Source organism: Bidens hawaiensis, unplaced genomic scaffold (genome assembly GCF_021521415.1).
Source record: "Bidens hawaiensis isolate Kalapana, Puna unplaced genomic scaffold, B.hawaiensis_p1.1 tig00030490_1, whole genome shotgun sequence".
NCBI classification, from domain to species: Eukaryota; Viridiplantae; Streptophyta; class Magnoliopsida; order Asterales; family Asteraceae; genus Bidens; species Bidens hawaiensis.
The window spans coordinates 156990-222498 of record NW_027495074.1 but is presented as its reverse complement, the minus strand read 5'-3'; the positions used below and the strand labels follow the sequence as shown (position 1 = coordinate 222498).

Here is a 65509-nt window from a genome sequence, read left to right as displayed (position 1 = left end):
ATTGAACACAATAATTTCGTCTTTCTCCTGACTTATTAATTGTGCTTTCAACCATTTCTTCAATTATTTCACCGGCAACTGTTTTGGCATCATATACATTTTCAAATGCTTTGATAATATTTTCAAGATTTTTCTCCAAATTTTCTTTTGCTGTATTTTCTTTTTCTTCATCATTCTTTAATTTCAACAAAGATTCTAGAACTTCTTGAGGGATCTACTCCTCATTTTCTTAATCAGCTTCCTCTCTTAGTTTTTCTCAATATCAGTTTGTTCCAAAATAAATCTTTGTTCATCCAATTATTATTAGGGTCAGTCACCGTGACATTTGTCAGTTTTTCGTATTTGTATTTGTATTTGTATTCGTTGAACCGAACCGTTTTGTCATTTCAATGTATATATTTTTTATAGTTATCAATTTATATCATTTCCAATGATCTAAAATTCGTTTATGTTCACTTTCTATTCGTATTGTTCGATTAACGAATCTATGAGCCATAAAAGTTCATAAAATAATCAAGTTCAAACTATATGGGACGTATACAATTCAAAGATATTAAAGTATATTATGTTTTTAATCTAGTTATATATATTTACAAATTCCAAGGTTCATTGTGTAAATAAGGTTTAAAGTCAATTGATATATATTTATAAAGTCTAGGGTTTAAAGTGTAAATATGATTTAAATTATAATATAATAATAATACACATCCCCCCTCCCGTCGTCCCCCTCCCCCTCACGTTTTTCTGGTACACCGGCCGGAATTCCGGCGACATTTAAAACCCACGTTTACGCTTCGTTTACCTATTAAATCATCTTAAAAGACTTCTCCTCTAATACCAAAAAATAATATACAATTAATTTTGCTATTAACAACCTAATTAACACCCTTTTAATCACCCAACCATCGGGTTATAATCAAAACCTTAATAACACGAATAAACACCAAATTGAGACTATAAATAGGACGATAATCTTCGTCTAAACTTGCTAAAAACATTAGATTATACAAACAAACACCCTTTAACCTTGAAATCATTCATCAAAGTTTAATTCCGGCCAAGTTCCGTTTACCCTCATTCCGGCACCAAATCAAGTAAGTAAAATATGTATTCGTATTGTTTTTGGCCGTTTAACAAAACCCCTAACGTAAATCAAGCAAACATGGAAAGGATTAGGAGAATTAAATCTGGGGTTTGTTAAGAAGATGAACTTGAAGGTTATTACATATATGTTTTTGTTTATGATAATATAACACAAAACAGGTTTGGTCTAGTGGTTAGTTTAGTTTAGTATGGTCATAAGGACCCCGGCTTCAAACACAGATTTGAGCACTTTTATTGTATAATTTTTTTAAAAGCTTTGTTTTATTTATTACAAACTAAATATATTTTTATAAATTATTACAAATCAAATAAAATTATCTTTAAGTTAAATAAAAAAATTTTAGATTATTTTGGCATTTTTAACCTAAAACCTTTGCAAACCTGAAACGTTCGTTAAAACTTGTAAAATAAATATATATTATCGTGTAACTTTATAAATTCTAAATCGACAAACGTTGATACTTTAATATATGGTAATGATAGAATCCCGTAAATATTAATATTATTATCATAAGTAATATTATAATAATAAGCCGTTAAAATTCGTTGGACTTAAATATTTTTATACCTTAAAAATGTGTAAAGTATATATATAAATAATAACAAATGAACCTTAAAACCGACATGTTATTTCCATTAGTTAGTTAGTAATTCTCATGTTCTTATTATTTTAGCTCGTGAGATTCAAACTTTTGATTTCATATAACGCACTCCTCGTTTCCTTTCCAAGTTGACCTTTCAATTTCAAAGGTGAGTTTCTCACACCCTCTTTTTACTCTTTTATTACTTTTGGGGGTAACATATATGTATCCTACAAAACCCAATTACTTAATGATTTTGTTTACAAAATAGAATTCGTTACATGGACTTGTGTGTTTACTTGTTACTTGCTCAAAATTACTTGCTCATGGATTACTTCAATATAGTATGATCATGCACCCCCCCTTTGCACTAAAAACCTTGTTGTTATGAGTGGAAAAATGCCTCATTATCCGAGTACGTTGGTGCACAATACCAATTGGAAATGACCTTATTTGCTTTTCACGAGTTTTCATGGGATTTTATGTTTTTTTATGTGTTATATAAAAACTGTGTGAACTCACCAACTATTAAGTTAGTTGACATTATTTATACATATGTTACAGGTATGCCTATTAGAAGGATGAAACAAGAGAAGATACTAGACATAGGGTTTTTAATAAAGTGTTTTACGTGTTTCATTTCCTTGTGATTTATTATTTGCTGAAGAACTTTTTATTTTAATCATCAATGAAATAATGATAATATTGTCACTTAATAGTGTCACATGTGTTTTAAACAATTCGTACGTCACACCCGGGTGTATTCCGCTTTAGCCGGGGTGTTACAGTCACCCTAATTTTCACAGATATTCTTAGGATCTGCCACCATTCAAAACCATACAACCATACATGCATTATCTAATATATGTATCTATATACATATCTTTAACCTTTCTACATTCATACAACATTTACATAACATACACTTGCTAGTTAAAGTAAGTGTATCTACATATCAGGTCGAGTATGAACACAGTCCCGAAAACAAAAACAGAGAAAGGGGCTAGAAACTCACCTGCACCCTGTTTCTTGCTAAGATGATAGTAACACCTCTCTTCAGCTGGGCACAACTAACTATTTACCAAGTATTAGGTATTAATTGACCACGTTTCTATTTAAAACAAACAACCTAAGTTAGTGAACTAATTTAACTTAGTCAATGGCGTTACTGTTCCTTTGAATCACATATCCCTTCAGATCGAAATCGCTTACCCCTTCGGTGGTAATCAGATACCCCTTTGGAATCACAATTGCATGCCCCTTCGGGTCGCAATCACAAACCTTTTTGGAATCACAATTTCATACCCCTTAGGGTCGCAATCGCATACTCCTTCAGAATCGTAATTGCATACCCCTTCTGGTTGCAATCGCATACCCCTATGGATTTGAGTAAAGCTTATTTTTTTCCATATAAATCTTTTTCTTCAACAAAGTCAAATTCTTATTGGTTCCTTATAACCCGATTCACTGTTCTATCAAGTTTTTTCCATATAAATCTTTATTACCCATCCTTTTCAAGGATCTAACCTTACCCGTTTGAAACGAAACAAAATGTATAACTCGTTTTTAATAAATTTTGTATTTTCCTACTTGTTATAACCCGATCTAACATTTTACAAAACTTACATGGCTACCCGACATTAAATTCATAACTTTTTAGGTAAAACATACCTTTTGTGAACCAGTTTTAGATCAATTCTTGACCAACACTTGATCTTGATATGCTTCTTATTATCCTAGGTGACTGGAAACGAAAATCTACCCTTGGTTCAACTCGGATATGGAACTGAGAATAAGAAGAGTTTTGTGTGTGCTTTGAGTGTGTAGAGACAATGATGAAAATGAGGAGTTTAGGGTTTATGGAAGGTTTAAAGAGTTTAAATTCTCCAAGCTAATTGACCTTAAGCCTAATTGCACCCTATGTCCATAATAAATTTTAAGTTCATCTTTACTCTAAACCCAATACTCATTTATTATTATTATTATTATTTTATTTAATCGTAATTAAATAATTTCACACAATTAAACAATAAAGTTTCCTTTATTTATTATTTTCCAAACTCGGATGTTACAACTATGATGCTTGGGTGTTATTCCATTCATTCTAATACTTCTTACATTGGACGTTGCTATTTATTTATTTTTCTTTCTTTCTTTCTTAATATTCTTGAAACAATATTTGTACTTTTATTATTGTATTAACGTTGTTGTTACTACTACTACTACCACTACCACAGCCACCACCACCGCCACTACAGCCGCCGTGCCGCCACTAAGATTATTAATATTAACCAAAAATCCAAACTTTGTTAGATTAAAATTCGGATCTTTTATCGTGGTTTACGAAACCCGATTTAGCTAGACCTTAAAAAAAACCCCAACGAACTAAACATGAACGTGCAAGTTTTTCCATTTAATACATACCTAGAAATATGACCTCAAACCGGACCAATTCTTGAATGTTTTGTTGGGTTATATTTTTTGGTTTATGCTTTGTAATAGCGTTTACGGTTTGTTTAGTGATAGCCTATATATGCATAAGTGGGATTGATGGGTTTTTTGGCTAAGATTGGGCTTGGTCTATGTGGCTTGTACTACCCTATATAAGCAGGTGCTTATTATTGTTTAGGGTTAGACAACACAAGTATCATCTTTTGTAATCGGTTTCTTGGTAAAGGGACTTAAGTAACCGACATAATTATGTGTTCTTTGAAGACTATTATTATGTCCATTGTTTTTTTTTCATCTTATTCTTCAGTTACCACTTTGTTAGTTTCCGCATAATAAAGTGTTAACTTGCTATTGTATTGAAAGATCATGACTCGGGACTTACAATTGGTATCAGAGCTTATAAACATATTATATGCTTGGTTTGATATCAAGGATTCAAGGAATCTTGTTTTTGAAGGCGGGATAGTGTGTTGCAGCTGCTGATCATTTAAAATCTTGAAGAACAACTTCATCGTGTTGATTAGGTTGAATTTGGAAAGGATCGGGATAAAGATCTTGTTAAACCTTGAAAGATATCAAAATTCCTTACAATTTGGAATTTCGATTGATGATGATGATAGAGCCTTATCTACTCCTACTATAGTCCTGGCTCCTGACATTGCCCTAGGTTTTTAGAAATCAAATCAGCCAAGGCTCTATGGGAGGCTCTCATTGATGTGCTTGAGGGAAATGAAGATATGCAGCAAAGTAAGAAGGATTTGATGCGTCAGGAGTTCAATATGTTTAATCACATTCTAGGTGAATCTATTCATGCACAACTCCAAAGGCTCACCAAGCTTGTAACATGATTGATTTCGGAAAGAAATGAGATAACTCTATTGGAAGTTAACAAGAAGCTAGTGAACTCACTTCCTCAAAGCTGGGCTATAAATGTTGCTATGATTAAGAAGACTAAGGATCTGGATAGGATGACCATAAATGAGATGAAGGCTGTGATTAATATGTGTGAAATGGATGACAAGAAACGTGCTATTAATCATGCTAGCTCCTACAATATTGTTGGTTTGAATTCATCCACCAACAATGCGTTTTCAGCTCAGGATGGGTTTGCTATGTTACATTGAACCAGTCCACTACCGCAGCTTATCACTAAAGCACACCTTCCAAACCTCTCCAAGGAACATGGTTTCTGCCTCATTAAGCTCCAATGTCAAGCTTATTCCTTAGATTCCCACCATTTCGAAGGAAATTAAGGAGAACATTTCCTTAATGGAAAGTTTCATGAATTGCTATAACGCCTTTCTTTCCGGTGATGTAGTTCCACCGGTTATGTTTGTTGAACCGAATCAAATCCATGCTGAAGATGTCAAAGAAATTGACATCTCATGGCAAATGGCTATGGCGATGTTCATGGCAAAGAACTTCACAAAGAAGACGGGCATAAACAATCGGCCTTTACAAATGAAATGAAAGTGGGGTTTGATAAGGGAAAAATTAGGTGCTATAGCTGGCATATGCCGGGTCACTTTTCTCATGATTGCACCAACCTAGCTAAGGAAGGAATCTGATAATGAGAGGTCACTTATTCCAATTGGATAGACAGGAGCAGCTGGGTCTAACACTGAGAAAGTTATGGTGACTCAATAGTTTGGATGGGAGAAGCAGATGAAAGCATTGAACCTCGGAGAATTGTTGGCTAAATTGGCTCAAGTTGATGCAAGAAGAGTACAAAACTGAAGAGAAGGTGAAAGAGCTTCAGCTCGCCTTTATAGTATATTCCACACCTATCTCCAACCAGGTATATTCTAAACTATGTTATGAAGCATGCATTGATAAAGTTGATATCTACTCAGGTAAATGGAATATATTCAATGTGCTAATAATACCTTTCAGGCTAAATAAAAATAAAATAAACAGAAAATAGATGCCCAAAAAGGGGATATTGCCAAACTTCAAGAAGATCTAAGTAGGAAAGGTAGAATTTTTCTTGATGCCAAAAATAAAATAGTCAAATTAACCAATGAACTGAACGCATCAAACTTATAAACTGCCAAAATCAATATTAAATTTCATAAAATTGAATTTAAAATTATAATATTTGACGTATCTAGGAAGTGGTTGAGAACATAACTGAGCATCGACTTTAATACAAAGACAATAAGGGCATGGGTCTCGAGTTTAATCAAGTTCCCCCTCCAATCAATAATAATTATTCTTATCTTCCAGTAACTAAAGAGGACGAGGAGAGGGAACAACATTTACAGTAAGATACGAAATAAGAAAATGAGACTATGGGAAAAGGGCTCAGTTAAACCCATTGAGCCTGTTTTTAGAAACAAAAAATGATACCAATTCCTCTACTTCAATTGTAGAAGAAGTAATAATCAAAGATTGGCTAGAGGATGAGTAAGATTAAGCTGTTGTGAATAATTCAAAAATTAATATTGATTTATTTTTTGGTCGTGTTAAAACTGATGTTTGTGTGGGCTCTATTTTAAAAGCGAAAACTGTGTGCTTGAACCTTCTATTTTTGCTATTAATAATAATTTGGTAAATGTTAATGTTGTTAAACCAACTAAAATTGGTAAATGTGAGGCACCAAAAATTGTGAAAGAAGGTACTTATTGTACTTGTTCTTGTGGTAGTGCTATTAAAACTGAACATGTTAACAGAAAATCCACAAGTCACCACAAATCATCAAGAACGGGAGTTGTCCATAATGTCTTTCGTGTCAAGAAGCAAACTTGCTATAATTGTGGAATTCAAGGTCACATCGCTAGAAATTGCCCATATCGTCCATATGTTCCTTATTATGGAAGAGGACAAAGGCGTATGCCTGAGTACGGGTTTCAAAATCAATTTAATAGAAAACCTGCCATGAAAAACTCCTCAAAGGGTGATGTGAACGCCTAAAAATTTGCCTGTCAGGAGCTTAAATGAAATAAGCTAGTTGTGGCAAATAAACCTGAGAAGAGGAAAGATTGGCCCAAAAGCGAATCCTCATTTGAAATCGGCCAGGGACCAAATCTAAATCCATGTAAGTTCCTAAGGCCAAAGTCAAGCAACCTATATGTGTTAGTCACAAAGTTATTAAACTTGACTATAGATGGTTTCCCAAATCTGCCAAGGATCAGTCATCCAAAATTCGTTGTAAAACTACGTGTAAAATATTTGATAACAGGGAAGACATGATATGGCAACACGTGTCATGTGTAGACAAGTAATGCTTACTAGTGTCAAAACGGACTGGATACCTAAAACTAACTAATCCTGCATATTGTGAAGGAATATGGAAGAATATCATCAGATGGTGGTGGTATGTTGATACTGTTTGTTCTAGGCATATGACTTGAGACATCCCTCAATTTCATTACATTCAAACTATTAATGGAGGGTATGTGTCCTTTGCGGGAGGAGAACGAGGAAAGATCACTCAGAAGGGTACCATACGTAATGGTGTTTTACAGTTTGAAAATGTGAATTATGTTCTTGAGTTGAAAGATAGTTTGTTGAGTGTTTCTCAAATTTGTGATACAGGTTTTTTAACTCATTTTACAAATAAAGGATGACTTATTTTAAAACCGAGCATTGTCATACCAGATGACTTCATATGGGTTCTTGTTCGATCACAAAGAAAAGATAATGCATACGTGATCGACATGAATCAAAATGTTCCTAAAGAAATTGCTTGCCTGTTTTCAAAAGTGTTGGAAGATAATGCCATGCTTTGGCATCGCCTCCCAGGTCATGCCAATATTAAAAACTTAAATCGTCTTTCTAAGATCACCATTGTGTGAGTCTTGCCAATCAGGGATTTTATGACTATTGAGAAATGTGTTGCTTGTGCTAAAGGAAAACATCACCGTGAACCTCACAAACCTAAACTTATTAACACTATTGAATCTTTGCTTCAACTACTTCACATGGACTTATTTGGTCCGGTCAATGTGCTTAGCAATTTTCGTAATTCGTACTGTTTGGTTGTTACTAATGACTACTCATGTTACACTTGGGTTTTCTTTTTGTTTAACAAGAGTGAGAATGCAGAACTAATCAAAATATTCATAGTGTTGATGGAAAATCAGATAAATTTGAGAGTGAAGGGCATATGGTGTGACAATGGTACAAAATTCAAGAACGTTGTTTTAAATCATTTCTGTGCTGAAAAGGGGGTCCAACGACAATACAGTGTTGCTCGAACACCATAGCCAAATGGATTGGCTGAAAGGAGAAATCACACAATAATTGAAGCTTCTCATACGATGTTGTGTGACTCAAAATTTCCCTCCTTCTTATGGGCCTAAGCAATCAATACCATTTACTATATGCAGAACAGGGTACTCATAAACAAGTATCATATGAAGACACCCTATGAGTTGCTTTATGGGCATAAACCGATAGTTTCTCACTTTCGAGAATTCATAAGTCTGCGCACTCTTCTGCACTTGGAGGCAACCCCAAAGTTTGTTTCAAAGGCTAATGATTGCTATTTTGTTAGATACGCTAGACATACCGCTTACCAAGTTTACAACAAGGTCACAAAATAGATTGTGGAATCTTATGACATGCGATGGCTAAAGGAAAACGAGACAAATGCAAGAGTCATCCCTGACTAGTAGTTCAATTATAATGAATTTTTTAAACCATTTAATGTGTTTTCAGATGTCGTTGTAGGTCCATCAGATGGTATTGATGATGAGATGAGGTTATTGTTACCATTGCTGCAATAAACAAACCAACGGTGCTAAAGACTGATCCATCGGAGATGTATGATGAAGCATGTTAGGTCGAAGATTTGACAATAAAATACATAAGAGAGATTGGAATCTTCTCAAAACTCTCTGAAAATGGCTAAGTATGGATACGGAGTATACTTAGGCCTCCGAGCAAGCTTTTACTTATCCTAGCAAGGTATTTTGCCTTTCGGGGTAAGTTTACCTTCAAGAATTCCTCTTAAGTGCTAATCCGAGCACGGTTCACTTTGTCTAGCAAGGTTGTTCTTCAAGTCAAGCATGGTTTTTTCCTAGCAAACCCTTGGCTAAACCAAACTAAAGAAACCAAGTACTTTGAAAGATATAGCAAGGTTTATTATTAATAAACAGTGGTCCCAACAAGCTTGAAGAAAGTTGATAAGGAAATATCATAAGGACTTATTCTAGCAAGGTTCAACTCAGAGCAAGCTACATTGCTACCGGCACAATCTACAGTGTTACCAAAACACTTTGGTTTGTTTAATAAGTTAAAGTTAACAAAGAGTTGAAGGGATTCCTGAAGAACAAGTTTACTCGTAGGATCATATCGAGCAAAGTTTGCTATGGTCAAAAGGATTGAAGTCTACTAGGTGAATATTTTCATAGGAAAATATTCTAACTGAAGACTACCCGGAGAACTATTCCCCAGCACACTTTGGTTACCAGGTCTGCTCTATGAAGACAAAAGCTGCAAAGCTTACCCGAAGACCTTTTTTACACTTAGAATCTTTTTGTAATATGTTTATGACTATGTCTCAATGATTAGGGTTTCTAGAAGGAATGACAGTTGTAAGGGCAGGCCTATAAAAGGAATAACTTAGGGCACGCCTTAAAAAGAGAGAGACGGAAAAAAACCTGAGACACCTGATATTTTTCGAAACATTGATTTGTGAAGGCTGTCTTTATTACGTACAGATAAAACATTCCATTCTGAAACCCTAATTGATTTTCGTTTGTATTGTTGATTCTATAAATGGAAATCTTTTGTGTTATAGTTTGTGTTTTTGTTACCTTTTTGATTATTGAGCAACATTTAGTGTGTTAGTGTTTCCGCCGTTAATACCCTATTGTTCTTACCCTAAATAGTAAGTCGTTAACCCTCTTGTCAACACTTAACTGTGTGGGTTGCGATAGTGAGATATTGAGTGATTGAGCGATATATATGGGACCGACAAATGGTATCGGAGCTCCGTATGCTGTTTTGGGTAAAGAACTATTGCTGATTTGAAGATGACACACGACGTCAGCTGACCACCATTACATTGATTTGTGACGTCAGCTGTTCTGTTTTTCATTTTTTAGATCTACATTTTGTTTGAGATTTAAAAGTGATTTATGTCACAGATCTTTATTTTCATTGTTATTATTCTTGCTCTTAGTTTTCCAGATATATCAGATCTGAGGTTTTCATCCACAGATCTGATTATTTTTTTCAAAAGAGCTTTTAAGTGGTGTCTATATTTTTCAAAATTACTTCAAAAATTCCAAAAAGATGTCTGGATATGAGGAGCAGGAAGTATCAACTAACAAAATTCCCATATTGTACGGACAAGAAAACTTCATAAAATGGAAAGTGCTGTTTAAGGCCGCAGTATGTTACAACGATGTAGAAATGTGGCAATCTATCAAGAATGGACCCTATGTGGCTGATGGAACAAACAACTCTACTGTTGAAGCTAGAATGAAGAAGGTTGATGATAGAGCCTTAGCCATGCTGAAATTGGGGTTATATTGGGAGATTCTGACAAAGGTTGCTCACCATCAAACTGCTAAAGCAATGTATGATGCCCTATTGGAAATGTTTGAAGGAAATTTAGAATTGAAAAATATCAAGAAAGAGAGGCTGAAGCAACAACTTGACCGATTCAAGTATAAAGATGGTGAAAGACTGAAGTTTGTCTTGGAAAGGTTCCTGACCATTGTCAATGAAATCAGGACAACTGATTATGTGGTGACTGATTCTGACTTGAACACAAAGCTGCTATCATCTTTATCAAAAGAATGGTATACTGCCAGCAAATTCATTAGGCAGAAACCAAACTATGATGCAATTAAGCTTGATTATGTGATATGCTTCTTGCAAGTAACTGAGATAGAGATGATTGAGAATGAAATGATTAAGGAGGACAAACCTTGTTTTCAAGTTTCCAATGCAATCATTGCACCAATGGGTAACTTGTCTACAAAGAGCCAACAACAAATTCCAGTTATTAAAGAACCAAGTGAGCATGGTGGTGATACACCAAGGAGATTTGTTGCTGGAAGTTCAAGTAACCAGGGTGGACAATCAAGGTTCAATGTCCAACTAATTGATGATAATGACTCTGCCTTAATGGCCAGTGGGCATACACCTTATGGTGGTGTTACTGTTAATCAAGAAAATGAATTCCAAGCCTTGTTTTCAATGTTTATAGATTCCTACAATGTCTTTGTTGCCAAGAACATAATCCATACTAGTGTTGCTCAAGATGATCTTGAGCAAATAGATGCAGATGATCTAGAGGACATGGACTTAAAATGGCAAGCTGCTATGTTGGCATTGAGGAGCACGAGATTGTTCAACAGGACTAGAAGGTCTCTTGTGTCAGGTCCAAATGAAAGAACAGGTTTTGACGAGTCAAAAGCTATATGTTACAACTGTCAACAGCCTGGACATTTTGCAAGGGAGTGCAATCAACCAAGAAACTTCCAAAAAAATCAGTTTGCAAAACCAAGAAACAATTATCAATACCAGCAAGGACATCAAAGAAACTATATCAACAATTACAACAACCAACAGCCACAGCAGCACAACCAGCAAGTTGTTCCTTATAACCAGAGTTATCAAAGAACAATAATCAAAACCCTTCAAATGCTCCTTCTAACACCAACAGAAACAATGGAAACCAGCCCATAAATCAAGGTAATGTTGCATTAGCTGCTCATTAACAAGATGGAGTATTTTATTGGAGCAATCATGCAGAAGATATAAGCAAAGCCAATGTTGCACTTATGGCTCAAGCAGAGAATGAAGATGGATCTTCTTCAACTCAGGTACATTCAAACTCAACACTTGAATTACTTGAAACCATTGAATCATTAAAATTGAAGGTATCAAAGTTTGAAAGTGAATGTTTCAAAAAGCAAAGCATAATCAATGTGTATGAAACAAGTGATGTGACCTATGAAGATAGGATCAAAAGTCTTGAGCAAGACTGTATGGATAGTTATAGAAAACAGTCTAGATATGTGACTGAGATTGATGGCTTGAAGAAAATGGTGATTGAAGAGAAAGTGAAGAATACCGCACTTCAGGTTGAGAATGAATTCTTGAAAAACCTTATCTCAACAGGAAATACTTATGGGATTCTAAACAAAATCAAAGAAGAAGACAAATATAAGTTTGTTCCTCCATCTTTTAATGGCAAATACTCTTTGATGGTTGATAAGGAGAAAAGAGAGGCATACCTTAATCAGTTTAGAGATGTGTTCAAAGATAAAGAAGAATTTCTTGAAAACTATGAGTTGGATAAAGTTGATGAAAATGGGGAGTTTGTGTTAAAGGAAGATGTGAAAGTGGAAAAGTCCATTGGTATTCAAGTCTCAGAGGATGACTTTGATAACGATTTCTTGAATGTGGATGACTTAAGTGAGTCGAGTGACAATTGCTCAAGTAATGATGATTCAAATGAAGAAAGAAAGAGCAATTCAAGTCCACCAACCAAGATCCCTAATCTACCGACAATCACACCCAAAATGAAAAAACACTATGAACATATGAGAAGGGAACATGTGTCATTTGACATATGTGAAAAATCAAAGGTGAATTATAATGCTGTAAAGCTACCAAGCAAAGAAGTTTCGAAGAAGATAAAGATCAATAACAAGAAGACCAAAGAAACTGTTGTCAATGATCAATTTATACCTGTGTATCCTGTTTTCTCAAGTCAAGAATTGTTTGACATTGGAAAAGTTGAAACTGTGGAAGAATATGAGAGAAGGCAGTCAAGGTATAAATGTAATTTGGATGATGAGCCAATGAAATTGGAAAGAATAACATTTGTGAAGAGCCAAGTTGAAAGGCAAGACATTAAGATTGAAGAATTTGTGCCATTCTCAATTAATTTTGATGATCTCAAAACTCAGAAAACAATTGGCATTGAACCCCCAAGACCAAGTAAAAGATTCAAGAAAGGGAAATCAAGTGAGAGCTTCAAGGGCAAAGTTTGGTGCAAACATTGTGATGACTATGGTCATCACACTAACTCTTTGCTATGAAATATTTACATTCAAACCAATCAATGTCCCAAATGAAACAATGTTTGGTCTAGACTTTGGTTTCTACAAAATGAAATATGATGAGTATTTCGGAAAAGGGAAGAAGTGTGAAGAAGTGGTAAACAAAGGTGATGAGTCAAAGAAAGAAAAGGGAAAAGAAGAAACTGTGAAGTATGAGAAGAATATTAAGGCTGTTGATGAGAAGGCAAAGAAGAATGTTGTTCACCAAGTAAAAAGGAACACACTTCCTATCAAACTTGAACTTGTGTAAAAAAGGAATACACAACCCTTAAGGATTGTTCCTAACAAAGACTCCAAATCAGTAAAGTCTGATGAGTCTGAGAGGTCACCAAGAGAAGAAAAGAAAAGTAAGAAGGTTGTGTTCTCAAGGAAGAAGCCAAGAGAGCTTAATGGTGATGAAAGATTCTTGTTGAAACATGGATTTGAATCCCATGCAATGTTGCAAAAGTCGCTAGGCGGTCTGTAGGCGGCCAACCCCCTTGGAGAGAGTACTCGGAGTACTTGGGGAGTAATTGGAGAGTACTCGGACACGGTAAATATAAAGAAAATTAATATTTTGTTATTATATATATGTCAAATATCATAAGTTTACTAATATTTATAACAAAATAGGTGAATATCAATATAAATAAAAGAAATACATTTTTAAATATAAAATATTTTAAAAAATACTAATCATTAATTAGAAAAATGATATTTGTTCTTTAATATTATTGAAATAACAATTATGTTTTATTTTTTTTTGAGTCAAAATCGGTCCAAGTTCACCGATAAGATGTGATTCTGGCTGAGGTTGACCACATTTGACCGATTCTTAGTAACTAGGCGGATTTACAGAAACTCGCCTTGGTGACATACCATGTAGCGAGTACTCGGAGAGTACTCGGCCTTGTAATCCTACTTTTACAACATTGATCCCATGGATTCATTTGGAAACCAAGGAGTGAAAATGTAATGACAAGTGTGAAGAGAGACAGAGTATCATTCCATATGTGGGAAGTACAAGTGATACAGGATATGAATCAGATGATTCTGACATTTGTGAAGTTGTTTATGAGGTTCCTAAACCTATTCCCAACTCCAATGCAACGCTTGTTCATGTCAATGATGATTTTTAAGTTGATTCAGCTTGCACTTCATTATCTAACTGATCAATTTCGTTGATTTGTGAAGGGATAGTCCACACCAATTAATTAAGTATGGTATATGGACAGTGGATGTTCCAGGCACATTACATGTGATAAGAGGTAACTTGTGAATTATGAAGAGATGTTTGAAGGCCCAGTTGCATTTGGGAGTGATGAGAATGGAGGGAAGATTGTAGGGAAAGGAATACTCACAAATGGCAAAGTTACTGTTGATAATGTGTTCTATGTTGAAGGATTACAATATAACCTATTGAGCATATCCCAAATGTGTGATAAATGTTACAAGGTTGGGTTTGATGACTCTCATTGCTTTATTCTCAAACTTGACTTTGTGTTTCCTCCAGACATGATTATGATGACTGCTCTAAGAAATGGGAACTTGTATGAATTGAATATGAAAGATGCCATTTCAAGGGGAGGTACTTGTTTTGTATCAAAGGACACTAAAAAGGAAACCAATTGTGGCATAGAAAGCTTTGTCACGTCAATTTAAAGAACATGAACAGACTTGTTAAAGGTGAACATGTAATTGGTTTACCCATAAGAGAGCTCAAACTTGATGACAATTTCATCTCATGTCAAAAGAGTAAGCAGCACAAGTCATCACACAAAACAAAGCTCATAAACTCAATTGATCAAGTGCTTGAAATCCTTCATATGGATCTCTTTGGTCCTGTAAGTGTTCTAAGTATTGGCAAAAAGAGATATTGTTTAGTGATCATTGATGATTTCTCAAGATGAACATGGGTTTATTTCCTAAGTACCAAAGATGAGGCTACTGAGTTGATATAGACTTATGTGACAAGGATTGAGAACCAATTGGATGCAAGGGTGAAGGTCATGAGAAGTGACTATGGAACTGAGTTCAAAAATGGGGTAATGGATGAGTTTTGCAATGCAAAAGGAATTATTCAACAATTCAGTTCCCCTAGAACTCCTAAACAAAATGGGGTTGCAGAGAGAAGAAATAGAACACTCATTGAAGCTGCAAGTACCATGTTAGCAGATGCTTTCTTGCTTGTTACTTTTTGGACAGAAGCAATCAATACTGTCTGCTATATTCAGAACAGGGTACTTCTCAACCAAAGTCAAGACAAGACTCCCTATGAGATTTTGTTTAAAAGAAATCCCTACATCAAGTTTCTTGAGTCATTTGGTTGCAAATGTTCATTGTTGAAAACCAAGGATTATCTTATCAAATTTCAATCAAAATCCTTGGATTGCTTCTATGTTGGGTATTCAACACACTCAGAAGCTTATAGTCTATGTGAAAGACCATTAGAGTCCACATCCTCTCAAATAATCCCTGTATCTCAAAGAGTCACGTTTTTTCTTTTGCATTATCCTTTTCAACTCATCATTTTCCTTTTCTATCATCCTTTACAACTCCTCATCAGTGAGTGGAGCCAGGTCCTCAAACTTATAACCAAATGTGGCCAGTTTTACAATCAATGAATTTTTCTTTTGAGCTTCATTTAAACTTTGTTGAATGTTTATCCTTTGCTCATCTGTCATTTCCACTTGTGGAGACAAAACATCAACCTTCTCAGCTGTATCACCCTGATTATCATTATCATTATCTTGAGATATATCATCCTCCTCAGTCGTTTCATTTGCAGCCTCAATCTTCTCTTCCTCAGGATTGAGTAAGTCCTCAGGCCTGACAATCTGCATTGGAACAGGCTGTATTGGACTTGGTTGATCTTCTGGGATTGCAGCAAAATATTCATATTCATCATTCCACTTGGCTTCTTTCAGACTTGGTCCATCTTCAGGCCTTTGTGTTTTAAGTGGGGCATGCCTTAAGGGGATTTCCATCTCTCCAACAGAATACTCATACTTTTCATCTCATTTGCCCCTTTTAGCAGATTTTTCTTTTTCAGTTTGTTCTTTTGCTTTCCTCTTTCTTGTATATATTCTTGCAAATCTATTGGCCTTTTTGGCAAACTCTGCATGCAACTTTGAGAGACTTTCCTTCATTTGATCTAAAGTTTCTCTTGTTTCCACTTGTTTTGAAGGTTCTCCATGTTATTCAACTTTCCCAGTTTCCTTCACTAGTTCTTTCTCAGTTTCCTTCTCTGTTTGTTTTTGTGATTGACTGAACATGCTTACAACCATAGCCAAGGAATTGTCAATCTCTTTAGCCATTTTCATTTGTATCAAAGTTTCAATCACTTCTTGATCCTCAACCTCTTCTTCATCAACAGTTTTGGCAATTTTTGCTTGCTCTATCAGAGTTTCCTTCTCTGCCAGCTCTTCTCTAGTCAGGTTTTGGGCAATGTATTCCCTCTCCCTTTTTTCCTTTAACACTTGTTCCAGCCTTCTGGCAGCAGTAGTATTTTCATCTTCCTCTTCTTGATCATCATTCACCTTAACAGGCTCATCCTCCTCATCATCACTATCAGCATTAGCTTTCCCTCTTTCAATTCTTCTTTTCTTTTCCTCTTCTGTTTCTTGGGGAAAGTTATCAGTATCCTTCTCTAAATTATCCATCTCCTCATCCTGCTCTACTCTCTTGGAACTTAATTCATTTGTTTCTTGTTCAGTGAGTACAAGTTCCTCAGTAGCATAAGTGGTGGTCATCATATCTGTCATAACATCAGTTTGCATATCAGTAGCAATATCTGTTGTAGCCACTTGATCAGTATTCAGTTTCTCCATTTCATCCTCCATATCCTTCTCCTTTCTTAACAAATCATCATCAACATCTCTTTCAACAGTATTTAACACATCATTGTTCATATCATAGTTTTATTCATCATCTTCAGATTTATCAGCTTCATAATCTTCTTCAAATATCATTCTTCCTCCACTATCTTCCTCATCTTCACTATCACCATAGGCATTTAATATACAGGCCAAACCATCAGTATCTGTCTTGACCCCTATATCCACATTCACAATCTCCTTATTCATCTCCTTGTCAGCTCCAGTTGCCTCATCATGTGTAATATTCTCCCCTTGTTTTGGGGGCAGCTGAGGTCTTCTCAACCTCCTGCTCCAGGGGTTGAATTTGTATAAGTGGTTGGGCCAACTGAGCTTTTAAATCCTCATTCTCATTCAACAAGTTAGCATTCTCACCTCTCAACTCCACAGCTTCTCTTATCAAATCAAAGTTTCTTTTATCTCTACTATATATAAAGCACCAGTCAATGACCTCTTAAATTTTAAGAGGTACCTGTAAGGCCCCGTTACCGGTAGCCCTACTTTCGTGTTGGATTTACTTATAAACGCAGTTCTAAATATCATAGTTAATTAAAACATTCGCGGAACATTAAAAACATTTCGGATAAAACTATTACATAAACAGATTCGGATAAAACTTGCGCATCTCATCCTCAGCTTCCCATGTAGCGTCCGATCCCTTGCGATGCTTCCATATCACCTTCACTAAAGGTATAACCTTGTGACGAAGCTGCTTCTCCTTGCGGTCAACTATCTCGATCGGTTGCTCAATGTAGTTCAACTGTTCATCAACCTCAATGTCCATTAATGGCACGTGGGACATGTCATCAGCTAGACATTTTCTCAAATGAGAAACATGTAAGGTTGAATGAATTTCTTCTAACTCTTCTGGCAAATCCAGCTTATAAGCCACTTCACCTACACGATCTATAATCTTAAACGGTCCAATGTACCTTGAACTCAACTTTCCCCTCTTCCTGAAACGAATGATTCCTTTCCAAGGCGAGACCTTGAGCATCACATTGTCACCAACGTTAAACTCAATCGGTCTTCGCCGCTTATCAGCATACCACTTCTGTCTGTCTTGAGCAGCTTTCATTCTTGCCTTGATCTGATCGAACTTCGAAGAGGTTTCTTGCACAACTTCTAGGCTTCCCATCTCCTTCTGACCAATCTCTCCCCAACACACCGGGGTCCTACATCGTCTACCGTAAAGCATCTCAAACGGTGGCATACCAATACTTGAATGGTAGCTGTTGTTATAGGAGAACTATGCTAGATGCAGATGATCATCCCAACTTCCTCCAAAGTCTAAAACACAAGCACGTAGCATATCCTCAAGGGTTTGGATCGTCCTTTCCGACTGTCCATCGGTTTGAGGATGATACGCCCAGATAGCCTCTTTTCTGACGTTTTCCATTAGCTCGTCTTGCATATCCTCAAGGGTTTGGAACTATGCTAACGTTTCTGACGAGATAGCCTCTCGTATAGGCAGAAAGTGAGCACTCTTGGTCAAACGGTCCACAATCACCCAGATGGTATCATGGTGCTTAGCTATACGAGGTAGCTTAGTTATGAAATCCATGGTGATGTGTTCCCATTTCCATTCTAGTATTTCCAAGGGTTGCATCTTTCCATAAGGCTTCTGGTGCTCTGCCTTGACTTGTAAACAAGTTAAGCACCTACTGACATAATCTATCACATCATTCTTCATTCCTGGCCACCAATAATCTCTTTTCAAATCCTGGTACATCTTCGTAGTTCCTGGATGAATCGAATATCTTGACTTATGAGCTTCATTTAAAATTCGACCTCTGAGATCTCCATGGCGCGGGATCCACATACGGTCAAACCTAGTCTTAACACCATGAGCGTTTTCCATTAGCTCGTCTTGCTGGCCGAAAATTCTTTCTTTCTTTACCAACTTCTCGTCTACTAGCACCTCTGACTGCACCTTGATGATTTCTTCGAAAATGCTTGAATTCATAATCAATTTGTATGACTTCACAGTTGCAAGGACTTCCTCATTTTTACGGCTTAGTGCATCGGCGAACACGTTAGCTTTACCAGGGTAGTACTTAATATCGCAGTCGTAATCCTTTATCAATTCTAACCATCTTCTCTGCCTCATGTTCAATTCTTTCTGCTCGAAGAAGTACTTTAAACTCTTATGATCTGTATAAATAGTACACTTAGTACCGTACAGATAATGACTCCATATCTTAAGAGCATGCACTACAGCTGCTAACTCTAAATCATGCGTCGGATAAGTACTCTCGTGGACTTTCAACTGTCTAGACGCGTAAGCTATCACCTTTCCCCTCTGCATCAACACGCAACCTAGCCCTTGATGCGAGGCATCGGCACAAACAACTAAATCCTCGTCACCATCGGGTAGAGCAAGGATTGGAGCTTGCGTGAGTCTCTTCTTTAATTCCTCAAAGGCTTCTTCTTGAAACTTTCCCCAACTGAATACTATCGACTTTCGGGTCATACCGGTCAGCGGCGCGGCTATCTTGGAGAAACCCTCGATGAATCTTCTATAGTAGCTAGCTAACCCTAAGAAGCTTCGTATATCAGTCGGATTCTGTGGAGTCTTCCAATTCGTTATTGCCACGTGACCAAGAAATTGCACTTCTCGCAACCAGAACGCGAATTTCGAAAACTTAGCATACAACTTCTCTTTCTTCAGAGTTTCCAATACTTCTCTCAGATGCTCGACATGGTCAGACTCACGCTTTGAATAAATCAATATATCATCAATGAAGACGATAACCGACTTATCCAACATCGGCCGACACACCCTATTCATCATGTCCATAAATGCTGCAGGAGCATTTGTTAGACCGAATGACATTACGAGAAACTCGTAGTGTCCATACCGTGTTCGGAACGCTGTCTTAAGGATGTTTGCCTCCTTCACTTTCAGCTGATGATAGCCTGATCTGAGATCTATTCGTGAGAACCAACTTGAACCTTGCAGTTGGTCAAACAGATCATCAATCCTTGGCAAAGGATATCTATTCTTTACCGTAAGCTTATTCAACTCACGATAGTCTATGCACATTCTCATATTTCCATCCTTCTTCTTCACGAACAACACTGGTGCGCCCCACGGGGAAACACTTGGTCTTATGAAACCCTTGTCGAGGAGTTCTTGCAGTTGGGACATCAATTCTTTCATCTCAGACGGAGCTAGACGGTAAGGTGCTTTCGCGACGGGCTGGGCTCCTGGTATTAAATCTATCTGGAATTCTATCTCTCGCTCCGGTGGTAGTCACACATGATAGGAACATCTTTCATTTCTTTCGTCTCGGCCGTAGCGTTGACAACATACGCCAGGTAGGCACCACATCCTCGGCGTAATAACCCTTCGGCTTTTATCATCGAAATGACGTTAAACCCTGAACTTTCTTTATCACCGTAAACCGTCACCGCACTACCATCTAAAGACCTTAGCTTTATTACTCTACTCTTACATACTATCTGAGCTTCGAACTCAGACAACCAATCCATTCCCAAGACTACATCGAACCCTCCTAAGGTCATAACATACAAAGTAACAGGGAACTCATGTCCCTCTAACTCTATCTTACAATCCTTAACCATTTTTGTTATTTTAACCGAAGTGTCACTGGCGGTTTCTACTATAAAAGTTTCAGACACTCGGCAGCCTTTCATTTTAGCTAGTTTACTAAATGTCGTAGCTACAAAACTTCTATTCGCACCAGAATCAAATAATACGGAAGCAGAAATGCCGTTTACTAAGAATGTACCGGTCACAACATCAGGAATCTGTCTAGCTTGTTCCTGGGTCAGCATATAGGCTCTGGTCCTCGGCCTTGCTTGGTCAGAATCTTTCTTCCCACTACCTCCAGCCTCACCTTCAGTGCACTCTCTTGCCATATGGCCTGTCTTGCCACATTTGTAACATGCTGACTTCGCACTGCACTCATTGGCATAATGCCCTACCTTCCCGCACTTATAACAGGCATTCGACCCCATTCTGCATTCTCCTCCATGAGCCTTTCCACATTTGAGACAAACATCAGAACTTCTACCCCACTTGCACTCACCACCATGCATCTTTCCGCAGGTCTTACACGATCTCTTTTCCCAAACTCTGGGTTGCTTGTTCTTGGGGTTCAATAACTGTGTACCCGGTCGCTTGGCAGGAGCGATCCACTTCTTCTCTTTCTTCTCTTTCATAACTGCTTCATCTATCAAGCCTCACAGCAGAATCAAAGGTACCAGGTCGACCCATCTTAACCAAGACGCGAACATTCTGCGGCAGTCCCCTAAGGTAACATTTGATCCGCTTGGCCTCGGTGTCCACCATATCTGGCACCAACCTTGACAGACGGTTGAATTCAGTGGTGTATTCGCGGTGTGTCATCTTACCCGCCTTCAGACTCAAAAACTTCATCTCAACCCTTTCAACCTCCGCATCAGCACAAAACTTCTTCATTACCAACTCCTTCAGATCATCCCACCTCATCGCCTTTACCTCTTCCCGACTCTTTCTCTGCTCAACCGACTCCCACCAGTACATTGCCTCATCCTCAAACGATTGGGTGGCATAGCCCACAGCTTGGTCGGGACGGCACTCGCTAATTCGGATAATTTTATCCATAGCAGTTATCCATTGAAGAGTAGCGATTGCGTCTCCCAACCCAGTCAGTTTCGGCGGGTCACAGCCCTCGAAGGACTTATAGTTGCACCCGCCTCGGCCCCTCTTTCTATCTTCAGCCTTCACAGACCTTACCACGCTCGAAGCCTCCCTTTCTCCTTCATCATATTTCCTACCATCTCCTTCCGCCCTCCCAGCAGTTCTTTCACGGCTTCCAGCAGACCCTCCAGGAGTAATATTCTTCACAGCAGTGGCTACAGCTTGAACAATAGCTGCTTGGATTGCGGGATCCAGTTGAACCCCTTCATTGATGATCGGACCTCCTCCAGCTGCGCTTCCCTCCTCTCTGGTGTTGGAAGCTGTCTCAACCAAAGGTCGTAGGATACGACGAGGCCTGCCACGACGTCCAGCGCGACCTCAAGCTCCCACATCTCCTTCTGTTCCAGCCATCGTATTCTAAAAGGAAAACACAAACGTCATCACTAAAGGAACTATTTAGTACAAGGATAGTAAGGCTAACAGGTAATAACAGTGGCCAATTGTGATTAGCTGATCACGTTACTTTTCCGTGTCCTATACACTTCCCTTATGAGTCTATTTCTGTTGGTTCTATCCTAAACAGTTAATCAATCAAGTAATCCTATCCCTAACATTCACATATCCTTTCTTTAGTAATCAGGCAAACATTAACATATATACTTAATCATACACTTTACCGTTACTGAGCTTGCTTGAGTGGCACATGGCATTCTTGAACTGGCATCTTCTTTCTTTTCTTACTTAAATCCCATTCTCTGTTCGAGTCTAAGCATGTAGGATGCTTAAATCTCTCGAACTTTGCTCTGATACCAACTTGTAAGGCCCCGTTACCGGTAGCCCTACTTTCGTGTTGGATTTACTCATAAACGCAGTTCTAAATATCAGAGTTAATTAAAACATTCACGGAACATTAAAAACATTCAAACCATTACATTCCATAACCATAATTCTGGTCTTATCGAGCATTCATAGTCATTTAAAAACAAAACATAGTCTTTTAAAATAAAACATCATAGCAAAATCTTCAGATGCCAGCTTCGTCCAACTCTGCCATGTGTCTTCCTCAAGCTACCTGCCTCATTCTACTCACATGCGTGCCTACTAAAAGTCAGCTACGCTGAGTGAGTTCTAGTTAATCACATAATCATACAATACCTTCTTACATTTCATACTTAACCTCTTAAATTTCTTTCACACACATAAGTGCATATACTTTCATTCTTACTTTCATACTTTCTATACGTACATAATCATACGTTTTAAAGAGCCTTTCGCCCTATAACCTCACAGATATTATAAGGGTCTGGTCCCTAACATCACAGATATTATAAGGGTCTGGTCCCTTTGTTTCGTGTAACTGCACCATACCTGTTCATACATGCTTTCCTTGACAATACGTGTAATCTCCGAAGAGCGTTCACGTACCATCATCATAACATACATACATTATGCATACATCATATATTCATACATACATCATATCTCTCATCATACTTATCAATCATGTCTTAACTACCACCTGACGGTTCATGCAATATCCGAAGATCGTTCACGCACCGTCAAGCAATCATCATACGTAAATCATACAAGGCATACACTTATCACTTAAGATAAGTGTATTCACTATCACATCGAGTATGCACACAGCCCCGAAAACATAACAAGAAAGTGGGGCTAGAAACTCACCTTAAGGCGGTTGTGTTCACCGTTTACGGTTATCCCCTTCTTTAGCTGTGCGCGACTAACTGTATAATAATTATACGTATCAATAACTATCACTACACATATCGTCTTTCTAGTTTAATTATTACCCTCAACGAACGGGGGTCCGGGGCAGCGCCCCTGACAGCGGGGTTCTAGGGGCGGCAGCCCCTAGCGGGGTCCAAGGGGCAAAGTCCCTGGCTGGGGTTAAGCTGCCAGGTCAGCTTGGAAAAATTTTATTTTCATTAACTATCTTAACACATTTTCCATTAGCATTTTGAATCATTGAATAATATGCTACTTAAAAGTTCAAGGGCTTATTTGTAATTAAATCATTCTTTTCTAAGTCCAGTGATCATTCTGTCATTCTGTTAAACTTCTAGTTCGTTACTTATCCTTAACGAACTGACTTGCCATGACGAACTGGTTCTTGTAACGAATTGGAACCTTTAACGAACTGGTTACTTACACGAATTGGACTTTTAACGAACTGGACTCTTAGCGAATCAGTCCATGTAGCGAACCAGTCCAAGTAGCGAATTGGACATTCTAATTCGTTATCTCCTTTAACGAACTGGTCATAACGAATCAAGGGTAATTCGTTACCCTTTTCCCTTAACGAATCAGAGACGAATCATAGGCGAACTAGGGCTAGTTCGCTGTGCCCCCTAATGCGAATCGACTAACGAATCACCCTCAGTTCGTTAAGTCCCCATAGCGAATCACCCTCAGTTCGTTAAGTCCCCATAGCGAATCACCCTCAGTTCGTTAAGTCCCCATAGCGAACTAGGGTTAGGTCAAGAATGTCAGAACATTCCCTGACATTCCCCTTAACCTCGTACCACTATTCCGGCGCCGCCTTTGCCGGAAAGCTGCCGGAAAACCGTGAACACGTCGGAAAAACGAGTTTTAACTCGTTTTTCACCGTTTTTCGTCCCGTTCGATCCAGATCTGAGCTAGGGTGACCCCTAAGCTCATCATAGGTTCGGTTTATACCCGATTCCACCCGGATCTCGTGACTTAAACGGTTAACGGTGTCGGCTCGTCGTTTCATGATTATATCTAACGAATTTAAGCTCCTACAACAAAATACTATCATACCTTGGGTCGGGATCCGTTTCTTCTTCTATATTTCGGCTAGAGTGAGAGAGAAACTAGAGAGAGAATCTTAAGTGTGTGTTTTGGATGGTGTAAGGGATATGTGTAAATGAATTAAATGGAGGATTAAGGGTATATATATTTTTGATCATGGGCTTAAGCCCATGGTCTTTCCTTCATTCCTCCATAACCCATATCCATTTACCCAACACAAGTCCATCTCGTATTCTATTCAACTAAACCGATAACGACCCGCTATAAAATAAACGAACTTTATTTTATTAATATAACCGAAAGTAGGATGTTACAGTACCTAACTTGGTGCTACAAGTACAACTTCTATAGCATCAAAATTTGAATTTTAAGGGTTATATTTGTCTTTTTATCAATCACTAATACGTAACAAATTGATTTGGTATGTATATAATTACAATAATTACCCTTTATCTATGGTTTTTTTTTGTAAATTTAACCAAAATTTACATTTCAAGCCCATCATCTTTATCCACATATTCCTCATATCTATTTTTCTTACTATTTTCTTTATATATTCAACTATATTATGATTTCTAAAAAATTTGAACATACCATTGCAATGTTCTTATTTTTATCTACGTTTTAATATAAATTTTATTCAAAACCGAGGTGCGAATTATAAAGTACAAGTTATTGTTGCTTCTATTTACAAGTAGTTAAAGCATAAAACTTACAACTTTTCATATGTATAATTTTAGCATTACCACTTTTTTCTCTTAAATGCAACTACCAGTATAATCACTACATCTATTAAAATATTTAGATAAATAGAATAAATTAAATATGTAAATAATTTGTAACATATTTATTCTATTTATCTAAAAGGCTATTCTATTCATCTAAAAGGCTTATTATCCAGTTACAAATAACATATCACTTTACAAATTAAATAAACTTACAAAAACTTTTATTCAATTATGGACTTCATGATTCTAGCATAAAATCCACCTTGGCAGAAGCTTGTTTTTGTGCATCATTGAAGTAGGCTGCACAAAAAATAAAATCAAAATGTTAATAAGCAATTTATTTTCCGGAATTAACAGTGAACGACTCGAAGAATCACAAACAAAGATCTCCTACTACGGTCAGCATGACTAATCCAGTCACACTCGCATATAGACAAACTTACCTAGCCACCAACACCAAAATAATCATAATAATAAAAATGATGATTTTAGCTCACCCTTTATTGACTCAGTTCTGCTTTAGCATTTTGGGACTTTACCCAAACATCAATTTTTGCTTCCTCTATTTGATACCTACATAACACATTAGATTATTTAGTAATACAATTTGTTTTCAACCTTCAAATAATATTACAATTTTAAATTACTTTTTTAATCATCCATCTAAAACATAAAATAAAAAACACACAAACTCAACAAAAGTAACAACTTTTTAACAGCTGCGAATTATAGTCACATTAAAAATCCGTTCATAATAATAATGCATGTTGCACATAAATTATTATTATTATTATTAGTTACAATACACTATATGTATCAGTTACCTACTAAATTTAAGGAGACCAGGTTATGTATAAAGTTTGAAATTTTTTATTCTCTCTACAAATTTTGGCGCAAATTAACCGTTAAAACAGTTTTACATGTGATTCAAATATATTAAGTGGGTTAGTGAGGTGACACATGTCATAATTGTATTTGTTAGGAAAGTGTAAATGAAAACTATTTAAAGACTTAATCGTTTGTTAACAAAACATCCCTGCAATGTCTCAATCAACTTCTACCATAATGAAGATAATCCTAAAGGGAGCACACACAGATAACAAGATAATATTTAATCCAAGTTATTCATGCTTACATAAGTTATACTTTTGCACATTTTGCTAACTATTAATTTTTGTTTATCATGTTTGTTAGTTTAAACCAATTTATACGGCTACAAAACATGACGTAGAGGGAAAATCAAAAGTGCAAGTAACAAAAGAAAACCTAAGGCATTCACCTTCTGTAAAAAATGCTTGACTATATAGTATAGATATATATTTTTAATTTTCTCATTTACTGATTTAAATGCCAAGAGACTCAAAAACCTTTCAGAATGGTGCTGGAATGAAGTTATTAATGTTGACGACTCTGATGACAATCAAGATGATGATGGACTAGCTGATAAAACTGACTCGGGTTTAAATCCTAAGATGAAAATCAAAAAGCCACGTGTCTGTCCAGAAGCGTAACTGAGTTACTCATGTTAACTCTTAGATCTCCTAAGTTTAATTTTGTTTAACTTTAAATTATGTTTGATCCTGCTTGTTTGTTTGTTTGTTTTTGTTCACTTAACGTATGCCATCTTTATTTTAATGAATGTTGAGTCCATGTTTTTAGTTTGATGTTTGTTTGTTATTGTTCACTTATGTATGCTATCTTTATTTTATTGAATGAATGTTGAGTTTATTAAATCTCATGTTTTTAGTAAAATAGTTCATGTAATGTTAATTTGTTTATCTCTTGTTTTTAATTATAGTTCCTAGATAGAAAATAACTATTTATTTTCTTTGAAGAGAAAAATAATATTAAATTTTTGAAAAAGTTTGTTATCTCCTATTTTTTAGCAAAAATGCTAGGAGGTTAGGAGATCATGGGATTAATTGGTATGCACGATTTGAATCCCATGGTTTAGTTATATTTGTTTAAATCATTGATGCTAAATTGAATATAACTATTTATTTTCTTTCAAGAGAAAAATAAAATTAAAATGTTTATACTTATCTTGTGCAACACATATTCTACAAAATATGTTTAATTTAAGTTTCATTTATAACTTATGTTTCTCACTAACATAATCAATCAAGTATTTAAATATGTATCATATTACCAAATTAATCTAAATTAAAAACTACTAGCTCAATTAATTACTCCAGCAACCAAAAATAATGGCAAGCTTACCTTCAGTTTTCCTTTAGAGCCCGCAAGTGCCAGCAAAAAGGGAGAATCTTATGAGAATTTTAAAGTAAAAACAGATCCCTGACAAAGTCAAAACAAGAACGAATGAATGATTATTCTTATGTGTGTATAAAACAATTAAAAGAAAAAACTTTTATAGTAATTAACTCGGTAAATAAAGTCAAAAGAAACATACAGCTTTCCGGTTCTGTGAAGCAATACAAGACGGTTGATTATTTGACAAATCCCATAGTTTAACCTGAAATTACATAAACAAAAAAGATTAACCAAATACACATGAAAAAACATTTAATACTACACAAACTATTGAATAATCAATTACCATTTTGTCTTCAGAACAAGTTGCAAGAAGCTAAAAAGAGACGACATAAAGTCAAACATGGTCCAAAAACAATAAACAAAAAGCCAAGTGCTAGGTTAGAAACTCGTGAGCTATACAAAATGGGCTCGTTTGAAAATCGAATCGAGCGGAGCTTACAAGAGATCCATCCATAGATAGGGCTCTTATTAAAGCTCATTTAATAAAAAAAGTTTGAGCCTCAGCTTTATATATCAACCTCAAGCCAGATCACGAGTCTAACCGAGCTTTTATTTGTTCAATATATTAATGAAATCATTATTTTTATATATAACTTAATATATTTACGAAATTCTATAAATAGAATACTTGCATTTCTTACTCAAAGTTTAATAATATAAATAAATAATCACGGTTAACTGACAACAAAATTGTTACATAATATAAAACATTATCTACAAAAATGTTTTATGTGAACCAATTTTTTGACATATAACATAATATTATTCATTATAAGATAGGTAAATAGTTTATGTTACTTGAATTTTGAAAAATAAAATTACATGTCATACATATGTGTTAGCAGTTACTTGAAAACGTGGGTTCCTTTTTTTTTGGGTGAGTGTGTTGCTTCAATATAAAGAATGTAACCCTAACCTCTTTTTTGATCTGCTTCAAATCTCAAATTTCGGATTATCATTCTCAATTCATAGTTTCAACAAGTTCTTACATTGATAGGTATGCAATGTATTTATTATTTTACTATTCTGCTATAACAATTTCTTATATGTTCTTTTATTGTGATTGCATTTTTTGGTTGAATCCCCTACAAATCATTTTAAACTATAAACATATCTTACAATCTCAGATTACCTCAAGTTCTCTCCGTGAAAGCTTAAAGAATTTTGAATATACTCTCAAAAGTACTTTCAAAGGTATGTACTTTATTTGTTTTATAATTGCACCTACTTTATAGAAATTTTATAAAATAACCCACATTATTGTGTTTTATATGTTTTAGTTTGGTATGTGTTTATATGTTTAATTTAAGCTATATTGGTTAATGTGTTTCATCTGTTTGACAAATTTTTTTATTAAATGTTTTTATTATAACGTAGTTATTGCAAAATAAATGTAATTAAACAATATAAAATAGACACACAAAGACAACAAAAGTAGTTTATTATAAACAAGCATACCAGCATTGTGACCAATATATGACACCAGTGCCGCTCTTATAAATGGACTTGTCCTCTACTCAAGTTGAAATGGCTAGAAAGCACGTTTATTCCTCATAAATTCTGCCCAAAAAATTAACTATATATTAATATTGGTATTCCCTCACGGGTCATTTAATACAACTGACATGTTTAATAAAGTATATATAAAATAAAACTTACCTTTATGATATCCACATGCTGGTCAACTCCACTCTCATCAGGAAAAAGAGGCTGAATTTACATATGACAATTTGTCAGGTCATATAAACAGGTCATATAAACATTCTGTATAAATCAAAAAAACAATTTTATAATAAAAAAAAATTATTTAAGTTGTTTTAAGATCAAAACAGATGTATGAAAATAAGTATTTTATATTATTCTTTTCTTTTATCAAATTCAGTTCATCAGTCGCTAACTTAAATAATAATAATAATAATAATAAATAAATAAACAGAATATATGGATGGGCTTAGTTTTTTTCTCGACATTAAGGTATAAATTCTATTGCATATAAAATTGCATTCAAACTAAAGTATTTTTTTATTATAACCTATACAAGTGTCGCTACGAAATCGGTACAATAACGAACCGATTTTGATTGAACATCGGTACCGATATTGGCATTACTTGAACTGATTCCGACTAAACAACATCGATACCAATATCGATTTTAAGCACTCCTATATAAGAAAACATTTGAAGGAAATAATAATAAATAACATATAATAAAGCAAATTAAAAACAATAAAAAATCATTTTCTAAAAACATGTTTTTGAATAGTCTTGATTAAAAATGAGAAAAAAAATAAAAAATAAAACGTTTTTATATTTAATACATCTTTTACATCTATCTTTTTTATATAGAAATTTTTAATACAAGTTATTTTATTCAATATATACGGTTAAGAGTAACTCGAGATGGACTAGCATTCAAAATTGCATTCAAACTGATGTATTTTTTTTTATTATAACCTTACAAGTGTCGCTATGAATTCTGTACAATAACGAACCGATTTTGATTGAACAACATCGGTACCGATATTGGCATTACTTGAACTGATTCCGACTAAACAACATCGGTACCAATATCGATTTTAAGCCTCCTATATAAGAAAACATTTGAAGAAAATAATAATAAATAACATATAATAAAGCAAATTAAAAACAATAAAAAATCAGTTTCTAAAAACATGTTTTTGAATAGTCTTGATTAAAAATGAGAAAAAAAATAAAAAATAAAACGTTTTTATATTTAATACATCTTTTACATCTATCTTTTTTATATAGAAATTTTTAATACAAGTTATGTTATTCAATTTATAAGGTTAAAAGTGAGAAAATACAAGTTAAGAAAAAAAACTTATTTTGGTAAATATTTTTCAAATCACTCATTTTAGTAAATACTTTTTTCTCCTCCCGCGTTTTGGTAAAAAAAATCAAAAATATGTTCGACTCTCCTTTTACCTTAAAAAAATGACAAATGTAAACTAAGACAATGCAACACATATCAAGCATAAAACAAGTAGATATTTACCAAACACTCATACTAACCAAAACTTTAGCACTTCCAAAATCACATAGCTTGACTTGATGTGTATGTGGGTTTACCTGTTAACCAGAAACACAAGACTCTTCAATAAACTATCTTTGTTCATTAATATCAAACTAAACATTAAACAAACGGTGCCTTAAATCATCACTGTTATATCTTGTGTACAAATTATAGAATATACATATAGCAAAAGGCCTACAAGTAAATTTTGAGGCTTGATGTCCCTGTGACACACTCCAATGCTACCATGAATGTAGGCCAGGGCTCTGAAAATGCTAGGAGGTTACGAGACTATTGAATTTCACTAAATATAATAACGCACAAATCGTTTAGTTTCTTAAATGGGCGGTGGATTGAAAAGGGGGCTAACTACCAAACCCTAATTACTGACTTTAATCACACTTCTTTATTCATTGACAGAAGATACAATGTAACCCCATTATCATAAAACCTACAGAGGCCGATTTCTACAATCAAGACAATTAATTAAAAAGAAATCATACCTACAAAGGAATCAAATTGGGGATTTCACCATGTTTGATTGAATGGTGGCCAAGACGTCAGATTTGTTTGGAACGTGTTCGATGTGCAAAAAGGGGCGAATATTTTTTTAGGTTTTTAGTTGGAAGCCATGGAGAAGAGAATGAAACTGATTTGGGGAAAAGGAAAAAGTCACGTTAACTTTTACAAATTTATCTTTTTAGTTTTATTTGAATTTCAAAAAAGCTAGAAATTAAACATTAGTATATAAGAGTGTTAAGAAACTAAAAGTAGATAATATATATTTTCTATTATTGAGATTAATAAAGATTATTTAGTTAGATATTATAATAGTTTAATGATGTAATATTGCCTTTAAATATAATAATCATATCAAGGTATACATATAATATTTATTTAAAAATATATTAAATAAAACTATGTCGGGTTACTCGGGTATATAGAGGGTAATTTGGACTATATTATTGGGTAACTGGGTTGGTTAATCGGGCACATTACAAATCTCATGCCCGTCTCAAACCCTAATGGAAAGAGTATTTAACCTTTGAAATGTTTCGGGTTTTTCCATTAAGTTCAAGTTTCATTGAAAGACATATCTTCATCTTTATTTAAAACTCATGTATGTTACTAGCAGTTTTATTTTTGTTTATTTTCACTTTGTATGTTTTTTTGTTACTTTGTTGTTATATATATATATATATATATATATATATATATATATATATATATATATATTTGTGTGTGTATATACATTAACCCTCCAATTAAAAGTTTTGTCATTCTTTTATCGGTTAAAAGTATAAAAATAGCCCAATTGCTTGAATTATATTATGTGATTTAGTTGGCGCCTCCTAATCTAAAACCGTAACATATTCGTACGACTAAGGTATTTTTCATTATTTACACATATATGACTAATTGTGTTTCATTTACATCCATATATTAAATTAGTAGTATTCGCTAATATGAACTCGTAAATTAGGCAATTCGGTTTTATTTATATAGTCAGAAACGACCATTTTTATATATTTTATATATGCAAGAAAACTCTCTTTGGTTTTTATAATTACTAAATATATTTGGTTATCTTTAATTTAATAAATTATACATGTTAAACTAAACACGATTTGTCTTTTTTCCAAACACTTTTGTTTAGATCAAAATGACTATATCGTCCCTTCCGATTATGGTATTAATGCTGGAGATTATTGCAAAACTCCCTCCAAATGCTATAGCCCAATGCAAGGCCGTCTGTAAGGAATGGTTAGCCTTCATATCAACGCCGATGTTTCTAAAGGCTCACTGTGATTACATGCGGGCATCAGCGGATCAGAAAATTCTCGAGGCGGGTCCACGATCGTGCAAGGTTCGCTCGTTGAATTATAAAGTCGCGAACTATTTCTTGGCCACCAACATTAGCATCCCGTTTAATGCTAGACCAGAAAATTTGTTATTTTTATCAAGTTTAGATGACATGCTATGTGTTTGCCTAATAAACACATGGGAGTTGATTGTTTGGAATCCATTGACAACTTTCTTCAAAAAGTTGTCAAACTCGAACAAACAAGGGTTCTACAAATATAACATTGATTCAATCGGCTTTTGTGTTAACTCTTCATACGATTACAACATCGTACACGTAAAACGTAGACGGGGTACTTTGGCCATTTATGTCTATTCAATGCGATTAAGCTCATGGAGGGCTGTACGCTTCTTGAAATAACGCCCGTACCATAACGAAACCTTCAATTGGTCGTCGGGAACTTTATGTGGTGATGGTTTATACTTCACGATTTCCCAACGCTGCGAATTTGGTCAAAAAATTATACTTCGGTTTGACGTAAACACGATGGAATTTTCAGAATTAAGCTTGCCGGATGTCCATGGTTTTGGAAATTTGGGTGTTTTAGCCGATATAAATTCCGAGCTCCATATGCTTGTTAGTCCCGGATTTATAAAGTATGGTACTGTAAGTTTGTGGAAGTTAAATAACGATGTATGGATAAAGTTGTTATCTTATAGTCATAGAGTGTCTATAACATTTACGAGGACTACCTCTGTCACGTATTACAATTTAAGTGGCTCGTGTCTTGTGATCACGGAGTGGGGACAAGTGCTTGAAGTTGACTTGAGCTTCGATCATCTCGCTTATAAACTTCCTTCCTTTTGTAATGAATTCAACCATGGTGCAATCTATACCGAGACTATAGTTTCTCCCGGATTTTAGTTTCGTGTGCTTCTATCATGCATTTGTTATAGTGTTTGACATGATGTCTATTCCAGTCTAATTTAATTTTTCATTCTAGGGAACTCTAATTTGTGTTTTATGTACTTTTATTTGAATGACATGCACGTTTTACTTAAAGTCATTTCTATGTAGTATAGATTATTATTGTTGTTGTTGTTGCTACTATTTGTGTTTGGTTACAAACTTCTTTTTATTCTGTGATGGTATTACATTCAAATCAAGGCGCATCATGTAGGCGGTAATATTATGTGTTACATGTAATAGTTATATTTTGGACGTAGTTGTTACAATTGAAAAAATTAATATCATATTCCACTAAAAGATTGGTTTAGTCTAAAGTTTTAGTTTGGAGAGAAAACATCAAATTTCTATATAAGATAACAATGAACAGCCATAAACAAAAAAAAATAACTATAAACATTAACACTTCTTCTATACTAGCATGTGCGTAGTATTAATATTAATTTATTATTATAAAAATGAAATCAAAGTAACTGACAAGTAAATAATATGACGTTGAGGCTTGTGAGAAATTGCGAACGGTATTGTTAACTTTAGGAAATTAACAATTAAATTTGTCTATCAATTCTAAAAATGTAAGAGACATAATTAAATTTAATATACATAAAGGTATTTATGGGAAAGGTTGAAAAATAAGTATGCAATGAGTTCTAGATTCTAAATGAAGTAGATGTAATTGGTCAAATGGTTATAAGTTATAACAAGTCATGCGACCACAATTCAAATATTAAAAGAGTATATAATGAAATATTCTAAATACATTTAAAATGTTCCAATATAAAAGGTTTCAAATTTCGTTATGAAATACATACATACATACATATATATACATATATATATATATATAGTATAGACAACTAAAAAAACTTTTTTATAAAATTCAATAAATGTTTTTATTTTATATCTTACATTTCTTATATGTGTCTATGCATGTTTTATTGTTAAATATGTAAGAAATCTTCACATTTTGCGTTTTACTCTTTTAAATTCCTTACTATTTTTTAATATTAGAGTATTACACATTTGTTTTGAAGGGTTTAATTGATCATGAATGAGCATTCCATTGTTGACTCTTTTTCATCACTCACACAATACGGAGTTTGGTATACCGTGGCTTTTGTTTGGGTCGAGTTCGTTTTGCCTATAGCTCGTGAAAACAGATTCTTGGTTGTTTTTCTCGACCAATCCGTAAGATATTTTTTTGGATTTTGCACACACAGTAGAGCTCTATTTCATATACTAAATATATTTTTCTTTTATAGAGACGACATATAGTGGCATTCGTCCCGACAGCTATAATGCGCTTTTACAATCACATAAATTTAGTGGGCAACGTGTTCGTACTATATCGTTTCCAGATAGAGAGTTTCGAATACATAGAGTGGCCAAAACATGAAAACCATCTCTTGTTTGGCGGTGATTTCAAGATTGTATTTAGCGAACACACTAAACTTATTCGATTTACAAGCCATGTTCCACGAGGGTTCTGTTTGTACCCATTAGTGCCTTCTATAAAAACTCTTACGCACGACAGGAGATATGAAAACATAATTACCGGTACGTATAATCACGGTCCTTACATACATCCTTCTATCATACGCTAATTTTATTATATGCATATTTAAAAGAACTTGTATATTGGTTTTAGCTGTCGGTGGAAAAATTATAATGGGCTCGCGATCGTATGGTACTTATGGTTTAAGTGTGTTTCTTCAAGATGTAACGTAAGTCAATATACATATGATAATTATAATTTTCTGTGGTTTATAATTACAATTTTTGAGGTTTCTAATCTATATTATATGTGGCAGCGGTCACATAATACAACTGTATTTAGACGACACGACGCAAATCAATATTATAAAAACTTTTCAAGCAATGTTAAAAAAATCTATTGTGTACGCATCCCGGGTCAAGCTCATTCGTTTGCGAGATAGTAAGTTATACATTTTAATGGGATTTTTCATTACTAACACTAATTGTGCCATGATTATTTATAAACTTATAAATGTTTTATTGCTTATAGGGAATATTTTAAGGTCAACGAATTTAACTACGATCCATTATGAACCAGACATGCCTGAAGCACGTGATATTAAGATCATGGGTTGTTCTTTTAGTCCGTGTTCGTGTTGAATAACATTTGTCCTCTTTAGCTTACTTCCCATTTTGTTTTAAGACAATGTTATCTTTGCGTTGATTTTGTTTACCTCTCTTACTTTACTTCACAAATTACTTTAATACACCTTCGCATATGTGTTTTGGTTTTCTTTACCTAAGTATTTATTTTGAATATTGGTTATCTTTTTATTAATAAAGAGCGATAGTTGGTTAGAATTAATAAACATAGATTATATACACTTCAATTGGTTATTCAAATATTCAAACAAACCATGTATATTGGAATTTTAGATCATCGGGACCGAACCCGGTAGATTGGCGACGCGAACGACCTGTAGGTATATTTCCCTTTGTAAAAAACACATGTAAATATAACATATCCATATCATTCTAAGCGGTGTATTCACTTAAGATATTCATTAAAAAAGATTTTTTTTCTTCAAATGTCCGTAGGCCATAATTTAAGCACGATATATACAAGTGGAGGCACACTGGCCGTTTAAGATTTTTACAGTAAATTCAGATCATCAAATAAATAAAGTAAAAATTGTCTTTTAATTTTTAATTGTTTTAAAATTAAGAAATCAAATGCCGAAAAGTTATGACCAATAGCCTTAATTTGAAATTTCTCATACATACTATAGTACTATATGTATAGTATAGATAGATTACATAATAAATGTTGTTATTAATAAAACAAACTTAACTAATTTTAGATAATACATTTTTACTAACAATGAATTCTATGTTAGTATGTTTTCTATTTAAATAGATAGGCTTGAATAATAACGTAACTAAAGAGCTGTCATTGGCTACATTTTACATACACACTTTATTAATAATCCATATAATCATAATAGTTTTTAATATGTATTATAAAATTAAAAAGTTTAAATACATAGTGAAATACATTATAACCGTAATAAGGGAGAAACCAACCCATTATTGTGTTTAATATAATTTAAAAACATAATGCAAAATATATTATTCAGTTATATAGTTATTTATTTAAACTATTTCAATGATAAATGTGTTATGCAATTACTATATTATTTGTCTTGTACAAAATATTAATGAATCTGGTTTGTGTGTTGATATTTGTATATTGATTTGTTAACTTCTCAGGTGTGAAACTTTGCGTTATTGACTTATATATGTGACCAATTAGAAGGATTCTTTAAATTTCCTAAAAAGGTATGATATATACTGTTTTTGACTTATATATGTGACCAATTAGTAGTTATAGCATACATTTTACCTACATACTTTTATTAATAATTCATATATAGTTATTTGTTTAAATTATTTAAATGATAAATGTACTCCATATTTATCATAGTAATTTCTTTTGCCAAAAATATTCATCAATCTAATTTGTGTTTTCACATTTGCAGGTTGATTTTTATTATCATTTTAGGTGGGGCATTTTGAGTTATTGACTTGTATCTTTGAACACTCGAGAGAATTCTTCAAATTTCCTAAAAATGTATGATATATGTTGTTAATGTATTTATTTGAAAGTATTTGTTTAATTTATAAATTATTATTTATACTTGCTAATTTCAAAAAAATAGAGCGTGAACCTTATTATTTGATTTACAAGGTACTCGTCAACTTGCAATGACTAACGAAGACCCAAAATATCGTAATGATGTATCTTCCTTATCTGCGTCTGCGTCAGCTCGAAAACGAAAAGAGTATAATGGACGATATTATGCTTCACACAAAGAGAATAAGAAAGCGTCTACCTCTCAAAGTTATTCGTTATTATCTTCGATGGCTAATAGATCAGTAGGGAGGAAACCGCTACAACCTTTACAAACTAATAATAGTCAAATGACACAGATGACAAAAGAGAATGTGTCATGTACTTCGGCTGAAAAATGAAAAGAGCAAAATAGACGATATTATGCTAGATGCAAAGAGAATCGAATTCGTAATTCAAGTGATACTCAAAATATACAAACTCCTGCCGATGATCAACCATCGATCCGAGATGAGAACATAGAAGATGACCCATATAATTTTGTTTATAATGGTGTTCCAAGAGACCATCTCATCTTAAAAGCACAGAGTCCATGTCCTCATTGTGGAGCGAAACGATTTAAATTTGAATTCCCTACCTTTTGTTGTATGGGTGGGAAAACAAAATTAGCAGATTGTGAAATTCCCGTTGAATTGTATCGACTTTTCACCTCGCAAGATGAAATTGGAGAAGTTTTTAGGAAAAACATACGTGCTTATAAAACCAACTTTTCATTTGCCTCAATGGGCGTGACATTGGATGGTACATTAGAAAATATGACATACGGTGTATATACTTTTCGAGCACATAAAGGAATATATCACACCATCGACCAGTTGGTTTCGAGAGATGGAACACCTCGGTACTTACAATTGTATTACTATGATCCTGATACCGAACTAGATCTTAGACTCCAATGGCGAAATCTTGATCGAGATATTACGAAGATCTTGACACGTGTTCTTTCAGCAAACCCTTATGTCAAGACATTTCGAAGTCTTGCTGAACTTGGACCCTTGATCGAGATAGTCAAAATATTCAGCCGTACTTTGGTTGTTACGATCCATTGTGTTATCCTCTATTTTTCCCCAATGGGGAGTCTGGTTGGCATCCTAACATACCACGTCAAGGAGTATCAATTAGTGAAGTCCACAATGATCCCGACATCATCGACGAACCAACAGAAGGTACCAATAATCTAACTACGTTTTCTAAGTGAAGATTATAAAAAGTACCCCGAAGCGTAATGTAATTAATTATTACCTTTTTTAATCTATTCAGATGCTAATACAGAAGGTTGTAGAAAAACCGTAGCTATGTGAGAGTACTACTGTTACAAGTTCCAAATTCGGTCTGCTGAGAATGCGCTTCTGTTTGGTGGTAGATTGCTACAACAATTTGGTGTGGACGTCTATATAAAACTTGAGACGTCACGTTTACATTTTTTTCAAAGAAACCAGGATAAGATAAGAGCGGATTTGTATCAAGGTATCGTGGATTGCGTCCATGCTGGGGAGGTTCATCCAAACAGAATCGGACAACGAATCGTTTTGCCTGCAAGTTTCATTGGAGGGCCTCGTGACATGCGACGCCGGTTTCTAGATGCTATGACTTTAGTTCAAGATGACGGCAAGCCTGATCTATTCATCACGATGACTTGTAATCCTCACTGGTTTGAGATATGTGATAATTTAAAACCTGGTCAAACCGCACAAGATCGTCCAGAGCTTCTTTCAAGAGTGTTTCATGCTAAACTAGAGGATCTTAAAGAACAACTTTTAAAGAAGCATCTTCTTAGAGAAGTTAAGGCATGCGTTTATGTTATCGAGTTTCAAAAGCATGGTTTGCCACATGCGCATATCCTTCTTATCATGTACACGCAATACAAAATAAACAATCCAGACCATTATGATAAGGTTGTGTGTTCCGAAATTCCCGATAAGCGAAGGCACCCTAAATTGCACGAGCTTGTTGTCAAGCACATGATGCATGGTCCTTGCGGAACCTTACGACCTAAAAGCCCTTGTATGCAGGGAGATCCTGATCCATCATGTCGTTTTCATTATCCTAGACAATTTAATGATTTGACAACACAAGGAGAAGATTCATATCCATTATATCGAAGAAGTGACAACGGAATAAGGGTGGACGTACGAGGAAGTGATCTTGATAATAGGTGGGTTGTCCCGTATAACCCAGTGCTTTTGATGATGTTCAACTGCCACATGAATGTCGAGGTTTGCTCAAGTATAAAATCCGTGAAGTATGTATTCAAATATGTTTACAAAGGACATGACAAACAGCTCATTCAAATAGATCCGGACGAGCAAGGGGTTGTTATTAATGAGATAAAGAGATTTCATGATGCACGCTATGTATCACCCCTGGAGGCTATGTGGCGTATTTTTTCTTTCCCCCTTTCTCAAATCTCTCATACTGTATTGACGTTGCAACTTCATCTCCCTAATCAGCACATGGTCAGGTTTAGAGATGATGATATTATGTCTGAAATTGCAAGGCAGTATTTTTATAAAGATTTTCCAAAACACTTCACATGGAATGGAGGCTCACGTCGTTGGAATCGTCGTAAACAAAGGCCACAAAGAGGTCGTATTGTTTCGGCTAATCCAGCTGAAGGAGAAAGGTACTACTTACGCCTACTTTTGTCAAATATCAAAGGTCCTACTTCTTTTGAAGATCTTCGCACACTTAATGGTGTAACGTACCCGACATTTCGAAGAGCGGCCCTTGAGATAGGCTTAATAGAGAACGATGATAGTTTATCGCGATATCATCACAGAAGCCTCTCTATTTCTGTTTCCAATGGCTCTTAAAGGGTTATTCGCAACAATATTGGTTTTTTGTAAACCTGGAGATGTTCGCAAGTTATGGAATGATCACTTTGACTCAATGTCTGAAGATTATAGGTTACATTTCCAAAATATTCATCGAGTTCAAGATATGGTTGTTACTGAGATCAGGGGATATCTACAATCTATGGGTAAAAATATAAAAGAATTTGATCTCCCAAAAATTGCACACGATGTTAATTTGCAATATGCGTTGCATCGTGAGGTACAAGAGGAGTACCAGATAGTTGTGGAACCTGAACACTTATCTGCTAGAGATTCACTTAATCGCGACCAAAGACTTGTGTATGATAAGATCATGATGCATGTGGACAATGATCGTCCGGGTTTGTTCTTTATAGATGGTCCAGGTGGAACGGGTAAAACATTTGTGTATAAAGCATTGCTTGCTCAAGTTCGTTCACGTGGTCTTATTGCTCTTGCAACAGCTTCATCGGGTGCTGCAGCTAATAACATGCCAGGAGGGAGAACAGCTCACTCCAGGTTTAAGATTCCCATTAATCTCAATAATAATTTAATGTGCAAGATCAAACTTCAAAGTGGGACCGCCGAACTAATTAGGTCAGCCAAACTAATAATATGGGATGAAGCATCGATGGCAAAACGACAGGCGATAGAGGTTGCCGATCTCACATTGCAAGACATCATTGGTGTTAGACTTCCATTTGGTGGAAAGATAATGGTTATGGGAGGTGATTTCAGACAGGTGTTGCCAGTTATTAAACGTGGCACTCGAGCACAGACTGTAGACTCAAGTTTTCGAATGTCGCCTCTATGGCGCTTCACTAAAAAGATGTGGTTGACCATAAATATGAGAGCATTAAATGATTCGTGGTTTTCTGATTTTCTTTTAAGAGTCGGTGATGGAACTGAAGAATCGATCAATGACAACTTTATCCGCATTCCCGATGACATGACAATTCCTTTCACTAGCAAAGAAAATTCTATAAAGAAGTTGTTCAACGCAATCTTTCCATCAATCGAAAACAGTGTATGTACTTCGGATTATATAGCATCAAGAGAAATATTATCGATAAGAAATGAGAGTGTTGACGAGATTAACGATCAAATGATCGACAATTTTTAGGGCGAGGAAATGGTTTATTACAGTTTTGATGAAGTTGAGGACGATAAAAACAACTTTTATCCGACTGAGTTCCTAAACTCACTAAATGTTAGTGGTTTGCCTCCTCATAAACTTCGATTGAAAATCGGATGTCCGATGATATTGATACGGAATATTGATCCATCACGTGGTCTATGTAATGGTACAAGATTGATATGCAAATGTTTTCACGTAACTCTATTGACGCCGAAATAGCTGCTGGGCAACATAGCGGGGAAAGAGTATTTTTTATAAGAATCCCACTGAGTCTTTCTGAAGATGATATGTTCCCGTTCGACCTGAAAAGAAAACAATTTCCCGTTCGACTTTGCTTTTCCATGACCCTTAATAAAGCTCATGGTCAAACAATTCCTCATGTTGGTGTTTATCTACCAGATCCTGTATTTTCACATGGGCAACTTTATGTGGCATTGTCTAGAGGGATATCACGGGAAAATACAAAAGTGTTAGTACATCCCGTCAAAGATTTCGGACGAGACGGAGTATACACCTCAAATGTTGTATATCGGGAAGTGCTACGTGATGTATGATCTGCACGTTCCTATCAAAATTTAAGCATATTCCTGTATATACGTTTTGTGCCTTCGGTTTTTATATTTTTTATATATTTGAATCATTTTTGTTGTTATTTTTCTTATCCCATAATAATCAAATGATTGTATGCATGCCAATTGGTTATTTAAAAATTTAAAGAAACCATGTACATCCGAATCCTTCTAAGTAGTATATACTAAATGTGAAAATGTTTTACTTTTTTTTCAGAATTCGAAAAGAAACTTACGTGATTATATAATAAGATTTTTTTTACATTTCCATTGTAACCAAGTAATTTAATAAACTTATAATTTTTACATTTGTAAATTTATAAAATGTTAATTCCTAAAAAAACAAATAAAAAGTTTTTATCAAACACAATATATAACTTTATCAAAATGCATAATAATTTGATGGAGAAAATTAAGCTAAAAAATCACGCATATGTCCCAATTCAAATGCTAATGGTCTTATATAGCTCAATTTCACTTACCCTTCATTAACACAATTCACCAACATCTCACAGTTTACAAACATGGAGACCTTCCCGGCTACGTTTTCTTGTCTCGATATTAAGGTAATTATCAACTACGTAGTGGATATATGAAAGTTAAACAATTAATTTGATGTAAGTTTTGAGTGAAAACATCATTATAATCATGAATAAATTGTCACGGTGTTTGATTTTACCTGTTTTTTTCTTAATGTTTTTCCATCATACTAAGTTAATCATATTTGTATTACATAAATTAGGAAGCTGTAATGGACGAAACGCAACAACAGTTTGAAGCTTTGTCAGGTATGTATATTGAATACATATAACATTTTTACTTTGATAAAACATATACAAGAGACTAAACATTAGTTTTTCAGTATCAAAATCTGCTATAGAAAATGTAGCAATGCAAGAGGCCAACACAAAAGAAACTGAGCCTGCACCAAATGTATCAACGAAACTTGAACAACCTCCTTGTGAATCTTCTGATATTATGTTCGCCGATGATAAATGGTGGCTGGAAAATCAAGATGAGATAATTAGGATATGCGAGAAGTATGACTAAAATTTATTATTCTTGTTTTTGTTTATTGCACTTTCATAATAGCTTACTGATGTAGACAATAATTTTAATGTTAATTTTGTTATTTATTTCACATGTTTAACGCTTGTGAAAAAGATATATATCGTATTGATGTTACTAACTAGATCTGTAATAACAGTAAAATCAATTATATAATAAAGTTTTGTAAAATATTATAAGAATAACAAAACTAACTAACTAAAATACTATTATACGATATATCACGAGTTGACTTATGAACCAACACAAAGGACTACCGCATTGCAAATTGCCGCCGCCGCATCGCGCGTGTACCCTACTAGTAAATGTAATAAGCATGAGGAGGGGTATTGGGTAGTGAATCAAAAAATGGGTTATGTAACGGACTAGTTGATGGGGATATTGGTTGATTCTAGGGTTGGATCAGTGTGAGGGATTGGGGAAGTAAGTGGTGTGGATGGGAATGTATGTAGGTGTGTGGGTAGTGTTTCTGGGATATAAGGTTCATGGGTAGGCCTAGATTGTGTATTGGTTTCAGTTAAGGGTTGGGATGTGGTTTGAGGTGGTGATTGGTGTAAGGTTTCAGGTGGGCTTTGGGTTACAGTAGGTGGTATTTCAATGGGTGGGAATTGGGTGGTTTGGTCATTTGGTGATAGTGGGTAAGGTGGTGTTTGTGGTGGTGTGTCTAAGGGTGTGGTTGGTGGTGTTGGTATGGGTTGGAACTCCCCCTGAACTTGTACATTCTCAACAATAACTCCTTCTCCACCTCCTTCATTATCTTCTCCACCATCTCCTCCATCATTCTCTTCATTACTACATTCATCCTCATTCTCACCATCCTCTTCATCCTCCTCTGAGATTAACTCGGGTATAGGGACAATCTCAAAATCATCAATCACTAGCCATGGTAAAATTTCAAACACTTCCTCAGGATTGAACCTGCTTGTGCTACCCAGAGTTGCAATCCGTTTATAGATATTTGGATCTTGCAGCACATGTGTTGTACCAATTGTGGGCAATCCTTCCAACTTTTGGATGAAGATAATCTGTAGAAACCTGGGATAGGCGAAAAATTTATCTTTGTTTGACTTTTTCAAGTTGCTCACCATTCCTTCAAACATCATCTTGGAAAAGTTGAATGGCAGATTAAACATAATAGCAATTGTAGCGTTGGCCAAATCCCAACTCATAAGAGTCCATGAGCCTTTTCTAGGGGCAAAGCCCTGAATAATGTCGTGTATCAAGAATCTGTATAAATTAGGGAACATTCCCTTTTAGAATTGTCATTCGTGCATCGTCCCCTGATATCCCATTGTTTGCATAAATATCTTGAGTAGATGGTCTATTGTGAAGTGAATAGGGTTGGGATCATCATCATGTAGCTGGAGACATCTTCTTATAAGACCTTCAGTTATCTGTATCTCCTGGTTTGCCACTGTAGCATCTACCCGCCTACCGTTGATATCGTCATATAATCTCGCTGAGCTCCAAAAATCAAGTGAATGATTCCTGTATATCACTGGGCACTCTGTCAAGGAGAAACTTATATTTGTCCGTTGAAGCCATCTAATCATCAGAGCTACATCTTCATTATCATAAGTAATCTGCAACAAGGCACATGTTGTGCTTGTGCTCAAATGGATATATCGGTTGATTGTTCGCCATTTCTGTTCAAACAAGAGCATATTCAAAGTATACATTAGTAATAAAGTTCAAAACTTTGAATGATTTAGGTTAATAATTTGAAGAAAGAGTAAAGAAATGTCTTTTGAACCTGATCTTCGACAAATAAATAACCTACACAATAACCTGATCTTCGACAAATTATGCATCTTCGACAAAATGCATAATCAAAGCCTATTATCACATAATCTTGGTCGGAAAACACTTAATTGATGCTTACCGAGTCAGATTGTGTGGGCTGAAAAACTAGGGTTTCGATTATTAGATGAACGCTATAAGTCGGTTGGGTTTTCTGAAATGAGAGGAAAAGTGGAAGGAGAGAGAGAAATGAAGTGTGAAAAATTTCTCTAACTCCCTCTCTTATACCTTTTTGAAAGTGGGTTTTAAATGCATTTTGTCATGTAGTGAGTTAATAGCTGTCACACAGTAATATTATCCATTAAATGTATTCACATTTAAAACTTTGCTCGATAAAGTTCATTTTCATTTAGCAAACCTTGCTCGAAAAAGTTAGTTTTACAAAGTGTGCTAGGTATATTCCACTTTCTCAAATCTTGCTCGTTTTAGAGTTATTTCAGACCATAAAGTACTTTTTTAGAGATAAATCTAAGTAAAATGAAGGAAGCTTACTCGAAATACATGATTGCTCAAGAAATAAATCACAAGACTAATAATCAAGTATAGAACATCTAATAGGCAACCTTTCTAGGAATCAATAAAGAATTCTATTAAAATATCTGACATATTCCTAATCGTCAACCTTGCTCGAATATCTGACAAACTCAAACCGTACCCGAAAATGTATAAACAGTTAGCAAATAATCAGTCAGGTAAACTGTTATACAAAGTATGTTCAAGACATTTTTGAATTAAGCAAAGTGTGCTAGAGGTGAGTTCTAGACACAAAGCGTACTCGAAAAGCAAAGATTTAACAAATTACCAAGTATGCTAAGAGAACACTTGAGAATTTCAAAGTGTGCTCGAAACATAAAGTGTGCTCGGGAGACTATTTGCCCGAAAACACTTGTAATTTTAAAGAAACATATTCAAATTTACATAATCATCAAGTGTGCAAAAATTTTAAGTTTACTTGAACATAAAAGGACAAATTCAAAAACACACTAAAAGCTTGCTAGAATGAAGTCAATACAGTTAAACAATCACATAAGTGTGCTAAATAGTCTAAAAACATTAAAGCTTGCTGGAAGTAACATATTCAATTACAAAGATTGCTAGACTGACTTACAACATCCTATAAAAACAATTAAGTGTGCTAGAAAGTCAACAAAGCTTGCTAGAATAATCAAACATATCAAATAGCTTGCTAGTATCAGTTATACTTGAAAACCAAGAAATAAAGTATGCTAGAAAGTCTTAACTGTATAAAAGCTTGCTAGTTACACCATATTCAGATACAATCAAATATCAAGCCTGCTCGGAAGGTTAACATTTCAAGTTAAGTAGGAAGCTCTGCTCGAAAAGTGTATGATCTTCAAAGTATGCTCGATAAGAATAAACTTAGACCAAAATGTCTAAGTATGCTAGAGAAAGTTATAAATCATGAAACCTTACTCGAAAATACATATGCAAACCTTTTTAGGTAAAATGCAAGTCTTTTTGACTTAAACCAATTACCAAAACATATTTGTCATTAAAGATCATTGTTTAAGAGCAAATGGTGCATTTAGAGATCAAATTTTAGTTATGTTTCCTTGCAAAACATTTTCTACCATTTTCTAAAAAGATCTCAAGAATGGGATCATATTGATTAAGTAGCTTCTTCAATACTTCATTCTCAGCATTATTATGACAGTATAGACAGGTTAACAGCAGGTCTAGACTTAGCATGAATTTCATTTCTTTGGTGATATGATTAATGTTCAATTAAGATGCATAATACTCAATGGATAACACATATTATTGTCTGATGCTCCATATCTATTCTCAAGGCTTATTTGGCTTTCACCAGATCACCCCAATTTGACTTTGACCCATTGGATTTGGTTTAAAAAAAACTTTTAATGACAAAACTTATGAGTTTTTTTTTTTTTTACCATAAGATTGTGAACATTTAACAACATTGTGTTGTTTGATTAGCAAATAGTTCACTTTTGTTCTTTGTCATTCTTTGAATAAATAGTTCACTTTTTGGGATCATATACCAATGGGCTCGTGTATGACTGGATAATCACTTTTTTGCCTATCATTCGGAAAGATTTATCCTAGAACATGCAGACACAATAATGTAACTCCACATTAAGCTTAGTAGTTTCTTTATGTTTATATCACCTTAGATTTTACACATCATGGGAAAGCAACCATACATGTTAATGACTGTACTAAGTTCCTTTTTAGCCTATTAAATCCATATGATTGGCTAAGTAGTCAATGTACTATCATTTCCCATTTTAACAGATTCAATCACCCCAAGTACTCTTAGCTTCCAGATTAATGGTTATCCCGACTGTCTACAAGTAGTCCGCAGGACCAAACACATAAATAAATACATGTCCTTTTGGCTTAGAGTCAATGGCATAATTTTAAGTGAAAGAACTAATTACAATTGCCCCAAATGCTTTCATTCTTTGGATTAATGGCTATCCTTTTAAATCTACAAGTAGATGACAGGACCAAATATATACAAGTATATGTTCCTCTGACTTGGGCAAATGACATAATTTTAAGCAAAGGTAATTCTTTTGAGACTTTCCATTAAAAATCCTTTTAAGCTTCTTTAAAGCTTGAACTGAATAGTATTATCATATCTCAACACCATTAACAACTTGCTCTGTGTTATCAAAAATTGTTTTGATCAAAAGTTTTCTTAGCGGTTTCAATTAAGCATAACATCTTGACATAAAAACACATTTTGACACAAAGAAAAGCAACATATTCAAATCTTAATCATAAATGATATTATCAAAACAAGTAGACATCACAAACTACACTGTCTAACACCTCCTAACGACATCATTAGATCAGATTTCACACATATTCAAACATTCAATTTATGACATCAGATAAGCATATAAATTCAAGTATTTCAATTAAGAATCACCTATCATGACATCACACACATATCAACTAATAAACAAGCATATGCATCAAAGATACCTAATCTTGCAGAGATAGACAATTAAGCACGTATCAGTTAACATCAAAAGTATCATATTCAAACATATACACACAACATTCATTGAGACTTTGAAAAGATAGTCAGTTTGCTCAATCAAGCACACATCATAAATCAGACTTCATTAGAGTTGATCATCCCCAGGGCTTTCAGAAGAAAGTTAAACCTGGTTCTGTCAAGTGGTTTTGTGAATAAGCCAGCCAAGTTATCACTGGTATCAAATCTTTTAACATCAATTAAACCTTTTTCACTACAGTCTCTTATGAAATGATGTATGATTTCAATGTGCTTAGTCTTGGAATGTTGCACAAGATTCTTAACAATAAAAGATGCAGCAATATTAGCAATGAAAATAGGGGTGTTTAAGAAATTCAGACCATAATCCGCATCTGATTTTGAATCCAGAGGACTTGTGCACAGCAAGCAGATGCAGCTATATACTCAGCTTCTGCAGTTGAGATTGACACTGTGGTCTGCTTCTTGCATTGCCATGACACCAATCTATCACCCAAAAATTAACACCCTCCTAAAGTGGACTTCCTGCTCATATTGCACCCATCATAGTCACTGATATATGTCTATTTATACATCTCGAATCCCGTGTAAAGTTGTGTTTCCGTAATGTTTTAAGTTCGTTTAAGTTCGAGTTTTGTTTATCTTTTATTAATTTAGGTTTTGAGTCAAGTTTTATATATTTATCGTGTTTTAACTCCTTTGGTGTCTTGCATGTTTTACTTAATTCTTTCTATCTTTTCATGCGAAGTTTAAGTACGTTTTGCCCGTTAATGATTACATGATTGTTCCACTTAGCGTTTCAATTTGTTTTCATGTAGATGGTGATTTGTAAGAAAAGAAGGTCTAGAAGGTTCTAAACGTTACTTGGATTTCAAGAAAGGGATCTAATATGGTTAAATAATAAAGAAAAATGCAGGGCACCTAGGGACTCCTGACCAGCCAAACTTTGTTAAACCAAGGCCCAGCTCGTTTATTATATAATGGATGCAAACCTAAACGAATGGAGACACTATTGGAGCCGATTTTCCAAGGGTTTGTGAAGGTTTTGAGGCTAGGAATCAAGGAGGATCATCAAGCTTTCATCCGGGTGTTCAAGGATCAATCGCAAAGGGTTTTATCACACTAAGTTTTGTTCCTTGTTCATTATTTATCATGTCTTTCCTCTTTGTTTTTAATACTTGTTTAGGATTGTTTTTAATAATGATTCTAGGCTAGACTTCATGTCTACCTAGGTTTGATGAACATGTGTTGACTTGATTCTTGCTTTGGACTTATGCTTTGATTATGGTTTCGTTGATTTAATAGTAAAAGTCTTGATTTTGTTTTCATGATGCGTATAAGTATTTATTATCTTGATTGATTGTTAACTATTGCTTCATGTAGATCTTTTATTTTTTTATTGTGTTCTTTAGATTTAGGGTTTATGTTTAATCCATTACTTGGTGTTTTGATTATTATGGTTAAATGGGCCCATTAGATCATAGAAGCTTGTTGATAGTTGGTTAAGGTTTTAAATGTTTTGCTAAATTCCAATAGCTATAAGGTGAGGAGTTGTTCATGTGTCTTAGTCAATTGCATGCTAGGATAGTTAGTGACAATATTCTTGCTTATTGTGTTGATCCATGTTCATGATGTCATGTTAGCTTATCAAGTTATCTAGGGTTTAGTGTTTCGTAAGATTTCTTGCTTTAGATACTATTAATTAACCCTAATTGATGACTTTGCGGAAATCAATTCAACTGATTGCTTAATAATCTGATAATTGTTCTTTGGGATTTCATTTGATTCAGTCAAAGGTCCTTACGGTTTGTTAGATGAACATGTTTAGAAATCAATTTCCATAATCATGTTATTTGTCCTTTGCTTGATGATTGTTGATGCATGGGATTCTTACCTAGGTAGATTCCTTCTCTTATTGGTTTCGATATTGCGTTTAGTTGCTTGTTTCTCGTTAACTTGTTTATTTACTTTCTTAGTTTAATATTAGTTTAAAAATCCCCCTTAAAACATTAACAATAAATAGTTATGTCGTAAGTTGAGTCTAATTAGTTAATTAACGTAATTTATAGAGTCCTATGGGTTCGATATTCCGTGCTTACTTAGCTTAGTACAATTGACCGGTTCACTTGCCGGTGTTTTATTTAGTTGAGTATTAGGTCTTGTTTTTATTACTTGTTTAATTTAGTTAATATTTATTGACTCTTTTTAGCACATAAAGTTTTTGGCGCCGTTTCTGGGGACTCTTGGCAATTGCGTTATTTGCGTTAATTGCACTTAATTGCTACATAAGTGCTATTTGTTTTATTTTTGTTTGAGTCGTAGGAGTCTAATTTTAGTTTTTTTTAGTATTCGAGTCTACTCACTTCATCTTTTGCGTTTTTCAAGTTTATGCCACATCTTCATTCGCAAGGACCACCGCTGGATAATCTTGGATCTTCTCCGTTGAAGACCGAGGCTAGTTCGTCAGTAGAAGAACAACCGTCAGAACCAGCATCTACACCAAATTCGTCACCACCCAGTTCACCACCCGAAAGTCCTAGAAGTCAAGATCCAATGGCCGACAATAGGACAATTGCTGCTCAATCCTTCGATGGCTTAACCGGAAACCAGTCATGCATCGTCGTTCCCGATATCGACAACCCCAACTCGTGGCAGATTCCGTTATACGTCATGAACAACATCGTTCAAACTAATCAATTTCATGGGAACGATGAAGAGGATGCGCCGGCTCATATTAACCGACTTTATCGCGTTTTGAAAACTTTTAAATTGCAAGGTGCTACTGAAGATGCAATTTTCTTACATCTTTTTCCTTTTTCACTTATAGGTAAAGCAGCTACTTGGCTTGACACGCAGCCACCTGGCACGTTCACCACTTGGGAAGCACTACGTTCTGCATTTATCAAGAGATACTTCCCACCGGCTAAAGCGGCTAATCTTCACGATCAGATTCACTCGTTTCACATGGAGCCGGATGAGCAATATTGTCATGCTTGGGAACGTTTTCAGAACTTGCTGTCTCGATGATCACAGAATGGTCTCAAACCATGGGCTCTCGTAGAGAACTTTTACAACGGGCTGAACTACAAAACCCAAGTTCGGTTTGACACAGCCGCAGGAGGAAGTCTACTGGCTAGGAAGAACGTCACCGAGTGTAACAAGATGTTTGAGAGCTTCGCTCAATCGGACCTTGCCAAAGTGCCACGTCACGGGAATTAGAATCCCGTTAGCAGTACATCCTCATCCGCTCGAGGTGTACACCAGGTTAATCTGGATACTAGTGTGGCAGCTGCTTTGGAATCACTAACTCGAGAGGTGAAGGAGCTGAAGGCCAAGGTGGACAGGTGTGAGTTTTGTAGAGGTGGACATGGTACTTTGGAGTGCCAGGTGATGAATCAACAAGTCGATTTTGTTGCTGGTCAGAATAGGTTTCCCAATAATTACAACAACAAAAATCAGAGTTGGAACACCTACAAGAACCCGAATCAGAATAATTCCAACTAGCGTCCGTCAGGCGCACCACCCAGATTTCAAAATTCTTATGCTCCAGCACAAGGTCAGTATTTTAATGATAATAATACCAGTAATACTAATGTTCAAAATAATGTGCAGGATTCGAATGGTGGGATTGGGCGTTTAGAAGAGATGATGAAGCTAATCTTAGAGAGAGACTAAGCAACACAGAAAAAGTTCGCCGAGCATGACTTACTCTTCAAAAACCAACAATCTTCTATTCTCGATATTCAAAGGACTGTTGGTGACATTGCTCTTCGTTTAGAAGAAAGGCCCCCAGGTCAGTTTTCGGGTATTCCTCAAACTAATCCGGCTGCTCAATTGAAAGCCATCTCCACTCGTAGTGGTAGGGTTTTCGGTCCGGAGGTAGTTAGTAGAGAAGTTGAGAAAGATGGGGAAGATGAGTTGATAGATGAAGAGATAGAAATGGAGGCTCCGGGTAAGTCACAAAGTACAACACCAATTATAGAGCCGCAAGTTGAGAAAAACACCGAGAATAAGCCGGTTGGAGCCCAGCCACCACCACACATCATTAACCCTGCTTATGTCCCGTATCCCGCTCGTCTAAAGCATCAACAGTATACGAAGGATTACGGGCATTTTCTCAATATATTTAGCCAATTAAATGTCAAACTCCCGTTCGTCGAAGTCCTCCATCATATGCCTAAGTACGCAAAGTTTTTTGAAAGATATTCTTACCCGACCCCGGTGTGTTTACCATCCCATGTCTTTTCGGAAGTGATACGACGTGTCAAGCATTGGCCGATCTTGGAGCTAGCATAAACCTCATGCCATATTCTTTGTATGAAAAGTTGGGCCTCGGAGAGCTCACCCCTACTCGTATGACGTTGTCTTTAACCGATCGTTCCGTTAAGTATCCGAGGGGTGTTGTGGAGAATTTGCTCGTGAAGGTAGATAATTTGGTTTTTCCCGCGGATTTTGTTGTTTTGGATATGGAGGCCGACGAGAGAGTTCCTATCATTTTGGGTCGTCCGTTTTTACGTACTGCTAGAGCAATCATTTATGTGTTTGAAGGCAAGATAACTCTTAGAGCCGGCGATGATAGTGCCACTTATTTGGCGAAGTCCACGAGGCATCCGAGTGGTCAAGACGGTCTCATTGATCCATGTCACCCAGTTTACTCGATAGAATCATCTATTTCGGGCATGGATCCAAGTCTTGACGAGTCCCATTCGGTGAGTTTAAGTGTGGGGAAGGAGCGAAAGGTTTCTAGTTCTCGGGTAAGTGTGAAGCATGTTGGAGAAAGAGGTGGTGGTAAGCAAAAGTTTGAGAAGGTTCGTGGTGTTAAAAAGAATAAGACAAAGGTTGATGAATGGTTGGATCGTGATACGATATCTTTGAGGGCATTGGAGTTCTACCGAGACGGAGGAAGCTCCACTCGGTCCGCCACGTGATTTGCATAACATGGGTTCTTGAGTGAAAACTCAAGTGTAGAGTTTGTATACTTCCTTTTATATTTTATTTTATTTATATTTCTATTTTCTTTTTCTTCGAGTCATTAACGTAGTTTTTGTAGTTCGTCTTTGTTTTTGTGTTTTTAAGTTTTGCTAGTTTGAAGAAAGTTTGAGCTATAGACGATCCCCAGATTAAGTATAATGAAAGAAACAAGTGTGGGGATGATGGAGCAGTGGAGCCGTATACTTTATATTTATTATTTGCTGCTAATTATTATATTTTATATATTGGTTGTTGAAGCACTTTAATTGCATAATATCTATCATTATGATAAGATACATTTTTAGATATGTTTGTTTTGTTTTGCCGCTTGCGTTCGTGTGAGAGAGAAGGAGTTACCAATTGTTGAGCATGTTCGTAGGGTGAGGGCACTCATGGAAGAAGACTTTGGCATCATGTTCCATTCGCATATTACCAGCTAAGTCTTTTCCATTTATCTAGCTTGTTAACTTTTTATTTTGCTTTTGTTTTAAATTTTTAGGTTTTTAGTTTTTTGTAGTCCGACTTTATTTTTAATTTTATTTTTATTTGAGTCGTCCTTATCCTTGCATTGAGGACAATGCATAATTTAAGTGCGGGGATAGGATATTTGAGTCGTAGTTTATTTTTGCTTTAAATTAAAAAATAAAAAAATTTAAAAAAATTGAAAAATGTTTAAAAATGTCCCTTGAATCTAGTTTTTTTGCGTTAAAATGGGAGATGATGATATTTATTGGAAATTGGTTTTTCAAACCACTAATAATATGAGATAAATAAAAGAAAGCACACTTAACTCGGGATGTGTTGGTAGGCTCAGCCTTGAAAATGAAAGGGCAATTTGATTAAATGGGTCGGAAATCTCTTGTGGGTTAAGCGTTTTGTCCGTAGAAAATAAGTAATGAAAGGTCAGCCATACTCAAGCCTCAATTCTTAGTATGAAAAAGTAGAAAATATCATAAAGTTTGAAAAGTTTAAAAATATTGAATACGTTATCATATGATGCTTGGGTAGGTTTAACGTTAGAGTATGTCGTGTAGCCTGTGATATAAATCTTAAACTGATAGTTTTAGTGTTTTTCACCTCATTGGCGTATGGTTTTATAACCTTAAATCTTGTATTGATGGGATGCCCCGGGTCCGGAGACCATGGGTCTGTATGCCGACTATTCATCTGGGTATTCACGATTCCAAATGGGGTTGTGAATATTTAAAATAAAAGCTAAAAAAAGAGCAAACCCTTATAAGTCTTTAAACATAATCACAAAAAGTACAAATACATTACAGACTTGATCATCTACGCTGTTAGTCATGTGGGGTCCCCTTGCTCGCGTCTCATTACCATTAAGAAACGGACCACAAGGGACACGCCACATGTAAGCCCTACAGATGAAATTTTGCATCCTCACCTATGGTAATGGTTCAGTGTATTGCTTGATAACGGGGGTATGTCATGTTGTGGGGAACACTAGCTATGAATTAATTGAACCTTAATAATATCTAATGGTTGCTTGGTAGACTTTGATGCTTAAGCTTAGGTGGATAAACAATACCCTTGATCGTCTTAACTATTCATGAAAAAAAATAGAGCAACAAAAGTTTTAAATCTGCTAATTTTGAGGTTTAAGTCAAGTTGGGGTGGTTTGGTCCGGTAAAAGCTGAAAATAAGCGGGTCTTAATTGTGTAAACCACTGAGTACTATTATTGTCGGACCTTATTTGTCCCGGTAAAGATTAAGGCATGGGTTTAAGTGGACAACAATATCGGTGATCGCGGTTTTTGCGTTTTTTCTAAGCTTTAAAATTTAACCTATATGTTTGTTAGACTATATTTTCCGCTTCTGATCCAACTGCATTACACTTTTTCAAAGACGAAAAAAGAGTAAGTGTGGGGATATTTGATATACGTCTATTTATACATCTCGAATCCCGTGTAAAGTTGTGTTTCCGTAATGTTTTAAGTTCGTTTAAGTTCGAGTTTTGTTTATCTTTTATTAATTTAGGTTTTGAGTCAAGTTTTATATATTTATCGTGTTTTAACTCTTTTGGTGTCTTGCATGTTTTACTTAATTCTTTCTATCTTTTCATGCGAAGTTTAAGTACGTTTACATGATTATTACACTTAGCGTTTCGATTTGTTTTCATGTAGATGGTGATTTGTAAGAAAAGAAGGTCTAGAAGGCTCTAAACGTTACTTGGAGTTCAAAACGGGATCTAACATGGTTAAATAATAAAGAAAAAAAGCAAAAAAAACGAAAATTCCCAAAAGAGGGCGTCACGCCTAGACAAATGCCCAGGATGCCTTCGCGGGGCGCCTAGGGACTCCTGACCAGCCAAACTTTGTTAAACCAAGGCCCAGCTCGTTTATTATATAATGGATGCAAACCTAAACGAATGGAGACACTATTGGAGCCGATTTTCCAAGGGTTTGTGAAGGTTTTGAGGCTAGGAATCAAGGTGGATCATCAAGCTTTCATTCGGGTGTTCAAGGATCAATCGCAAAGGGTTTTATCGCTCTAATTTTTGTTCCTTGTTCATTATTTATCATGTCTCTCCTCTTTGTTTTTAATACTTGTTTAGGATTGTTTTCAATAATGATACTAGGCTAGACTTCATGTCTACCTAGGTTTGATGAACATGTGTTGACTTGATTCTTGCTTTGGACTTATGCTTTGATTATGGTTTCATTGATTTAATAGTAAAAGACTTGATTTTGTTTTCATGATACGTATAAGTATTTATTATCTTGATTTATTGTTAACTATTGCTTCACGTAGATCTTTTATCTTTTGATTGTGTTCTTTAGATTTAGGGTTTATGTTTAATCAATTACTTGGTGTTTTGATTATTATGGTTAAATGGGCCCATTAGATCATAGAAGCTTGTTGATAGGTGGTTAAGGTTTTAAATGTTTTGCTAAATTCCAATAGCAGTAAGGTGAGGAGTTGTTCATGTGTCTTGGTCAATTGCATGCTAGGATAGTTAGTGACAATATTCTTGCTTATTGTGTTGATCCATGTTCATGATGTCATGTTAGCTTATCAAGTTATCTAGGGTTTAGTGTTTCGTAAGATTGCTTGCTTTAGATACTATTAATTAACCCTAATTGATGACTTTGCGGAAATCAATTCAACTGATTGCTTAATAATCTAATAATTGTTCTTTGGGATTTCATTTGATTTAGTCAAAGGTCCTTAGGGTTTGTTAGATGAACGCGTTTAGAAATCAGTTTCCATAATCATGTTATTTGTCCATTGCTTGATGATTGTTGATGCATGGGATTCTTACCTAGGTAGATTCCTTCTCTGATTGGTTTCGATCTTGCGTTTAGTTGCTTGTTTCTCGTTAACTTGTTTATTTACTTTCTTAGTTTAATCTTAGTTTAATATTAGTTTAAAAATCCCCCTTAAAACATTAATAATAAATAGTCGTGTCGTAAGTCGAGTCTAATTAGTTAATTAACGTAATTTATAGAGTCCTGTGGGTTCGATATTCCGGACTTACTTAGCTTAGTAAATTGACCGGTTCACTTGCCGGTGTTTTGTTTAGTTGAGTCTTAGGTCTTGTTTTTATTACTTGTTTAATTTAGTTAATATTTATTGACTGTTTTAGCATATCAGTCACTATCTGTGTAGGCAATCAGATCAAATGTTTGGTTCTTTGGATACCAAATTCCCAAATCAGGTCTTCCCTTCAAATATCTAAAGAGTCTCTTGACTGCATTCATGTGAGAAACCTTAGGACTTGACTGGAATCTTGCACAGACACATATAGCAAAAAAGATATCAGGCCTTGAAGCAGTTAGATACATCAGTGATCCAATTTTTGCTCTGTATTCATGTTCATCCACTGGCTCCCCCTTTTCATCAGCTATCATCTTTTATTTTGGATCCATAGGAGTTGAAGTTGTCTTAAGATTATTACACTTGAATTTGTCTAATATGTCCTGCACATACTTAGATTTTGTATATGAAAATCCCATCAGTTTCCTGTTGAACTTGCAATCCAAGGAAGAAGTCCATTTCTCCCATAGAGCTCATACTGTATTTGGATTTCATAACCTCTTCAAACTCCATGCACATATGTTCATTGGTTGACCTAAAAATACTGTCATCCACATAAACTTGTAGCAAAAGCAAATCTCTTCCTCTCCTTTTCTAAAAGAGGGTCTTGTCAATAGCTCCCCTTTGGAAACCATTTTCTAGTAGGTGATTTGATAACTCATCATACCAAGCTCTAGGAGCTTGATGTAGTCCATACAAGGCTTTGTTCAACTTATACACCCTGTTAGGATACACAGGATCCTCAAATCCTGGTGATTGAGCTACATACACCTCCTCTTCTATTTTTCCATTTAGGAAAGCAGATTTGACATCTAGTTGGAATACCCTTATATTCTTTGAGGCAGCATAAGCTAGGAAGATTCTTATTGCTCCAAGTCTTTCAACTGGTGCAAAGACTTCCTTAAAGTCAATCCTTTCTTCTTGTAGGCATCCCAATGCAACAAGTCTAGCTTTGTTCTTAATCACAATACCTCATTCAGCCCTTTTATTCCTAAAAACCCATTTGGTTCCAATTGCATATCTGTTTCTTGGCCTATCTACAAGTTCCCACACTTGCAGGTCTCTGAATTATGCCAACTCCTCTTGCATGGCTTCTACCCAACTATTGTCCTTTATTGCTTAAACAATGTTCTTTGGTTCTATTTGGGATAGAAAGCAGGAGTACAAACAAATGTTTGCAGATTCAGAATGACTTCTTGTAACTCTTTCATTGATGTCTCCAATGATGTGTTCAGAATGATGATTCTTTTCAACATAAGAGGTTTGAACTATCATATATGTTGACACAGTAGTGTCAAGATTTGATTCATGGAGATCTGGTTCTTCAATGAACAAATTGTTGTTGTATTATCAACTTCAGGTGCTTCCTTATTGTTCTTCCTTGAAGTAGATGCATCATTGTTTCTTAAATTTAATCTGTCAAATAAATCTTAAAACCTTGCCCCTGTGGCAGTTTCTTCTTCACCGGTTAGGTTGCTTGAATCTTCCCCATTTTGAACTTGATTATCTTGCACTACTTGATTGTCCTGAGTATATCTGCTTGATCTTGTTCTGGACTCTGATTGTTTTGTTGATCAACATTTTGAACTTGGTCATCATTTTCACTTGAGGGATCCTTTATGAATGTATATTCACTTTCTTTACTTGCAACCTTGTTCCATAACTTTTCCAAATCCAATGTTTTATGATTTGTCTATTCAATCACACTGGTCTTGTAAAATGATTCATCAAAGTCTTCATGATAAATCTTGAAAGACTTGATCAGTTCTCAAGGTCAAACAGCCATGCTGCACCATCAACTGTGTTAAATTGATTTTCATTAAAGACTACATCAGATGATTCAATCACACTCAAATGATCTTTCACATATACTCTGTAGCCAACAAAGAAGCAATCCAAGGATTTTGCTTTAAACTTGTTTAAATAATCCTTGGTGTTCAAAAGTGAACATTTGCATCCAAACGGCTTGAGAAACTTGATGTAGGGCTTTATTTTAAACAAGATCTCATAAGGATTCTTGTCTTGACTTTTGTTGAGAAGTACCCTGTTCTGAACATAGCAAGCTGTGTTAATGGCTTCTTCCCAAAAAGTAACAAGTAGATAAGCATATGCTAACATGGTTCTTGCAGCTTCAATGAGTGTTCTGTTCCTTCTTTCTGCAACACCATTTTGTTCAGGAGTTCTAGGAGCTGAGAATTGTTGAAGTATTCCTTTTGAATTGCAGAATTCTTCTATAACTCCATTCTTAAACTCAGTACCATTGTCACTTCTCATTACTTTGACCCTTGCATCTACTTGATTCTCAATCCTGGTTACACAATTCATAATCAACTAAGCAGTCTCATCTTTTGTACTTAGAAAATAAACCCAAGTGTATGTAAAGCGTACCTTCGGGCACGTATATGTGTATGTAAAGTAAGTTATCTGCTTAACTAGAACTCACTCAGCGTAGCTGACTTTTAGTATGCACGCAGGTGAATAGATTGCAGCAGCAAGCTTGAAAGAGACACATGGCAGGATTGGAAGAGACTGGCATCTAAAGATCTGTTATGATATTTGATATTATATGTTATGTTATGCTTTAAAGAGACAAGTTATGAACATTTGTAATGAATGGTTGGCTTTTAATATTATTCCGTGAAAGTTTTAATTAACTCTTATATTTAGAACTGTGTTTATGAGTAAATCCAACGTCCAAAGTAGGGCACCGGTAACGGGGCCTTACATAGTCTGATTTAATCGAGTCTGTTATTGTAATCGAGTGTACGCAATGTAATCGAACCATCAGGTAATCGATTAAGCATTATTATCGAGTTTCTTTTGTAATCAGTTGTCCATTCTATTCGCATTCATCATTGTATGTGATTAACAAGATTGTAAACGAGTTTATGATTGTATGCGAGTTCATTGTAAGTAATCGAACTTACGGGTGTATTCGAAATCCTTATTGTAATCGATTCATATTAGTGTAATCGACTAGAGGGCATGTGATAGAGTTCTTTATATTGTAATCGACTATCTGCATGTATTCGAGTCCACACATTGTAATCGAACCGTTTATATATATTCAAATAAGATCAATGCACTCGAACTCTACATTATATTCGTTTAAGGACCTTGTAATCGAGTTTTAAGGTTGTAATAGAACAGAAGCTTCGTAATCGAATGGGTTGTTGTCCCCAGCTCATTTTATCATCCTTAACAAACATCTCCCAACCTTAATACACTCGTTATGGTTCGGTATTTCCCAAGAACGCTTCCTAACCATTCTCGTCCATATCTTGACCCGTATATATCCTAAAGCTTGGACCTTTATGGTCCAAAGCGTTCAAAAACTAGATTTAGGGTTTCTTTTTGAACCGTATTTATCCATTAATCTGTTACGTCCATTTAACATCAAGTTTATAAATTAATGGTCCATTTATACCCGGTCTACTCTAGGGTTTGGTCTCATGGAAAACCGTTCATAAAAACATAAACTTTAAAGATCAAGAACATACCTTTACTCGTTTCGAGGTTATGGTTTAGCTTGGTTATCTTGTATCTTGCTTAAATATCCAAGATCTATCAATCTTTATCTTGGTTTTTGGTCTTGGATCCCTTCCTTAGCTCACGGCCGTAAGGATGTATGTGTATGTGTGTGTTTTGAGAGTGCAGAGAATAAGACGGAGAGAAATGAGGGTTTTAGGGTTTTAGGTATGTATAAGGGAGTATTTATACTCCCTTAAGCCCATGGACCTAAGGCCCATCCCTTCCCTTATTCTATATTTTCCCACCCAAGTCCATACTCTTCTTTATATTTAATTCTAGTTAAGTATTAACACACAGTAAATAAACATAACTTTCCTTTATTTATTATTATAAATTTTAGGATGTTACAAGTCTTCCCTCCTTAAATCAGTTTCGTCCTCGAAACCTAACTATTACTAAAACATATTCAACTAAAACTTGCGCATCTCTTCCTCAACTTCCCATGTAGCGTTTGATCCTTTATGATGCTTTCATATCACCTTCACTAGGGGTATAACATTATTACGAAGTTTCTTTTCCTTGCGGTCAACAATCTCTATCGGTTGCTCAATGTAGTTCAACTGTTCATCAACCTCAATATCCACCAATGGCACATGAGACGTGTCATCAGCTACACCTTTTCTTAGATGAGAAACGTGGAAGGTTGAATGAAGTCCTTCTAACTCCTCGGGTAAATCTAGCTTGTAAGCCACTTCACCCACACGTTCCATAATCTTAAACGGTCCAATTTACCTCGGACTCAACTTCCCTCTCTTTCTAAAAAGGATAATTCCTTTCCAAGGCGAGACCTTGAGCATCAAATTGTCACCAACGTTAAACTCAATCGGGCATCGCCGCTTATCGGCATACGACTTCTATCTGTCTTGAGCAGCTTTCATTCTTACCTTGATCTGATCGAACTTTGAGGAAGTTTCTTGCACAACTTCTAAACTTCCCATCTCTTTTTGACCAATCTGTCCCCAACATACAGGGGTTCTACATCGTCTACCGTAAAGTATCTTAAACGGTGGCATACCAATACTTGAATGGTAGCTGTTGTTATAGGAGAACTCTGCCAGATGCAGATGATCATCCCAACTTTCTCAAAAGTCTAAAACACAAGCACATAGCATATCCTCAAGGGTTTGGATCGTCGTTTCAGACTGTCCATCTGTTTGAGGATGATAGGCCGTGCTGATGTTCAATATAGTCCCCATAGCTTCATGGAACTTCTTCTAAAACCTCGGCATAAACCGAGTATCTCTGTCAGACATGATCGATAACGGTACTCCACGCTTAGATACAACCTCTTTGATGAACAAACTTGCTAACGATTTTGACGAGATGGCCTCTCGTATGGGCAGAAAGTGAGCACTTTTGGTCAAACGGTCCACTATCACCCAGATAGTATCATGATGCTTAGCTGTATGCGGTAGCTTGGTTATGAAATCCATGGTGATGTGTTCCCATTTCCATTCTGGTATCTCCAAAGGCTGCATCTTTCCATAAGGCTTCTGATATTCGGCCTTGACTTGCAAACAAGTTAGGCACTTACCGACATAATCTACTACATCGTTCTTCATATCTGGCCACCAATAATCTCTTTTCAAGTCTTGATACATCTTAGTGGATCCTGGATGAATTGAATATCTTGAGTTATGGGCTTCGTCTAAGATTCGACCTCTAAGATCCCCATGGCGTGGGATCCACATACGGTCAAACCAAGTCTTAACACCATGAGTGTTTTCCCTCAACTCGTCTTGCTGACCGAAAATCCTCTCTTTCTTTACTAGCACATCATCTACGAGCACTTTTGACTGCACTTTGATGATTTCTTCAAATAGGCTTGAGTTCATAATCAACTAGTATGACTTCACTTTTGCAATGACTTTCTCATTCTTACGACTTAGCGCGTCGGCGACCACATTAGCTTTACCAGGATAGTACTTAATGTCGCAGTCGTAATCCTTTATCAATTCTAACCACCTTCTCCATCTCATGTTCAACTCCTTCTGCTCGAAGAAGTACTTTAAACTTTTATGATCCGTGTAAATAGTACACATAGTAATATACAGGTAATGTCTCCATATCTTAAGAGTGTGCACTACTGCTGTTAGCTCTAAATCATACGTCGAATAAGTACTCTCATGGACTTTCAACTGTCTAGACTCGTATGCTATCACTTTTCCTCGTTGCATCAACACGCAACCTAACCCACAATGCGAAGCATCAGTACAAACAACCAAATCCTCGTCACCATCGGGTAGAGCAAGGATTGGAGCTTGCGTGAGTCTTTTCTTTAATTCTCCAAAAGCTTCTTCTTGGAACTTTCTCCAAATGAATACTACCGACTTTCAGGTCATACCGATCAACGGTGCGGCTATCTTGGAGAAGCCTTCGATGAATCTCCTATAGTAGCCAGCTAACCCTAAGAAGCTTCGTATATCAGTCGGATTCTGTGGAGTCTTCAATTTTTTATCGCCTCAATCTTAGCTGGGTCACCGGTAATAACTTCAGGATTAATGACGTGACCTAGAAATTGCACTTCTAGCAACCAGAACGCGCATTTCAAAAACTTAGCATACAACCTTTCTTCTTTATAACTTCCAACACTTCCCTCAAATGCTCGCCATGTTCAGACTCAATCTTTTAATAAATCAATATATCGTCGATGAAAACGATAACTGACTTATCCAACATCAGCTGACACACCCTATTCATCATGTCCATAAATGCTGCAGGAGCATTTGTTAGACCGAATGACATCAAGAGAAACTCGTAGTGTCCATACCGCGTCCGAAACGCTGTCTTAGGGATGTCTGCCTCTTTCACTTTCAATTGATGGTAGCCTGATCTGAAATCTATTCGTGAGAACCAACTTGAACCTTGCAGTTGGTCAAACAGATCATCAATCCTTGGCAAAGGATATCTATTTTTTACCGTAAGCTTGTTCAACTCGCGATAGTCTATGCACATTCTCATACTTCCATCCTTCTTCTTCACGAACAGCACCGGTGCGCCCCATGGGGAAACACTTGGGCTTATAAAACCTTTGTCGAGGAGTTCTTGCAGTTGGGACATCAATTCTTTCATCTCGGATGGCGCTAGACGGTAAGGCTCTTTCGTGACAGGCTGGCACCTGGTATTAAATCTATCTGGAATTATCTCTCGCTCCGGCGGCAACCCCGGAAGATCCTCAGGGTATACTTCTGGGTTGTCGCGCACGATAGGAACATCTTTCATTTCTTTCGTCTCGGCTGTAGCGTTGACAACATACGCCAGGTAGTAACCGCACCCTCGCCTTAACAATCTAGACATTTGGTTGAACTCTATGGTATACTCAAGATGTGTCATCATTCCAGCTTTCAAGTTCAGAAACTTCATCTCCGCCCTCTCAACTTTGGCGTCAACACAGAACCTCTTAATCACTAACTCCGTCAGATCGTCCCACCTCATTGCCTTAATCTCTTCTTGACTCTTCCTCTGCTCAATCGAATCCCACCAGTACATTACTTCATAACCGAAGGATTGGGTAGCATAACCCACAGCTTGGTCGGGACGGCATTCGCTGATTCGGATAACCTTGTACATTGTGGTTATCCATTGGAGAGTAGCGATTGCGTCTCCCCAAATAGTTAGCTTCGGCCGGTCGCAACCTTTAAATAACTTGTAGTTGCACCCACGTCGGCCTCTCCTCCTATTATCAACCACACTCGAGTCCTCCTTCTCTCTTTCATCATCTTTCATACCCTTCTCTCCCGACCCTCAGCAGTTCTTCCATGGCTTCTAGCAGGCTCTTTAGGACTCAAGTTCTTCACAGCTGCGGCTACAGCTTGAAAAATGGCTGCTTGGACTGCTGGGTCCAGTTGATACCCTTCGTTGTTGCTCAGGTTTCGCCCAGCGGCGCTTCCTTCTTCGCTAGTGTTAGAAGTTGATTCTACATAATGTTGTCGGACAAGGCGGGCCTGCCGCGACATCCAGTGTGACCTCCTGCTCCAACAACTTGCCTAGCTCCAGCCATCATATTCTGGAAGGGAAATCACAAACTACATCACTCAAGGAACAACTATTTAGTACAAGGATAGTAAGGCTAACAGGTAATAACAATGGCCAGCTGTGATTAGCTAATCACGTTACTTTCCGTGTCCTATACACTTCCATTTATGAGTCTATTTGTGCTAAGTCTACTTTTAAGCAGTTAATCAATCAAACAATCATTTGATCTTATCCCTAACATTCACATATCATTTCTTTAGCAATCAAGCTAATATTAACATTTATTATTTAACCATACACTTTACCTTTACCGAGCTTGCTTGAGTGACACATGGCTATATTGAACTAGCATCTTCTCTCTTTTCTTACTTAAATCCCATTCTCTGTTCGAGTCAAAGCATTTAGGATGCTTAAATCTCTCAAACAGATTCGTTAAATTCGAAATTCCGAATCTTATTTGATATTTTTACTTAATTATTTTAGTGATAAGGATGGTTATAAGCATATAAACGATTTGGTACAATCAATTTTTTTATTATAGAGCGAAGATTAAGGATCAAGAAAATAAACGGGTTATGCTTTGATTATAAAAATGTATGGGTATGGGTTTGGATAATAATATAATAATATAAAACAGATTTGCACAATGGTCCTTCTAGTATAAAGATGGGAACAAAAAAATGGGTTAAAGGTTTGTTTAGGGTTAAAAGTGTATATATTTCAAAGTAGTTTTAAAAATTCAATAAATAATTAAACAATAATATTAAAATAATAGTAATGGCTCGATAAACGTGACATTTTATTGGTAAAAAATTCCCTGACGTAAAATGGGTCGTGTAACGAATAATAATATTATAATTTAAAATCCGAGTTGTTACATTAATTACCTTATCATGGTTACGATTTTCCTCAAAACACTATTGTAGCTCTTAATTTTACCAGCTGTAACAAAAACGTATTATTTACGTGACCCGCTCAAACCAACCCAAACCAAACAAAAAATTCAAATGTCTAGTTAAGAGACATCCGAGCAACGAAAAAAGTGACCTCGATAGGAAAAAGATCATGAGCCATCATGTAATATAATAAAGGAGTTTCGCCACAACTAAACTATAATACTATAAGCATAACAAAAAAAACCAAATCTAACAAATATGATCCAATTGTATGTAATAAAGTAAGTTGGGTGGATTTTTTTTTTCTTTTAAATTAAATTCAAATGGCTTTGAAATAAAGAAAACAGACAAGAAATTGAAAGCATCAGTGATTGAGTAGTGGTCATAAGTCTCAAAAGACCTTCAACAATACCAAACCTGTCATTTATAAGATGCAAGTTCATGGTTTAAGTAAATTCAAATGGTTTGTAGGGCCCTTTTAACGGTGCCTCACTTTGGACGCCGGATTTACTCATAAACACAGTTCTAAATATCAGAGTTAAATAAAGCATTTGCGGAATACTAAAACTTTCATAAAACATTACATATTAATTCATAACTTGTCTTAAATAAACATCTTGTCTTTCAAAATCAAAAGCTTTAAACATTAAACATCTTAAGTCTTCAGATGCCAGCCGCTTATTCTTCTGTCATGTGCCCTGCTTAAGCTAGCTGCCTTATTCTACTCACCTGCATGCATACTAAAAGTCAGCTACGCTGAGTGAGTTCTAGTTAGTCATACAACATACAACACATTCATACTTACATGCTTTCAAACTTTCATACATTCGTTCATTATACACTTACTTACCTTCATACCTTATTTCTTTCATTTTCATACCTTACGTTTTAAAGAGCATTACGCCCTACTTTTCTCGAGTATTATTAGAGCTCGGTTCCCTCTTTCCTCGAATATTATTAGGGTTCGGTTATGTCTTTCCTCGAGTATTATTAGGGCCCGATTCCATCTTGCCTCGAATATTATTAGGGTTCAGTTCCCTCTTGCCTCGAGTATTATTAGGGTCTGGTTCCCTCTTGCCTCGAATATTATTAGGGTTCGGTTCCCTCTTGCCTTGAGTATTATTAGAGCCCGGTTCCCTTTCGTTACCATACAACCATACATTACCTTTCCTTGTTATTATCCTCATAACATTCATACATATATACATACATATCATACATGCATTACTCATACATACTTTATCTCA

General features: G+C 35.5%; 2 protein-coding genes and 2 long non-coding RNA genes across 4 annotated transcripts; 2 read left to right on the top strand and 2 right to left on the bottom strand.

Annotated features, from left to right (window-relative positions):
• Window positions 1-25361: 25361 nt before the first annotated feature.
• Window positions 25362-26411, bottom strand: LOC143580447 (uncharacterized). The gene is made up of 2 exons (XR_013143659.1): window positions 25686-26411; window positions 25362-25488 (listed from the first exon to the last, which is right to left on the bottom strand). It is a non-coding gene; the product is annotated as an uncharacterized LOC143580447 (long non-coding RNA).
• A 3986-nt stretch (window positions 26412-30397) lies between these two features.
• On the bottom strand, window positions 30398-30773 carry LOC143580446 (uncharacterized). Its single transcript, XR_013143658.1, has 3 exons — window positions 30699-30773; window positions 30499-30555; window positions 30398-30411 (listed from the first exon to the last, which is right to left on the bottom strand). It is a non-coding gene; the product is annotated as an uncharacterized LOC143580446 (long non-coding RNA).
• A 7233-nt stretch (window positions 30774-38006) lies between these two features.
• Window positions 38007-39749, top strand: LOC143580443 (uncharacterized). The gene is made up of 3 exons (XM_077063465.1): window positions 38007-38102; window positions 38197-38211; window positions 38256-39749. Exons 1-3 carry the CDS (start codon window positions 38007-38009, stop codon window positions 39747-39749), a joined length of 1605 nt encoding a protein of 534 aa, XP_076919580.1.
• A 76-nt stretch (window positions 39750-39825) lies between these two features.
• Window positions 39826-42506, top strand: LOC143580442 (ATP-dependent DNA helicase PIF1-like). Its single transcript, XM_077063464.1, has 4 exons — window positions 39826-40776; window positions 40873-40959; window positions 42199-42244; window positions 42337-42506. Exons 1-4 carry the CDS (start codon window positions 39826-39828, stop codon window positions 42504-42506), a joined length of 1254 nt encoding a protein of 417 aa, XP_076919579.1.
• The last annotated feature ends 23003 nt before the right edge of the window (window positions 42507-65509 follow it).

Coding starts and splice junctions, on each gene's coding strand:
- LOC143580443 (XM_077063465.1), top strand. CDS start 38,007: ATGGGGAGTCTGGTTGGCATCCTAACATACCACGTCAAGGAGTATCAA.
- LOC143580442 (XM_077063464.1), top strand. CDS start 39,826: ATGTCTGAAGATTATAGGTTACATTTCCAAAATATTCATCGAGTTCAA. Junction 40,777..40,872: donor TTCCATCAATCGAAAACAGT/GTATGTACTTCG, acceptor GACAATTTTTAG/GGCGAGGAAATGGTTTATTA. Junction 42,245..42,336: donor ACAGTTTGAAGCTTTGTCAG/GTATGTATATTG, acceptor AATCTGCTATAG/AAAATGTAGCAATGCAAGAG.